At 44.3% G+C, this 65,057-nt stretch overlaps 1 protein-coding gene across 1 annotated transcript; it reads right to left on the bottom strand.

Annotated features, from left to right (window-relative positions):
- Positions 1-10,306: 10,306 nt before the first annotated feature.
- Positions 10,307-48,061, bottom strand: VIT (vitrin; the record flags this gene model as incomplete). Its single annotated transcript, XM_081997961.1, has 18 exons — positions 10,307-11,100; positions 11,720-12,233; positions 14,165-14,391; positions 14,907-15,010; positions 15,203-15,350; positions 18,084-18,146; positions 23,616-23,663; positions 28,235-28,297; positions 28,951-29,007; positions 29,108-29,146; positions 33,142-33,192; positions 33,834-34,040; positions 35,877-35,957; positions 38,778-38,855; positions 43,095-43,228; positions 44,942-45,098; positions 46,097-46,162; positions 48,031-48,061. 18 exons carry the CDS (start codon positions 48,059-48,061, stop codon positions 10,922-10,924), a joined length of 2,247 nt encoding a protein of 748 aa, XP_081854087.1. The 3' UTR covers positions 10,307-10,921.
- Positions 48,062-65,057: the final 16,996 nt, after the last annotated feature.

Here is a 65,057-nt window from a genome sequence, read left to right as displayed (position 1 = left end):
AATGATTTGGAGTAGCCTGGAAGAAGCTTTAGATATAATTATATTGTGGAAGACATTTTCTTCACTTTTACAAAATCCTAATGTCTCATTTATTTGTGTGCCTCAAAGAGAAAACTTTTGACATACCAAATAAAAGATTTTATTAATTGTAAGAAAAACACCTGATAAATATTTTGGGATCTCATTCATCTTTATTTTGATAAAATATGTTCTTTATCAAGAAGCCTGTACAACTATATGCCACGTACTGTAGGTTAGTTTTTAGGCCATATGTTTTCAAATAACGTTATGTTAAAGCAGTCCCATATGTAACGTGTTTGAGTAGGTGCGTGATGTTCACCGTACAGCTTTGTGATTAGGTCATACACCACCATTTTGCAGCTGTGAATTTAAAGTAACCGGAAACTTGTCCTTTTCAATAAACGTGTAAGAGAGAAAAGACTTAGTTACACCACCTTTTTCAGTACACCTGTCTGGTCACAGATGTGTCCCCTTTCCTTACCTCCTTTCTCCCATTTTAACAATGTAATTTTGGGGAGCAGCAATTTCCATAAACTGATGTGTCATTTGAGCAGTGTTTGATTGGCAGAAGTGCTAGTCCATCCCAAAGGAAACAAAAAAATTAAAAAATGGGTATAACCATGAAATAGACAAGTTTTGCGGTTTTTTTTAAATGCCTTCCAAGATATGTATTTGGAAGCGTTTGCAGGCTGTGGTGTGGCGGTGCCTTTGCAGACTGTCCTAGGGAGCCTACTTGACACCTGTGTGAACTATGTAGTAAACCTAGTAACGCAGGTTGAGTTAAGGAAGAAAATGCAGCCATTGCGGTAGTCCCTGTGCCTGTACAACAGAGACTGTAGCAGTGTTCTTCTTGGAGTCCTCTTCGCTGAAGCATCAGGTATGCGATCTAACACAAGTAATTTCTGCAGCATGAGAGTATCTGCAAATGAGATTATTTGTATTTTTACGTTGAAGATCAGTAGGCAGCGGTCATTTGGATTGTGTGCTGAACAGCGAGGGAAGCAGGAGGACCGTTTGCTGAAGTCTGTAGGGGATAGATAGTAGGTTATGTGGCCAGAACCGATGTGCCCTCCATGTCACTGGTGTCATCGCAGGAGAATTCGGCTGAGGAGCAGTGCAGAGTTTAGCACGATGGTATCGCAACGGAAAACATTAAAAGGTTAGAGCAACAAGTTTAGTGAGGTTTTCCCATAACGATTCTTCAGATTTATTAATTCGTCCATTGGTTGCAGGTTGTATGAAGGATAAAATCTAGTATATATCCAGATTCCAAATTATGCACTCTTGTGTCAAAGTAAAAGGTGGAGATTGTTCAGTTTTCAAAACTATGTCGCTTTAGACGAAGAGATGGCAAGAGATTTGTAATAGCTTGTTACTTAAATTCTAAGAACAGAACTTACTCTTCTGCTAACATAGTCTTCATGCTGGGGACCCAGTTATGTGAAGATAAAATTCCTCAGACACTGTAGTGGGACTAGTCTTTTGCTTCCGGATAGACATTTATTTAAAAACAAAATTGCAGAACTAAGATTTTTGTCACATGATGTCTGCTAGTATTGAACACAAGCCACAAAATTTGGGAAGCAGAGTAGAATTTTAGGCTTGTTTCTAATTTTTCTTTTTTTCTTCCCTTCAGTCACAATCTGCATATTTAATATATATTTCATACAGTGTCACCTGTATGACTCACTTCATCTGAAATTGCCCGTTCTGTCAAAAATACTCCTTCAGTACTTTCTCATACGAGATGTGAATGGGACCAGTGGCTACAGGTAATTTGTGACTCACGTAGCATGTATGACTTTCAGTTTTCTAATGGGTGAGCTGATAAGATTCATGGAAATAACTGAAAACATGATGCTGCTTATAATATGGCATTTAAAAACATGCTGAAATTTGTGGCCGTTTAGTGGAAGTTGTTTTGGACTACACTGCTAAGAATGAAGAAATCTGAATATGATAGTAAACCACTTACCTATGGTAAATTGGTTTGTATAAGATGTTGCAGTCTTTGACATGGTGGTTTGAGTTTTCTTGGACATCTGCTCTTGGTGAGCATCAGAGGGATGCTCGGTGTGGCTGTTAGCATTGAGTGACAGAGGGGAAGCAAAGGTTTCCCTGAAAAAACTACTCAAATGTTTCAGGAAGCTGCCTTTTTCCATAAGGATGTGAAGGGGTTGAGGATAATCTAAATCTGATAATGTATTTAGTTGAAGAGGGTTACAATAGGTGAGCGGTCTTGACTCTTTCATCATCAGTGTCTTCAAGCTTAGACACGAAGACCGTTACTGAAACGCGTGGCCTGTAAACTGCAATGACCTCTGCAATGTTTCTACTGAGCAGCAGAGAAACTGGTGAAAACCACAGTGTTAATCCATCCAGTTAGGTAGGGGTGTTTTACAAGAAATAACCCATATTCCAAAAGAGAGCATTCCATACAACAGAGCAAATGAACAAACACCTGGGGAGTGGGGAGGACTAGGATGACCTTTGTGTAAATAGTCCTTGCTCAGGCAAGTGCTCTTGTTCAGCTGGTGGGACTAATCCCAGGAGAGAGGATGGTGGGAAGTTAGACCCTTAAAATGATGTCTCTGCCTGTGCTATTGACCATACCTGTGCGCAGGTATCGATCCTTTTGACATCTGATTTTTATGTTCCCACTCAGGTCCTTCTTAAGGCTATATTTTCTTAGAATCTTAAAATCCCATCTGCAGTGGACTCTGATTGCAGGGTAAATTTCATAGAGGACTGTTGATTTTCTCCTAAAGTGTTTTTTGAAGTGTAGCAGGGTTTCAGCTTCGACCCTGCCTCTCCTGCCACCAAAAGGCTGATTTGTACCTCCTTATTCCCAGTTCATTTAATTCTGCTGAGCTATCTCTTACCCCACCCGCTGACTTAATGTTGCTGCTTTATAGTGTGTTGTGAAAACTTAGGAAGTGCTGTATCATTGAAGATGTTTTTGAGAATCTGAATTCTACTACAGAAGTTGTAAATCCAGTTGAATAGGACAATTTGTGGATCTCAACTGGTTCATTGTCAGGAGAGATTTGTTGCTGGATAACAAAATCCAAACTATGGCTAAACTAAAAAGGCATTTAATAATAATATATGCTTTTTAGCCCAACTTTCTTCCTGGTTGAGTCTGGGTTGTGGTACTGTGTGTTTAAACTAGTTTCGCCCTGCTCGTGCTGCCAAGCTGTGCAGTGATCCTGGAAGATCACACCCACGGTTAAGCCGTGCTTGCACGTGTGTTTTTTAAGCTGCTGAAAGCCTTGTGTTGACACGGTCCCCAAGCCCGGTTTACTTGCATTCCCTCAGTTTGAATTGCAGGCTCCCAAAATTCCTTGCTATTTCAAGAAACCCTTGGTCCTCACACCAGAGTATTAGACTGGGATGTTGAGAAAAGATTTATGTAGCTGTATTTGTACTATTCTGAAAGGGAAGGGATAACTTGTTGCCAAGCCAAATATTTTCCTTATTTTAGGATTACTTACTAAAAGCAGCCAAAAACATTGTATAAGGGATAAATGATGGACTTCAAGCTAATATTTTTCCATTAAGAATTTATTTTTTTATTCTTCCTGTCATCAAGATAGTGCTTTTTGAATGTAGCTTGTTTTCAGATGTATGGCTCCTAGAATTGTTTCCTTGCAGTCAGACATTTACAAACACACGTAGGTTTTGAAAACTGTCTTATACGTGTTAGCACTTTTTCTGGAAATGCAAACTGAGCATGTTAGCTAATAATGTCTTGTACCTTTATAGGCCAAGCAGACTGAAAAGCAGTCTTGTGCTACGTTTTCCGTGAATCATGCATCTGAAAAAACTTGCAGAAAATCCGTGATGAGAAGACAATTGTAAGATTTTCTGTTGACATATGTCAGCGTATCGACTACCTGCATTGTATTTTGTATAAATATCTTCAATTGGTTTCTTTTAAAAGAAACTGTCAGGTTAAAAAAGACAAATTTGTTTGCCTTACGGACCGTAGTTTGGATTTTTTTGTTGTTGTTTATATTAACATACCTTTTTTTTCCCCTCTTGGAAAGAATAACTATTGAACTTAGAGCTACCTGACAGTTCTCTTTAGGAGAAGATACTACAGGTGATAACCACTTAAATGTCAGCAATTAAAGTTGTTCCTCTTCTGTTTTGGGTCGCTTCCATGACAGATAGTTGGTATGAAAAGGCTACTGTGGCTGATATATAAACAGCTAAAGGAAATTAAGACTCCCCTTCAGAATTACACTGAGGTTATGATTTTGCACGCCAATTTTGAATGACTACTTTGGAACAAGGTTGGGCTTCAAGTGTCTTGCAGTGGTGGATCCAAATGAGGAATGCCTACTTGCTGAGGAATAGTCTGCTTGTCACTTTGTGTATGGCTCAGCACAAGGCTGTGTCAGAATTTCGATACCACCAAATTACCTTGTTTAAGTGCTACTGTCGTACAAAAGTGAATGTTAATTTAAGTGAGAAATTCTGTTTTCTGACTTGTGAAGAAAAGAGTTTTCTTGGGAGTAAGGATCCATAAATTTCATGATTTCAGAAAGGCTTCTTGATCATGGGACATGGGAAAAGTGAAAAAGTGATTCATTCTCCAAAAATTTGGTAAGCATTTATTATAAAAAGTATAAATTTCTGCTTTAAATGAAAATTCTTCTTCAAATGCTTAATATTAGACTTCTCACTAAAATTCAGTATTTTAAAATCCTGGAAGAATATCTAAAATGGCAAAGATAGAAAATTCAGAGGGAGATTATTTTGAAATATGCCAGTATATTTTTGAACTTCTCAATTGCAGCCCTGAATTTTCTCTTTTTTGCTGCAACTCGTATTTTGTGAAACTTCTTGGATAGGTTATATTTAAAGCTACGTTCACTTGCCTGAATAAGCCAAGTCAATATTTTTTCATTAAAATGATATAGATCTGCTTATGTTAGTGTGCCGTTTAAAATGAGACCACATTGAGGTAACCATGCAGGTATTTGTATTGGTATGACAGTAGTGAAGTGGGGTAGCTGTATACTGTACCTGTTTTCTGTGCTGAGCAAAATCACATGGACTTCCAGAAATAAGCAATGTTTTTTTAAAAGCAGCTTTATTTAATGTTACAGCAGCAAGTAAGTGTCATTTGTACCATATAATTATGTAAATTGGGTGCTAATAAATACTATTTTTCAACATTTTGTATTGTGTTCATAATTCTGCGTTTTATTACAAGATGTGGGTCTCGGCGTGCATACTAGGAGGGGGAAGTGCACTCAGACTGGGACCAGTAGAGGTGCATTCAGAGGAGCCTGAGGTAACTTCACGTGAACTTCCTTTTCCACTGTGCAACGTGTTCCCATTCACAGTAGCGTCTCAGTTTTCTTTTTCTCTGCATGTCTTGGTTTTGTTCTGCTCTGCCATCTTGGCGCTGCCAGCACCCCGCGTCTTTCCGTGCGCTTGGGCAGACAAGTCCCCAGGGTCTTCGTGGGGTGAGCAGACGCGCAGCACGGGTCCAGCGCTGTTGTGCGGGAGCAGCTCTGTCAGCGGTGCGTGGACTGCAGCGAGACGTGGTGCACTTCCCGAGGAGAACATCCGTTTGACAGAAAAATAAGCGTGTGGTTCTGCCCCTGGGAGAGGAGGAGGGAGAGCGAGCCGCACGTCACAGATGGTAGTTGCGCTGCTGCGGGAAAATGCTCAGAACGGCACTGTTGAGGGGGTGGTATGGGAACCTACACGGCACTGAGCAGAACAACTTGTTAGCGCGTCCATCCTGTTTTTTCTAAGCTTGTAGGTGGGATAAGCGAAGTTCTCATGTCCGCTCCATGGTAGGTAAAATGAGCCTTCTGATTTAGTCCTACTCATCTTCCCTCCTCGTAGGAAAGGAGGGATTGCTTTATGAAATGACAATACAGTTGCGTTCACCCCACTGTTCTGCCTCCAGAGAGGGTCAGTAGAAGACTCCTGAGGTAGAGAGAAAAGACAACTTCACAAACAATGTAGGAGTGACCCTCCCACATGGGAGGCCTTCCTAACATCCTTACGGGTCTGCCTATGAAGACGACACATCCCCATAATGATTTGGGTGTGAGAAAAGTGAACATATTCTCTTTGGCCATTGGGTGAAACTTTTAACTACCATTTCTCTTTGTGCTTAAAAAGAAGTAATTTCTATGAGTGAATGTTGGAGTCTTGAACTGCATTATCAGAGTTTTTATTAGAAATCAGAGAAGGGGTTAAAGTGGTGTTAAGGAAAATAACATTTTCTCTTCTCTTGCCATTCAGTATGACTGACAGCTGATGGTGAGTGATGCAGCTGATGCAGTGCTAAAACCTGTGATATTCCCCCAGTTTAAGTTTTAAACAAGGGAGAAAAGACTGCTTTGAGGAATTTGAGGCACTCGGCTATACAATGTATACTTGCAATGTTTTCAATGTGTAGGTGATTTAGGAAATGTAGCTTGCCTGGTACTATGACTTCTCAAACAGATGTTGGAATGGAAAAGAAAAGGGATCAAGTCATCTCTGCTGATGAGCAGAGAAAAATAACTAGAAGAATGATAGAGAGTGAGTGACTGTTCAACCATGAAGTAATTTAAGGTATGTACACCACAGAAGGCTGACTTAGTGTTTGGTGTCTAAGTAATATTTCTGATACTGCTCGCTTTGACTTGCCAAGCAGATAACGTGGATAATTTTCTGTGGAGTTTGCAGGTAGGGTATTAGATCCACTCAAGACATTTAGATTGGATTGGTCCTGTCTGGATGCCAAACTTCAGAGCTTTTCCCAGTTACTGGAAGGGTTCCCCTTGTGTGCTGAAGAGCTGTGGGGGCAGGAACACAAAGGGGAAGGGGAACCTTGCCTGTCAGAAAAGCAAAATTCAGCAGCTGCCATGAGGAAATCCTCTTGCAGCACCAGCAAAGCGGCAGCAGCGGAGGAGCAAGAGGGTGCGCGCAGCAGGCGATGCCTTCTGTGCAGGGTGGCACAGTGACAGCAGAGCTGCTGAGTGTCCCACCTCTGACCAGCAAGGTGAGATACTGCGGGGAAATGGGGCTTTGAGTTACCCCTCTCTGAAGAGATGGTTGAACTTCGAATTGAACTTTGGTTGTTCACATGGGATGTGAGTAGCTAATGCTGGAGTTAGAGGCAAGAGGTGCGGTCATGGAGCTCCCCCAGGCTTTCAGAGCATGGACGTCGATGTGCATTTCCAGGTGAGTGCTCTGCACGGAGATTGTTGAGCAGTGATAAGCCACCAGCCCAACTCCTAAGTGCAAAGATGCTTATTTCCTAGGGAGAGGGTGATCAGACAACCCCCTTTTGGCTATGTATTCCGTGACTGGTTCAGACAGCTCCCAGCCCTGCCTCAGTCCAACCCTTTGGTGGCCTTCTCTTTTGAATGCCTCAGCCAGATGGCGGGTTCCACCACGCTTATCAGGCATCTGAAACTAAGTGGCCCAGCATTAAGTGTCTGAACATCTAGAGCCCCTTTTTATTCAGGCTTGCATCTAGAAAGCGTGTAGAGACTCTTATTTTTTTCAGCTTCCAAAAGAAGTCTGGTTCCAAATGAGACATGATCTTGCGGACTTGGGAAAGTACATATGATTTTGATGCCTTTCACCTATTAGACTCTGCTTAAATGACTGGTTACTCTGACAGGTAATTTGGTGGTCCTTCTGCTGCTAGCTCACTCTTAAGCTATTTTTTTTCAGCTGAGTATGCAAAAGGACGACATTGAAACACCTGGGGCTTTACCAACCTTGCTGGGTCTTCCATAATCTAGCAAGAACCTCAGTTGTGTTTCAGAAACTGAAATGGCATGGACCATATTTTGTGTTTATTTTTTAACCACATATGAGACAACATGTACTGCATATGCCTTTAGGACAATTTTATTGCAAAAGACAGCAACTTTTATTGATAAGCTCAAAGTAGCTTGTATATGTTACAGAAGGAGTTCTGCTGCTTTCTTCAAACAAATATACCTCCTCCAACATTTATGAAGATTTATATGTAAGGTATCTTGTTTTTTAATAAAACAGTAATTAGGGACTTTAGTAGATGGCAAGTATTTTGATTGCTATGAAAGGTAAAGGTTGAGAGGCATGTGTTCTGCGCTGATCCACTTGCTTTTGTTAATGGAAGGGTGCATATTCTTGCAAGTTGTGAGGCTTACACTTAAGTTTACAGTGTTTATGGATAGGACATCTAAGTTTAGTTGAGAGTTGAATTAAACATTAAACCACTTTCACATTTTGAGATCCAACAATTTCAAGATCGTCCCAAGTTGTTAATAAAAATACACATTGGCAACCGAGCGCCATAGTTGTTCTGTAAACTCAAGTTAAACCATTTAAACACCACCAAACCCTGAAGGGCCCTTTATAAATGCCTGACACAGAAGATAGCTGTGCAATTTCCTTGTAAAAGAGAATCTGAAACCTCATTGTCATTGCTTGAAGTTTAAGCTTTCGAAAGCAATTAAAATGCATATCTTAAAGAACACGTGGCCCTAACTGTTCCTAAGATCTCAACCATCTGTGCTGTGCTTTTGGCAGAGCACCAGCGAAACACTGGGGAGTCTCTGCAGAGTCCCAGCCTTCCGTGCTGCAAGAGTACGGCCCGTATGGAAAACAATACGCAGTGGTAAGCTGTTGCATTAAAAATTAGACCACAGTATTAAGAGTAGCTAAAAGTTAAGACTTAGGCCTTCTTCTCAGCTAGCCCCAAATTAAACCCCAAGCAAACAGGTTTTCAGACAAAAAATCTGGTGTCTGAATCCCCCCAAATGCGTTTGAGTTTTGTCCATCCTGTGTAATGTCCCTTGTTGACAGAGGATGATGCCTTCCGCAGAACGGTAGTGAGGGAGGTGGGTCAGGAGAAGGGGAGCATCAGGGGTTGCTCTGCTTCTACCTAACTCTCCATCCTTAATCTTTACTTTTTTCAAGCCAAGAGGCTATTGCTGTGGAAATGCAGCAGCACAGATTAGTGTTAAAAACTCTGCATACAAATATATTTTAGGTCTTTGTTTTGCTTTTGGGGGAAGCTGGCAGTGCCCTGCATCTTCTGCCTGGGTAGCATTATTGTACTGATGATGTTCAGTTAAAGCCAGAACAGAATGTTTCTTCTAAAACAGGAAAATCTGAACCTTCCATGTGTAAAACTGCTGCTTCATCCAGGATTGTTTTTCCTAACCTGTTGAGAGGACCCCAGCCTGGTTTATGTCACCACACCAGGGAGATTATGCAGAGTCTGCCATTCTGCTTAGTTTGCACTGTGCTTACTTGAGTGGTCGTTTTTGAGCTACTTCAGTCATGTTTCCAAACGTAATGATTTCAAAGATTGCGCTACTTTTGTTGACAGAAGGGAGTCTCCTTTATAGCTATTTACTTCAATTAGTGGTTCTATGTAAATAATAAACATCCTGGGTCATGGTTATTTATTAAAACAATAAAGGCTATTAACAATCTGGTTTGTGAGCAAGATGTGAAATTTGAGTTTCAATTTCTTCCAATTTCCCATCAGTTCCACAAGCCTGGTGCAGTGTGGCTTTGATTGGCATAAGGTGCAGGAACATGCACATTTTTATTTGCTCTGAAACTCCATCCCTGTCCTTCGATAACTTTGCTTAATGAACATGTTTTTGTAAATTATACTGGATGGAAACATAACCAGCAACTGCTGCTTCCTAATTAAAGTGCAATGCTTTTGACCCTCTTAATATGTCAATCCTCCCCTGCTGACCAGAGATACGGCTCGTTCTTCACGTAAGAAACAGTTGTATTTTGAATAATCCTGTGTTGTAGTAGGTTCATTTTGAAATCAATCCATGAAACAGAAGTCAATCCCAGATTTGGGAGAGAGTGTCTGTAAATGCTCAAAATGCTGCTTTTCCCAGTGTATAATACGAAATTAACTTCAGACAATTTCCTCCTAAATCCTGTTAATGGCTCTTGAATAGCCCTCCTCGCACTAGAGAATGCTGTAAGCTGTTCTGAGCTGTGGTTTAACGATAGAGCGGTGGGTCTCAAACGCTTTTCTGATTGTGAGCAACTTAAACCCACAACTTTCTCAGAGAGTCTTCTCTATCCTGGCCACTCTCCTGCGGTCCTGCAGGCCTTGAGCTGCGCAAGAGCAGAGCGAGTGAGCTAAGGGGACAAGACACTTCTCAAAGTCAAATATTAATGCAGTGCTGTGGGGTTCCTGTGTGTTGGCTGCTTTGTGGATTTGGGGCTTTTGGGGGGTTGATCGACGGTTGTAGGGTCCCACAGCTTGACCCATTCCTCTCACTTGCTTTCCAGTCTCTGGGTTTGAATAAATCTCAATGCTTGAGTTTACACTAGCTAAAGCTTAGCTTGCTGGCAAGACAGCTGTATGGAGAAAAGAGTGCCTGCTTTTAAGAAAGTAATCAAATTTGAGTTGTCCCGTCCCCAAATAAGTGTCTGGTTTTTCAGCCCTAACCTGGATGCTGACTGACAGGCAGTGCCACACAGGGGTGCTTCTGGCACAGCAGCTAAGCAGCATGGCTGCTCCCTGAAGGGAGCTGGTCGCTTCAGGAAGCAGGTGGTACGTTTTAAGGAGCTTGTGTGTGCCCAAAGGTGGGAATCAGACAAGCCGGGACTCTATAAGGGAAGCAGCTTTTCAAACAGCTCCAGTTATTTCCCCCGTGTTTACTGCCTCCTTCGCTATCCATCCAAATCAGAGTTTCTGTAAGCCTGCAGGGAAAAAAAAAAATAATCAACAGTCTACACAGAGCGTTATCATGCACAGGGACAGAGCTGCAATCAACCTTGCTGCCTGGAAAGGTGCCAGAGAAAAAACACCTCCAATATTTCTTGAACTGAGGGCTGGCATTACTCCTGTGGCACTTGGTAATGCCCTTGGCGCCTGAGGGTCTCGCCTTGCTCAAGTCCATCAGTTCCGTGGCTGGGAATTAAATTCTGTGCAAATGTTTTGGATGAGCTGATTAACAAAGCGGTAGAGGTTGTCAAATTCATCCACGAAGAAGGAATGATCCTTATCAGGGTCTGTTGCAATGGCTTCCAGTTCATCTTGGGCTGCCCAAGCAACTCCAATGGAGTAAGCTATAACTCCTGGAAAGAAACCCAGAGTTGAGAATGAGCATACAAGCTGTCATTGCGTTAAATTTGATTTAAGAACAATACTGCAAATGTAGGTGCCAGCCCACAAAAATGTGGGCCGTGAGTTGCAGTGCTCACTCTCTGTATAAAAAAGGTATTTTCAAATTGGAGGAAAGGCCTATTTTGTGCTTTGGAGGACCTGTTTCCAACAGCAAAACAGTTTAAACAATAGTAAAGCTTCTGCTCTGGGTGTGAACAACTGGCTCCTGAACAACAGGTTCTTGTTCCAATGCAAATATCTTACAATTGTGCCAGAAGATATATGACTATCCTGACTGGAAAGCCAAAGGAGGCTTCATGTGTTACTAAGACAGTAGAAATCACCTAAGGTCTCCTAGACATAGCTGCATTTTGCTAGATTTATGTGATTTTTTTTTTTTTTTTTAAGTTCCTCATTCAGATATTAAACAGATGCTGGTCTTGTTAGAGCTCAGTGAGACCCCAGGGTGACGTGCTACTCTTCCTTCATCAAGTTTGATCCGATGCCTTCAAATCGTAGCAAACTGCATCTCTCTGACCTGGGTAAATGCTGAAGCATGTAGGGAGAGCAGGTAGCGCTAGAAGAGCTTACCGTTTTGGTGAGCTGCCATGGCCGGCACCCTGACATCGTCATAAGACCTGCCATCTGTAATGAGAATCATGATCTTTCGTTTGTTGGGTTTGGATTTGCTGAACAGCTGCTCTGAGGCGTAGCTGATGGCTGCTCCCGTGCTGGTCCCACCGCTCCAGTAATTGATCCTTTTAATAGCACTCAGCACGTCCTGCTTCGTGCTGTACTTGTCAAAGCTGAACTCGAGCCTTTGCTCATAGGTGTACTGAACGGCTCCGATGCGGGTGTCGGTGTCCGAAATCTCAAACTCCTTGCTGATGTTGGCTACAAACTGGAGGACTGTGCGGAAGTTGCTGGTGCCAACGCTGCTGGAGCCGTCGATTACAAAACCGATGTCAGCTGAATTGAGGCACGTCTTGCTGCAAACCAACCGATCGGTGTCACAGACTCGCTTCACCAAGGGCTGGACCACCTTGTGTAGGCTGAACCAGCTGGGCACGTTGATGGAGTAGAAACCATTTGTCCTGCACACTGCCTGCAAGGCAACACAAGGACAAATGCAATGGGAATTCAGTCCACCTGTTTCAGCGGGGGTATGTAGCTAAATTGTAAATAAAAGCTCCTGGAAAGAGCAATGCTGAAGTCTGAAGTGGCCTCTCCTCCAGTCACCATCTGCTTCCCTGGGAAATGATGTCAATGTAACATCACGGATACTTGTGTAACGAGCCAGTTTTTCCTGACTTTTTTTTTTTCTTTTGTTGTTTTTTTTTAAAGCTGTGGGATGGAGCTGATATTATAGTAGTGAAAGAAATGTAATTTGCCACCTGTTAAGTTTTTTTAGGTAAGTTATGTTTTTTGCAGAGGAAGCATCCAAATCACAGAGCTGCTGTTAGCATGGCTCCAGTGGGCATTACGGGAGCCCGCATGTTTGCCAGGTGGCAACTTCAGCTCCTAACCTTCAGGGCCACAAGGAAAGTTTTGCCTGCTGATAAACCCTATTGTCTTGAACTGAAACCTGGGACTGAAGTTGGGTCATCCTTGGCTCATACCGTTCTAAGCAGAGAAAAAGCCAGGCAATTTTGGTGAAAATGCAAAGAGCCCATAAAGATTCTCTGCTGTGCTGGCTCTGCCAAACAGTAAAAAAACAACATTAATTTTTATAACAATGCTTGTAGGGAGCAGATCTGTGGGAGGCTTCTATAGGGTTGGTGGGAGCCAGGTGCGTGTGGATAGGAAGCAGGGGTGGCACAGAAGAGGGGTTGGGAGAAGTCAAGAGGCAGGCGGAGTGGTGGGGACTGGATCAAATTGTCCTTGGCTTTAGCACCTTTTAAATGCTAATGCCTCAGGTCTCTGGGTGAGAATATTTTGTTAAGCCAGGTTTTCTCTATCAACTTTGTGTGTCTGTGTGTGAGTGTTTTAAAAGACTGAGGCAGTATTTTCTTAGTGCCTAGTCTTGACGTGCATGAAGGCTAACAGCTCCAAGGGAGTTAGTTTCCACTGGTCTGGGCTCCTCACTGTGTCCTGCTCATTTGCTCTTACTGTCTTGCTGCTATTTTAGTGTTACGATGCAGCAGTATCGAGTTACGATCCAATTAAACGCTGACCGGAGACAGCGCAGCGCTCCGGAGCAGCTCCGAAACTCACAGGAGGTTGTTTCACGGCAGAGCGACATGGCTCAGATGGGAATATGTTTTCTGAAAATACCAGATAACTCAACCCTGCTTCCAGAGCCCAGCCTGGTCTGGCACTTGGTAGATACCTCCTGCCGTAACTGGGTGCCAGCTTGCCCTGAAACACTCGAGCGGGCAGCTGCCATTAGTGCCGAATACAAATTGTTCAAAGGCTTGTGTTCTCCTTTTTTTTTTTTGCTGCACATTGCAGGGCTTTACTCTTTTTTCCAAGACCTACCATGAAGTCCATAACAGCAGAAAATAATAATAAAAATAACCTGCATCAGAGCAACAGTGGAAACAGAATGTTTGAGTTACTCAGCATAGTTGAACAACTGGGATATGCCTGTGTTGGGAGTGTCCCAACATTTGCATGTGTGGGACCTGTTGGTAAATGCAACGCTGACATTAGCTTGACAGAGCCCCTCAGCTTTTGCTGGGTGGGAGATGCACAGCAGGAGGCTGGTGGAAAGCTCAGGCTGCAATTGTGCTTTGCCACACTACTGTATATTTGGAACACCTCTCGTCTCAATATGACTGCAGGTTTGTGCCAATGTCTAGTCAGTAAAAAGCCGTTTGCTCCATGATGCACCTCAAACCAGAACTTCACTGACTTCATCCCCTTTCTGACTTCAGCATTGCTACCTGGAACTTTGTACAGGAGACCTCAAGACAGTATAAGCAGGACAAGAAGTAACCATAAGTGGTAAGAAGGAAAGGGCAATGCCTTGAATGAAACAGTTTGGAAAATGTAGTCAGAGCCAAGCTCACGGCCAGAGCCCAGCCCAGTAAGTACCTTGTCCACAAAGTTTGGTTCAATAACATTCTGCTTCTCACTTTCAGCAGCTGCTTCAATAGTGACAAAGAAAATGTTGATTCCTGATTCTCTGGCCAGCCTGGAGGCCTCCTCCACTCGGTCGGTCGGCCACCCATCCACCATCACTACAACCACGTTGGGTGCTCCACCTCGGTTTCCATTAGCATCCGAAAAGAAGTTTTTGTTAACAAATGAAAGTGCCTTCCCTGGAATACAAGAGGAGGTGAGGATGAGTTGCAGGTCTGTAAGTGCTCTGCCTGGTAATATCTCACACAATGGTAGGCAGAGGGCCGATTCAAATGTTGGAGCCCTGCCGAGAGCTGGGGAAAGCAGTTTCTGTGGCCGTGTGAGCAGGAGGGGAGGTTGCTGCTTTCGGTGCCAGTGCCTCCTGAGCCCTCCTGCGCTGAACCCCATCTGCCCCCTCCCTGTGCCCCAGAGGGGCTGGGGGTGACAAGCTGGGTTAGCAAGGGTCCCCGATGCGTTGGTGGGACCTGCCCATGAGGAGAAAGGTAAATCATGTCTACTTGCAATGGACTTGCAGCGCCATGGACCGACACAAGCAGGTCATGGTGGGAGTGGTACCCCCTCACCAGCCCTGCCCCAGCACTGAGCACTGTTCGGTGACAGCCTCCGTACCCGGTTGAGGAAGTGTGGGCTCGCTACAGCCCAGGCTCTGGAGCCCTCCTCAAGCTGAGAACATGCAAGCAGCCTCATCACCTACCAACATTGGAAAGTCCACCTTTCTGCAGGATTTTCTCAATAGCGTTTCTCAGGTCCTTGGAGTTGGCATAAGTTTTCAAGTTAAATTCTGTGGAAGGGTCACTGCTATAAGAAGAAATGAGAGCAACAGTCTTTTTTTTGCTTCACACGCAACAATACAAAAGCTGGAGGACCTGCCTGGGGTACCTGTCTCCTGAGTTGGAGCTGGAGTGAGACCTTTAGCACGCAATCAGCCGCAGAGCTGCCAGGGTATGCAGGCGTGCCCCATGGCCCAGTAGCTGCACGAGAAGCTCTTACCCATACTGAACGATGCCCATCAGAGGACCAGCGCTGCCGATGCCCAGGGCTTGAGCCACGTTACCGAGGAACTGCTTCTGGAGCTGAAAGCGGCGTTTACCAATGCTCCAGCTCCCGTCCATCAAGAAGGATAAATCAACCTTGCAATCTGTGGAGACACAAAGAAACACAGGAAATATTTTTGGTTCTTTCTGGTAGCTGTGCTTCTTTTGAGGAGCAAAGGCCTAATAAGTCTGTATCCAGTGACTTGTTCTGCTGCATAAGCTCTACCAAAAAGCCTTTGACATGGACAAGTCACAGCTGTGGGCTCAAGTCTGTCCTGCTCATTGGTAAACATGGTCCTTTGCGTGATTTTCTCCCATAAAAAATCCAAGCCCGGCTGGGTGACAAAAGGGCAAGAAGGTGTTCCCAGGGATCAGTCTGGGAGCACTGCATTTGGGGGCTAGGGAGGAGAGGTCAGCCACACAGGAGCAAGCTGGCTCATGTCCTGTGCCCTCAGAGCCACGGCTTGGCCTCAGCCTGCTTTATTGACAGCCCAGAGGTGGTGAGAGTTTGTAAAGCCAGATATGACTGCTGGATTTTGTGGTCTGGCCACCTGCAGAGCACGGGCTACAGCGATTTCTTTGATGATGCTTTTATGGGCTTAATTGGTATAATAGATGTAACAGGAATAGTTCTTTGCATACTGTGTTAATGCTGCTCAGAAGAGAGGGAAGATCCACACAGTTCTCTAAATGTGTGATGCCCAGGATAGGCCTCAGGGCAAAGGACATCATGGGGTCTCTTCAAGGAGCTGCTGGCGGCAGTCTTGGCAAGGCAGCACTTCTGAATGAGAATTGTTCAGCACCTTCATTCTGGGCTGGAGCTAACATTGGGGATGATGATTTTGTCTGGTGCCTTCAGAATGTGCGGGGGCTCTTTTCACCGTTAGCTGTAGGCTTGTACCTGTGTGTGCACAGCAGCAGCGCGCTGTTGTGGGTTGCCTCTCTGGGCTGAAAGCAAAATTCCAGAAAAGCTACGCCTGCACCCAAACAAACTCTTCTCTCTAATTACACTGATGAACCTGATCTTTGTGCTGTTGCGAATGCTGTCTTCATCACTGCCAGCCTGTTTTTACGTCTCTGCAAGTTGGTGGTAAAACATTCATCAGTTGGACTGCGACCAGGAGCGGGATCAAAATTTGGCTTAACTAGAGCGCTAATTAACATTTTCCCCCTCTGGCGTCCGGGTCATGCCCATCTCTTGATTTCCCTCCGATGATGCCTCCTACCAATCAGACTGTCCAAAATAGTGTGTTTTAATCATTAGGTAGCCCGAAGGCTACAAAGCACCGATTGTTCTTAGTGGCTTATGCAACTGCCTCCCATCTCATTACCTTCAATTTTTTCTCCCGTAGCTGTCTGTTTTTCTAGTTTTAATAATGCTGAATTATAGAAGCGTGACTGAGAACCATGTTTGTTCACAGCATATCATGAGGCAAGGCCGGGAACCCACAACAAATAATACCTCAATTAATGGCCAAGTTTTCCTGAATTTCCTCTCCTTCAAAGGGAACTACACCATGCAGTCTATATGTGGAAAGTGGGGAGTTTGTTAGCCAGCAGGGTCTGGGCATGCAAAGATTTACATAGACTTACATACAGACTTAATTTCGGGGGAAGATTCAGACAGCAGGAGTATTTCGGTGCTGGGGCGTTAGTGGGATTCTGCAAGAGCACAGGCTAAAGGTGCTCTGGAGGGAGCTGAGTGCTTTCTGATTTGCAGGGAGGCAAGATGTGAATTATAGCTCTTATGGTCCTAGAGGTATCAGAGGGATGAGGGTTTTGATTCTGGCATGCCTTATCTCAGCTCAACTGCTGGCAACAGCTGCACTTGCCTGTGCCTCTGCTACATTGAGCTCTGCTTTCCTGCAGTGAGATGGGGTTTGTAGGGCAGATCCTTCCCCTTTTCATCTTTTTTCCCTTATTTCTGTATCAGTTTTAGGTGTATTGGACGTCTTAGATGATAGGGAAAAAAACCACTTTTAAGTATTAGGAGGAGTGCCTTCGAATATACAGACATTTGGTTCAGTAGTTAATGTGAAATGCCAGTTCTGTGAGAGACAGCGTTCAGCTGCTGGAGGATGGGCAAGAGAGGACCCGGGTGCTGGTGGGAGGGTGAAGCCCCCTCTCCAGTGCGGCTTCCCATGAGGAGGTGGCAGACGACCCCACCTCTCCACTGAGAGCTTGCTTGCTCTTTCTCCTTCTACTCTGGGCCCCATCTAAAGATGAGTTAATGGGCAAATCTGCCTTTGTAATTAAAGGGCTGTAGAAGATTTCCTTTTCAGAGCATCTCCCATACCCAGAGTGAGGGATCCTCGATGCTTCTTCTGCATCACCCCTCTCCTCGCTGCGGCAGGCGCTGGGTCCCTTTCTCAGGTGATTTCCTTCCCTCCCACCCGCTGCTGCGGGAAGGGTGCCTGCGCTCAGCATCACCACGGGAGCCCGCTCCGGTCAGCAGGGCTCGCTCATCTAACCCCGGCCGCAACACATTGGTTTGCTCTCCTCTGCCATCGAAGTCCCCAAGTGAAGCTCTACGCCCCAGGAATGTGGAGCTGATACTGCCTGGGAAGAGGCAGCGGTGAGCAGCCACCACCTCCCTGCCCAGGTAAGCTACATCTTCACTGTTATTTCTTCCCTGTAGAAGCAAAAGCCAATTATGTGTATGAGACGGGGCAGCAAAGTGCGCTTGCTGTTCCTCTGCAAGGGAAAAATGCGTTCCTCAAGTGTCTTAGGCTGTCTTGAAAACTTGCCGTTTGTGATTTAATTTCGAATGCATTCCAGCAATGTGTGATTAATAAAATTGTATCGCTTAATTATAAAATTAATTATGATGTACGTACTTGGGTTCCCCTGGGAGATGGACTCCGGTGGCTTCGGATTCAATTCTTCCTTTGAACTGAAGCCTAGGGAGAGGAAGGAAAGGCTCAGTCGGCGTGTGCTCGGTGGCTGCCCTTGCCCTGGAAGGAAGCAGGCAACGAGGTGGCTGCAGAGTACCCCCTGGCCTGAGGACTGACGTGGGAGGGAAACGAGGATGGGCAGCCCATCCTTGGAGCTTACCTTTTTCCACCTACATCATTTCTAGGATAAAACAAGAGCGGAGGCATTTTTAGAAGTGCCACCAAAATCTCTCCAAGCACTGACTTTGACTCCCCTTTGTGAGTCAGTCCCCTCACCGCAAGGGCTTGAGAACTGCATGCAGAAGGAGAGAGTTCCCCAGGTGCAGAGGCTGGTGGCCATGGTGCAGGGTGGTGACCTCCCAGCACTTTGCCCCTGAGAGAACCGGTGCTGCCACCCTGCTGGCTCGCTGTGCTTCACCCGTGCTTTACAAGCAGCTGCGCGACACCTGAAGCAGAGGAGCGACCATTTTAACAGCTTGCTTTTCGGTCTGGAGAGGAAGGCATGGGCAGCAACTCGCCCCACTGTGTTACAGCTGGGGAAGCAATGACAGCCACAGCTCCTCAGGTGCTCCTGGGGAACTGGGTTATTTTGGAAAGCACAAAAGAAACAGGGTAAATGGTGGCAGAGAGGTACAGTCAAGTCATGGGCAACAGTCTCACAGGTCACTAGTGGATTTTAGCTGAGGCCCCAGGTGAGATATTTGCATGGTAGCAGCCTTGGGAACACATGTTTACATCCTTGTGAGATGCACTGACTCACGGGGCATCATCAGGCTGGTGTCAGAAGGTTTGAAAATCCTGAACTTCACTCACGACTTGAATGCCAGGGGGGAGTTTCCTACAGTACAGCATCTCCCTCCCCGAGCAAGGGCAAAGAGCTGTTTCTTTTCACTACAGCATGACATGATTAAGGGAGTTTAGCTGGGATAATCTTCCAAAGAGACAGCAATGAGCAGACAAGCCCTAAACCAAATGCTTACCAAGGAAGCAGTTGGCGAAAGGAACAGCAGAATGGCTTATTATTTTTGTAAACCGCATATTATTTTTTATAAAATGAGGAGGAGGAAGGCTTCCTTAAATATTTATCAACAAATAAGTTGAGTAAAGAATTCAGACTTCAGAGAAAGACAGTAAAAAGGTAACATTAGAAAGTGTGAGCTTAAAATAGTAAAAAGCTGAGAAATTACGAGGTGCTGCAGTTTGTCTCTCCACAGCAGCCAGCCCCTAGCCAGGTGCGGGACCATCAGTGTACACGTAAAGAGAGCGGGCGGCAAAGAGGCATCGGCGAAGGTCACCACCGAAATATGATGGGTGCTGTAACAGCTTTGAGCATATGCGCTGCCTAAGCTGGTTGCTGAAGATGTTAATGACCAAGCCATAATAATGTAGAAAGCCAAGAAAATGGGGGGAAATACGAGCTCCAGCTCCCTCCATCATCCCTCCTATTTCCATTCCAGTTACATCTTATGATCCACCCCTCAGAAAAGGCAAATACAACTACTTTGAGCCCTTCTACCTGCATGGTGAAAGCTTGCGCATAGTTTTGGGTCAGGGGACGAGTGTGTATTAAGTCTGAGTATGCAATGCCTTAACGTAAAGCCGACCTGATGCCTGATCCCCTGAGGCGAGGCTATAGCACACGGCAGCACCCTTGTGGGACAGAAAGGTTGCTTTGGCTTCTCAATTTTAAATTCAGCTGCCAGTGAAGCAAGTTTCTGCCGCAGGGACTAAACAGATCCGCTAACAGCGGCACTGTTTGCCCTCTGCTCTGCTCAGCCCCAGGCATCTGCTTGTTGCCTGACGCTAGAGACAGGACACTAAGCTACTGGACCACTGGGCTTGGCTGTGTAGAGGAGCCCACGTGGTTGCGCATGAGGTAGGTGAAGGGCACAGAGATTAGCCCTACTTTGTTTATGGCAAGAGCCAGTGATTTCTTTGCGTGTTTTGTTTGAGAATTTCCCTGGCCGTGACCGGCTGGGTCAGGACAGCCCCAGGGCTGCCGTCGCTTTTTGTCTCTGCGCACGCGGTGCCCTGCGGTGCCCGCGGCCCCGCCGCCTCTCTACGCTCCCACCCGAGCTGTGGAGCAGAGGTGTTCCGGCCAGGGCACAGGGGCTCTCCACCCGCCCTGACAGAACCGCCTCGCCCCCAGGGTTAGCGGAGCGGGTCCTCCCCTGCCAGAGCAGGCTGGCCCGCTGGCTTCATCCCTCCCGGCGGGAGCTGTTGTCCAGCTCGCTGCTGGCTCCTGCCTCTTCCCTTTCCCCTCCTCTGCGCAGCTGGGACCAGCTCCCAGGCGAGGAGCAGGGGAGGGGGCTCCTGGCAGCCTGCGCTTGCCCACAGGAGGCCATTTTGGATGCGGGAAGCAGCAGGCGGGGGGGAGGCAGAGGGCTGGTGCTGGAGCAGCACTGCCTGAGGCTGGGCACTGGCTCCTGGCCGAGGAAAAGCAACATTTTTGGAACAGGGCTGACGCGAAACAGCTCTGTCCGGTGACATCTGCTGCAGCAAATGCTTCTGACCCATCTCAGGCCTGAAAGTCGTGCTGCCGGGGACCGAACCTGCTTTTGGCCCGAGGGAGGGCACGAGGCGAATCCTGTACAGGTGCAGCTGCTGCTCCCGAGAGACAAACCCTCTGCCGCGGGGGCACTGCGGGGCCTGGTGCCTGAGGGGTGTTTTAACTGAAAATAGGTGATGGCAGCAAACCTGCCAGCTGCAGGCAGAGAGGGGCACGGAGTGCAACCTGGGGAGGCCCCGGCGGCACGAGGCGCAAGCAGCAGCGGCACAGGGAGGGGGAACAGGACAGGGTTAGAGGAGGAGAGTGGATTTTGGGGTTAGGCTGGTGTGCGTCTGTGGCTGCTGCGCGTCTGTGGCTGCTGCTTGGGTAAACGTGAAGGAGGGCCGTACAGCAGCCGGGCGAAGTAAAGCAAAGCAGCAGGAGCTGCGGGAGAGCACTTTGAAGGAGGAGGCCACGGGGCCCAGTGCTTCTTGCAGGCTGAGGCTGGGCTGCGTGCTCACATCTGGCAGCCCTGCCGCTCCACCAGCAGCCACGGCCTCCCCAGCTGGCAGAGGAAAAGCTCGCCAGTATGATTTGGCAGTGACCCCTCTTTGCCCTTGCTTTGCCTGTGTGTAAATGCCTGCAGGCACAGCCCCACGGGCACTTTCAGGTGGTGCAAACCACCCCCACCGCCCAAAGGCAGAGCCCTCCTCTCGCTTGTTCCTGCCCTGCTACCAGCCCCTGTGCCGGCCCGGTGCTGGTGGAGAAGGGGGAAAGAGCAGAGTTAAACTGGGAAGAAAGGAAAAGGTTAACGACGGGCCGGGCTGGCTCGCAGGTGCCTGGGCAGAGGGTGGCTGGCAGGCAGGACGGCTCTTTCCCTGGCAGCACTGGCCTACGGCGGGTGTGTCTGATGCAGAATTTACGGGTGACACAAGAGAGGGAGGAAAGGAAGCAGTGACTTGGGCCTGTACATAGCCTCTCTTTGTCAACCACATGGATGAGAATGATTGTGGTTTTTCTAATTTAAAACCTGCAGTGGTCGGCAGCTTGCCCTCCTGACTGTGTACGTTCCAGTACAGGCTTGAATTGCATGGGCACACAAGAGTTGCTCAGTAATAGATTAAAGCCACACTTCATCTCGCAGCCTGCACACCGCATACCTCACATGTGCTTCCTTGGTATCCCATGTGTGCAGTTCCCCCTGCTTGCCTTATTTGTGGAACAGAAAGTAGGTGGATATAACATCATAGAGAAATTAGATATTAATCTGGGCCATTCATTTTAGCAATTAAATTGCATAGGGAAGCTAATTCATAGTTACCATCTGCCTCATGCATTTATCTGCATCCAATAAAATCTGTACTCCTTACCCAGGCATACAGCTGACATTAACTTTGTCAGTATAGAAAACCGGTGTAGGCAGTGTAGCACTTTTCATTTTTATTTGCCAGTGCAATTACCAGTTCTTGAAGGTTGTGGGTCAGCTGGCTGATTTGTGCTTAGTGTAACAATAAGGTCACCCACCAAATAATCTTCCCCAACTAATTGGGGAGGTGGTCAGTCTCTATTGGCCTCCCTGTTCTGCCAGTCCAATTTAATGTTGTTATTGCCATGGGAATTTCAACTTGCTGCATGGGCAGTCTACTCCATGCTAATTAAAGTTCCCTTCACTGATTGTCACAGCTGTCCATGCTGATTAAACTTCCCATTCATTTAAGTAAGACAGCAGTGACTACATCCACGCCAGAAACCATTCCTTTGAAGTGACAATCTGAATTCATCAGACTTTATCATATTAGTCTACGCAGGCACTTCAGTTGCTGAGAAATTATTAATACATCCCTGCCCCCATGCCCAACTTCTCCTTGCATTTAATGCAATCTGTCATTTTCTGCCTCAAAATATGTCTCTGCACCCCTGGCCTTAGTCCTGTAGCTTTTTCTAAATAAGCACGCTAAAGGCTTAAGCTACAGCGGATAGAAACACTTCCTCTCTCTGGCTCAGAGTGCTGCTGTTAGAGAAGGGAGATCTATTTATGCTAAGGATGATGCAAATTTTGACTCAACAGCCACTGCTGCTGACACTGGATTTGCAAGCTAATGCATATGGGCTGTGCTGCTCGTTACAGCCAGTGCAAAGATTAGTCATGCCTCAGCTTTAAAGTAAGCAGTGTTCAAGGGAACAGTCTTTACAAGGCCTACCAGCACATCCCTCTCCAGCAACAAAACTGGAGATGGAAAAGACCTTATATTGGATGGTCCAGTGCCTTGTAAGAGAGAGAGCACCCTGTAATGAAGCGGCCTGTAGTTTGTGTAGTCTGCTTTAAATGTTCGCGAGGAAAGGGATCCCTCAAATATTGCACACATAGAATCTGCAATTGGTAACTGCTCCTGATTGAGGGTTGTGCAAGTCTTGGTCTTGTTGCTACTTGAGCCTGCCACAAGTGTAGGGGTTTTTCCCCTCACCCGCCAGTAATTATAAAAATGTTGTCATCTCCATATTGTCAGTTTTTCAAGTTAAAATACCAGAAAATTTCAATGATGCTCATTATTCTTTATGCTCGGCTTAAACCATCCTTTTCTTATCTGAATGTCTTTCCTAAGTACATTGACATCAGAATAATCTGTTGTCACCTTCACTGATTGCAGCTCTAGACTGCAATCCCAACTGTGGCATTCCCAAAATACCTTCTTATTTACAAATGGATTTCAGTAGCTAGCACCCCTTTCCTGCAGTGTAGCTGCCAGCAGCTCATCTGTTCTGCTCCTGCTTTAGGCAGGAACTTGAGACTGATGCAAGCACAGAATAATTTTAACTACTAAGATGTAAATGATGTGCCTCATTTATAATTTTAAATACTGTAATTACTCCTTAAAATGAGATTGTTATCAGCAGTATCATGGGCCTGATGAGTAGTTTTAGCTTTTCCCATGTGTGATGGAAACCAATTATTCCCAGACTAGTTACTGGATGCTTTAAATATTTACCTGTGTCAAAAAGGTTCAATCCAGGTTTCCACAAGTCTGTTTCCATTGCTTTCACACATGAAAGAGAAGAAACATTATTTACAAAGAGATTACAGAGTTCTGGCTCAATTTAGAAAGGTCAATTCATACAGTGAATTATCGTTCACAACTAGGAGCTAAGGAAATCTTGTAAGCCTGTAAACCTGGAAATCTTTGTGCGCACATTTCAAGCCATATTTAGGAGCCTCATATCACTGCCTCCAGAGCACTAATGTTTTTTATAATTTTAAATATGTCTCTTTAGATCTGTTTTGGTCTTGTTCCCCTGAATTGTATTGATACTGAAGCAAGCATACTGACTTCAGTATACTTTTGCTTGGCTTAGATTGTTTTCCATAGAAAATCTGCAAGTACCTTTCATCTACAGATTTCTCTAACCCCTCAGCCCATCCAAACACAAAGAATTTGCCTAAATTTTTCTTTCAGCCTGTCATCAGGCATGGAAAACTTCATCAAAATTGCTGCTTTCATAAATAAAGACGAAGTGTCTTTGTTTTTGGAGCCTGCTGAAGAGCTTTCTCAAAAAGTGATGCTTTGCTCTGGGCTACAGCCAGATGAAAGCCCTTGCAGCTGACTAGGACAAGAACAGTACCTAGGAGCACTAGTAAAATCCTTAACCCCTCACAGTCCATCTCCAGGTTTGTTCAGGGTGGTTTACAAAGACACATATCTCAGAGCCCATTGAGTCCATACTGCCTCCTGTGCCTGAGTTTCCCTGCTCAGACTGGCAGCTGGTGTGCTCTTGACTAGAGCCAGGGGGTGAACCACAATGTAGGTTTGGAAAAAGTCATGAGCTTGCCAGTGTCCTCCAGCCTAGTGAGAGCACTGACTTTGTCCTTCCCAGGGAGGAGCTATCAGCTTCTCTTTGGGAGGGAGACTTGTTGCATGAGACAGATGGATGAATAAGATGTGTGGTCTCGCTTAGTGTAGGAGAAACCCCATCACATTTCATTGCTAAGGTGATTTTTCCAGACCCCATTCCCTCCTTATGCTGAGCACTGCTATGAAGAATCTAAACACTGAGGAAAGTGAAAGGCTGAGAAGTCAGTCATGATACACGCAGAAGTTTTGCTGTGATTTTGCTTAGGAGGAGAAGTAAGGTGAAGGAAGGGCAGACCTGGGTAATGAGGAAACAGGAGGAAAGACAGGAATTTATCATCCACCTGGGCAGAGTTGTTTGCCAGAATTTTGTACATCCCTTAGGAGAGTCATGAGGAAGCAGCAGCAACTGGAGCTAGGGGTGCTGGTTGCAGAGCAGGAGGACCCTATCCAGAGAGAAGAGCTGGTGCTCGTTTGTTATCAGTGGCCAATGTGTCTCCGGAACACTGTCACTTGAGAAGAGCAACAGATTTCAGTGAAATCAGGTTGTGAGTAGATAATCTCAAAAGGTATACTTCACCCTCCTGGGGTAGAGAAGTATCCAGTGACTGCAAAAAGAAAAGATTAATGTGAAGCTACTTTTCAGTCTGACCAGCTGAAAAAAACAACCAAGGAACAAATCATGAAGATGACTCCACACTTGCGAGTCTTCTGTACAACTACACTGCCCTGTGAGTTGCAGGGGGAAAAGGTGCTTAAAGCAGTAGGAACTTCACTGCACATGCAACCAGCCAAGGAGCTGTGCAGAGATCTGCCAAGTCTTTTTTGTAAGCAGGGATGTGAGCTGAAGGGCATGAGCAAGGGACTCTGCCTGTCACACTTACCAAAGGCCTGTGTCTGCTGCCAGCTCATTGCCAGGGACTATCCTCAGTGACTGCAGCACAGGCTCCTCTAACTGTTTAAGCTCAAAAAAGACAGGCAGATGCTTTTTGGTAACTTCAGGAAAAGACTGCTTTTTGTCAGTAGGAACAGTGCTGAAGTTTTCTCGGTTCACTCTTCTCAAGAACTACCTCAACTCAGCTGACCACAGGTGCTCTAGTCTGCCCAAACCCATATGGGTGAGAGCTCCCTATTGCTTCTTCGAGCAGTCTTCTCATGGCTCACACCTTTTAAAACTTTCTGTGGTGAGAAGGCCCCTGTATTTACCTTCTTAATGAAGAAAAGCACTAGATAGTGCCAAGGATTTTGGGTAGCTGGCTGCAAATATGCAGAATATACAGCTTTCTGAATGACCTGTAAATCCAGGCAAAAGCACTCGTTCTTGCATGTAGTCCTAGGCACACAACAAAGCTAGCTCTCAATGAAATGTGTATCTGCAAGGGAAATGATTATTCTTATAAGTAGCTAAGCCTTTTTTTTTTTCACTTGATGATGCGCATAAAAATCAGGTGTTGATTTTTAAAATACTCCAAGACTGGTTTTTTAAAAAAAAAAAAAAAGACACCACCACAACAAGTCTTCAGTATAATTGTCTTGGAAAAAATTCTGGGCTAAATGAGTACGGGATTGCAAGAGAGTTCATGCGCATTGTCAAGAACTTGGAAGAGTTGGGACCTTCTGAAGAACGTGCAGCAAGAAGCTGAGCAAGCAACTGGTGTGTTGGGGAGGGTGTTTTTCCAGCACGCCTTTTTGCTAACCTGAGCTGATGGGAGGAAGTTCCTCGACAGCCCAGCCAAACCCGCAGAACTGATCACTGTTGTTTGCAGAGCAGCATGCACTCACTTGGTAGGATCAAGAAAAACAACTCTCCTTTCCAAGAAAGCAAGGAGTTGTTCAGGAATTTCCCTTTGATTGTTAGAAAAATTGGCTGCTTGGAAGCAGCACATCTGAGCTGCCAAAACCTGGGCTGAAAAAGAGATCAGGACCCATTGGGAATATAGAAAGTATGTGTTTGTGGGTTTTTCCCTTCTTGTTCTGTGATGGAGAAAACAGAATCATTCATGATGGAATATTTGTGCTTTGTAATCACCTTTGAGGGGATCTTAAGCAATTAGGTGGGGTCAAACTCAGACTTTGATTTAAGGAAGACTCAGCACTATGTTCCCTTGTTTCACTGGCAAAGATCTGGTTAGCCTGAGGATTAGCCAGCACATTCTTAGGTCCAGATGTCAGGGCTCTTTCCATTTCAGCCCTGCCAGGAAGGCAGGTCTGTCACCACAGGCTATCCCTGCCCTATATGTGGTGTCACGTAATTAGTACAGTGCCATGACTGGCATGTTTGCAGGCAACATATTTTCTCTGCTGTTCTGCATGGGCAAACGTTGCTCCCCATCTCCCCTTTAAAGGTTGGCACTGGATTTTGACAAGGGCAGAGGGAGTCAAGGGAGCAAGAAACCTGTGAGATTAGAAAAAAAAGAAATGCTGTGACATTGGTATGGCCAAAAGGACAAACACAGATGGAAACCAGGGGGAAGAGAAGAACACAGAAACAGGGAGGAGAAGTATAAAAGTAGGGGAACAGAGTAAATCTTAGGAGGAAAAGGAGTGCAGCCATTTAAAATATGCTGCAAATAGGTCAACCACTAATTGTCATTTTGATGGGGAGATTGCTGGGTAAACTTACTTGGCCTGTATTATCCAGAAAGTCCTACTGCATAATAACATCCTCTAACCTCAACATCAAGGACCATTTTGCTCTCTCCTGTTGCAATACTCCTCCCATGCTTCCCAGCTCTCACCAAAGCCCTCCGGGCCCCAGGGTCACCCTCGCATGCCGCAGCCTTTTCCTCCCCAGGGGTTTGGCTGCCTGTGCTCAAGGTCAGCTCTACCACAGCACAGCCCTGTGGCCCTGGCCCAGGCTTGGGTGTAACGGTGAGCAAGGGCTGTGTGTGAGAAAAGGCGCAGCCTCACCTTTGCTCCTCACACCTGTGCCTAGTCTTGTACCTTGCTATCCTGATCCTGATCTTGCCTTGCTGGTCTGTGTCCCACCTCAGTCCCTCAGACCTGCCTCATCACTGGGGATTTTCCCGGCAGCCTGGGCTGTTGGCTGGCCCTGGGTACCACCGTTGGACCCACTCTGCTCTTCTTGCTGGGGCTCTGTGGGTCTGCGGCCCTCGTTGGTGAGGGGCAGCCCTGCCTGCCTTGCTACGACCCCAGCTCCTGTCCCCTACCCCGCTCTGGCTACTCCTGGGCAAAAATCCATCTCTCAGAATCTTTGCTGTCCTGTCAAGAGAGTTAGTGTTTGTACGTGCCCTGAGCACTCTGGAGCCCTGGGAAGTTGTCAGTGGCCTTGCAGAGTGCCTGCTGACAGTGCTGCTTGCGGGTGAAGGATGATGAGTTGCACAGCCAAGGAGGAAAGAAAGTAAAGGTGTTGTTTCTACACTCAGTATTAAAGGCAACCTCTACGGTTGCAATCAACCTGGAGGCTCCTGGGAACAACAGGAACAGAAGATTTAGCTCTGCAGACCTGATAGCCTGCGCAGAGCTGTTTTTTTGTTCCTCTTTTTGACTAACAAATAAGGAAAATTGCAAACACTGTGGTAGGTGATGATTCCCACAGCCTGAAACAACAGCACACCAGTGGCTGAGCTGTCCTTTGCCTTTTGCATTCAGGAAGCTGCTAGCTGGCATTCAGGGCATCAGGCTCTCCCTGGTCCTCCTCCAGGACATGCGAAAATGATCTGTGGTACTGCTTGAGGGCTAATTTTGGGTTGCTAAAACTGAAAGAGAGCAGAAAATCTGCTGCTAGCAAACTTGCTCACCCAGGTGGGCTGGAGAGCTGGCAGCCCTCCGGAAAGCAGCAACAGGCTCTTGGCGCTGGATACCTGCATGATCCGACAAAGAGGCGAGAGGTTAGATGCTAGCAGGTGAGGAGAGAGAGGCATGATCACAAGGCATGTGGTGGACCCAAATTGTTTTTCTGCAGATGTTTTCAAACCAAATGGAAAAGGAAGATGGAAACTATGGATTAAAAAAAAAGGAATTTAAAAGCTGAAAGAGGTTGGTAGAAGCAGGAAAAAAAAAAAGTTTAAATGTTATTAAATGTTAGTAGGTGCTGCGCAGTGTAGCTCTACACCTGTGCACTGGAACAACAGGTAGTGGGGTCCTGAGATGCTGATTGTGCTCAGTGCCTGGAAACTGAAAGCACACATCTCCCTTCAAGACCTTCATTCTCCAAACTTACACAGACACAAAGTTCCCCTCTCATTTTGCAACAGCAAATGTTGTAAAAGACCTTTATAAATGGTTTTAGATTACTGTTTTGAGAACATTTCTAATTTTAATTATTCCCATTTCTTTCTTTTCCCTAAAAGTTATACTATTGTCATGCAATAACCAGTGTGATACCCACATGCACTGCATCTTGCTACGAACATGGTTAGGAGTGAAAAACAGTGCATCACTGAGTGACTCAGTAGATGTGAGTGGTGGAACTAGCAACAGGGAGGAATTAAAGAAGGGATTGTAATGCCTTTACCTGTACCGGGTCGTAAAATATTCCTGTTATTTGCAGAGGTGGAAGTGCCCCTGAATGCTTTGAAAATATTGTTTTGGTTAGTACATGGAACTTAGACACAAGGTTTTCTAGTATTCTAGCCATACAAATGGCTAGTTATTATTAATTTCAGACATACCTGTATTCTGTCCTCTTCCTTGTGCAGCCTGAATCTGTCCTAAGTAGACATCAAAATGGAAAAGTGTGATTTATACCACATTTGGTTCAGGACTATTGCTACCTGGGCTTTTCACTGAGTCTCATTTTATAGCTGTCAGAGTTAATGGTTCATATATAGAGAGCTTTCATGAATATACTTTCTCAGATGTTAACTCTGTATTTTGAGCCAGCTTAAAAAAAGATTGCCTTGCTCTGTTTGTTATATAGCTTAGCCTAGTTAACATTCCCTTCAGTTATGAGTATTACTTGCACAGAACTCTGGTCTGCATTGAAAAGGTTTGTGGTTACTGCTGTCATTTGTTTTCCCTTATAACTTTCCTTCTTTCACTCACACTGGTTATATATGTTTATTTCTGTTTCAGTACCATCCAGTTGTGCTGGTTGTGTGAGGAAGGTTAAAAAAAGCCCCAAACCCAAAACACCCCCACAGGCAAGATACTACCCTTTCTGCAGAAAGTGACTGGGCACAAGCAAGCAGGCAGACTGTAGATAATGAGACAATAACAAATATAATATGGGAGAATTCATGTGTCTGAAATATCTTCACCACTGCCTACACAAAAAGCTTTTTTTTTAAGGTGATTGGGTTATTAAATGCCCATTGTTGAAAAATACTAAAGGCTTAAAGGATTTGCAGATGAAAACAACATCTTTAATCATGCCTTTCATTTCATTAATTATTCTTAAGAAGCTTGTTAACAAACTTATGCCTTAACAAGCCTTTATTCATTAGTTTTCCCAGAAAGATTAATTCCAAAGCCTGCCGAAATCAGTGGGAATGTTCTAGCTGAATCCTGTGAATGCTGGAGAGGAACTCCAGAGATATTTTCATCAGTAAGATATCATAAATGAGACCATTTTGAATGGTTGTCTCAGAAAACAGGAATTGCTGCTCTTTGGGAACTTGATATTGCAAAATTAGGGGACAGCAACTAGCTTGTGTTTGACCCAAGCTCGAACCTTGTCAGGCCACTGGAAGCCCTTTGATGGGATTTCTAGGAGCTGTCCTGAGAGACCTTGTAAACTTCAGAAGCCAAAGAGATCCTGTTTAAGGAAATAACAGGCTCATCTGCCAAAACTGGCACAGCTTTTAAACTCTGTAACTTGTAGCTCTGGCTCCAGATGGACCACAGCTAGCTCAGGCTGAGTTTTCAGGCTGTGGAGGGAAAGTCTGTCTGCGCAGCAGTGTTGTGTGGGGTTGTGCAGGGCACGCTTTCCACTTGGGAGACTGGTATGTGCCAAAGGGGAAAGAAAATTAACTCTGAGACTGAGAACTTGCCTTGTTTCATGTTTGCCACAACTAAGCCCAAATGTGTATATAACATGGGTTACAAGGTCAGTAGAAACGGAGTACAAGAGGGTAAGAGAGATTAGCTCAGTATCAGAAGTATTTTATGCCACATTTTTAATTCCATGTCTACCCTACCCTCTGCAACTTGGCTTTCTTTCTATGCTCCTTTTGACAGTGCTTGGCCTCAGGACTGTTCGCTCTTTCTGTACCTCACGTGTCAGCTCAGCGTCTCTGCATGGCACTGAGGATCATGGCATGCTTTATGATCACGGTGTTCACAGGAGCACTGGATTTGTTCCCAATCCTCATCTAGGGTCCAAGCAGCTGTACAAGAAAGGATTCCTTGAACAGCTGGGATGGGAGGGGGCAAGCGGGTTCGTGGCGCCTGGGAGCATGCTTGGTTAACTGCTGTTGGAAAGAGGCAGAAGCCATCATCTACTAGAGCGTGGCTGAAGTTAAAGTTGTGCCCAGAGCAGGAAAGCGTTTGCGTGCACTTTCAAAGCCCACTGCCATTGCTGCTTCCCCCTCAGGATCGTCCTTTACTGCATACTGCACTCGCTAGAAGGGCAGATAGGAATAAGCTGTCAAATGTCATGCTAGTCGCATCAGTGGTTTTTCATTTAGCAGTTTTGTCCCATCAGGTCTTTAAAGGAGGGGTCCTGCGATGGAGCAGAGTCTCAGATATTTTTCCTGTTTCCGTATCTTTGAAAAACAGAAGGTAAAGGGGAAAGAACAGCAATAGCTAGGATGGAGGAGTTTTGCCCCTGCTCTAATGCTTTAAGTGGCAAGTCCTGCTTTTCTTTTGCCCCTGTGAACTTTTGCCAGTACCAGTAGCTGGAAATGGAAATGCTGGAGCTAATAGCAGCCACAGCTGTGCTCATTCTGAGCATGCTCTATTTCAAGGCTATTTACTTTTGAGGTGTCTTTTGCAGGCAAACTACCAGTGCCCTGTGACAGGTAGACCTGTGAGCCTCTGTGAGCCAAGACAGACAGGAGAACATTTGATTCTGTCCGGTCAATCCAAACTCTGGTTAAGGCCAACAACACGGTCAGAAACGCTGACCTGAATAATAGGAATGAGTCCTAAAGCCTCCTCAGACAGAGAAAACTGATAAAAGTGCATTGTGTATGGTTGTCGCTGTAAAACTGTGTTTGTACTTTCCATATTTTTTTCAGCCAGTTCTTCTCTTTTAGAATCGAGAAGAGATCAGGAGAATTTGGGAAGTCTGACACCGAGTACAGACATGCTAGGAAATGGTCCTAGAAATGAAGTCTGTGTCATCAGAAGTTGGTGTCCACCGCTCCTCCAGCTCACAATAACCTGTCCCTAAGTCCAGTCACTTTAATCTTTTGGGAGTTATTTATGCTTAGAACTTCAGTAAAGAAAATCATGAAGAAAAATGTATCCAAATTGCAATGAATTGACCATTGAGAGACTTGAAAAAGTGAGTGTTTTTGTTTTGGTTTGTTTTTTCATTTCTTTGACTAAAGGTTTGGTCTTGTTAAAGACAAATACAACCTTCCCACTGATTTCAACGTTGCCAGATCTTTACCCTCAACACACATCTCTCACTGACTGGGGAATCTCAAACAGGGTTTCCTAATTGCTAGTAAAGACAATAATGGCCTCGTCTGTGCTCAACCTGTGGGAATAGGAAATAGAAAAGGGAGCAACAAGCAGGACCAGGTTTACAAGCACAGTAGGTACCAAATGATGCAGGTTCCCACTGAATTTAAACTTCTGTAAATTCTGCCATACACATACCTGCACATTTGACCCTGTAAGATTAACCCCTCTAGCCCCTGCCCTTATTCTGGGCTCACAGCTAAATTTGACTTAACAATGCTTTCCCTCAAGACCTGAATTGCCCAGAAGATACCTGCCCTGCCATGTCCTTGGCCCTGAATGTGTCAGCAGCAGGGACAGCCACAGTAATGTATGTGGGAGCAAAGCCGAGCTCAAGACAATCAGAAATAGCGACAGAGCATAAAACCTAATCATGGCCCAGCTCCTTTTTCACTCAAAAGCAATTATATCCCCATGCTCAGCAACTTGCAAACATTTGAAAATATTCTCCTTTGCTTGACTGCACAGCTGAGCAATTACACGTTGTATGGGAAAACACCTCTAAATACTTTGCAGGCTGTGGGCTGGAATGGGAGCAGGCTTCTGGATCAAGATGCAGAGCTCTGAGCAGCCACCACTCTGCTGTCATTAACACGAGTGGCATGCCAGGAATAACATCACATTTATGCCAGGCTCAGAACGACAGCCTGAGGTTTTCGAAAGAGCATCAGTTTAACGTAAATCAGCATTTCAGAGCTCTCAGCCCTAAGTTTAGATGGCTGTGCAGCCCTCTGCATCATGTATCTTGCAACTAAATCTAGTCTCCCTTTGAGAGAGTAAGACAGAAGGAAGCAACAGGAAAATACAATTCAAACAGTACAAGCTTTGTCTCAAGTTTTGCAAACCCCAGCATTTGTCAAGACTGAAATGTGCAGATATTCACTAGAAAGGCTTCCCCAGAGCTCTGGGTGATCAGCATCTCTGACATTCGGGCCAAATGTCTGTTTTTCAGTTTAAATCCAGACTTGGATTCAGTCATTGAATTTTCTGTGGCTTGAAAGGTTAATGAATCATTACTGTCTTAAAATACACTGTAATGCATGCCTTGTGGCACATATTTCTTCACTATACTTACTTGATGCTGCAGCTACCACAGATGAGTACGCTGGGTGGACACTGCTAGAACCTAAAAATAAGAGATTTTTATTTTCAGCTATTGAATGAAAAAAACCAATGTTAATAAATAAGAATAAATGGAGAAGGAAATATTGAGGAAAACCAGGTGTGCAGAAATTCCTTCACAGCATTTTAAAGTCCAAAAGCTGTTACAAAAAATATATTACAACTTTCATTTCTTGAAACTGATCACAGAATTAATTCTTAAATGAGTCTTGACCTATTTGCTGAACTGTCCGTCCAGACATATAAGTCAAAGAACTATTTGTTGACTCCTATACCTGAAAATCATGACAGCATTTGGGGATGGAGAGCTTACTCCCACATGAATCAGTTTATATGTCAGTATATTATATGTAAAGATAAAGACTAGCCATAAATTTACTGCAGATGAACTCTCATCTCATAGAATCTACACACATTTGTGTTTATCTTAGACACACTAATTTTTCTGTGTATCTCGAAGGCACAACTTTAACTCCATCCCATCTGCTGGAATTAAATTTTTTATCTACTCCTAATATTTCTACACGGAATTACTGAATTAATCATCCATTAAATCATGGTATATTTAGCTGCATGTCTTGTTCCTTAATTTTTAGGAAAGCTGTAGGTCAGGAGGAAAGCAATGCAAACATCCATGCTACTGACCTATATCTCTGACCCTGTGCTGTCCGGGTCGAGTCTTGGCTGCAGCTGCAACTGTTGTGGTTCTGGTTGTTGCAGGTGTTGTGGTTGGCTTTGGCATTGTGGTGGTAGGATCTGTTGTTGTTGTTGTTGGGGTTGGGGTTGTGGTGGCCATTTGTGTAGCTGGTGTGGGCACCGGAGATGTCTGATACTCTTTGCGGACTGTCTCCCCTGTAGGAACATTGACACGATCACTGCAGCTGGATGTGAGACAGGCATGGAAGCATCATTAATAGCACTCATTGGTTAAGGCAACCTAGACACTGGTTTTCTCCTCAGGATGTCTACAAGCATCCTCATCTGTGGGGCCATTACTGCCTTCCTTGCTGTGTGGATGTGTAGCACAGGTGCCTGTGTGACACAGTACTGCACTGCTCTCTGGAGGCTGCTGACGACAGCCTGTAGTAGGCTTAGTGTTTCCCCTACACTTTCTCTGCTTTGGCCAGGAGCACCTATCAACCTGACAGATGTCTCAGATCTACGAAATCATTCAACCAGCCAGTTGCAATTGCAGTTTCCATTTTGTCATCATCTTTTCTCTGTGTAATGAAGCAGTTAGAAAGTCCATATAAGTGGAAATCAACTGACAACTGGTAATAAAAGATGGCCATTCTGAGTCACAGACCAGAATAAAATATGTGTTGCCCACTGCAGCACTGAAATGCTTTTGGCAGAAAGACAATTTAGGTAATGGTGATTTGGGGAGTGGGTCAGAGCTGCAGCAGGGACCGTTAGGGCTTCGGCTGAGGGGAGTGTGGGAGAGCACCACCTGGGAGGTGCTGATTTCATCTAACTTTGACTCATCTCACAGTTGCCATTTCTTTTAAAATGTATCATCTGTTGTGAGAACAGAGACAATTCTAGTTGCAAGATTTGCATCCTGAATATCATTATATGAGATTGTTAACATGCTTACAGTTCCTTCAAGTCATTGTCTCAAAAAAGATCCTTCACTGTTACCTTCTCCATCTATCAACAGAAAAAACTGCACTGAAATATATTCCATGTTCACCTCAGTCTTGCTCCTCTCCTCCCTGCCCATAGTCCTGGGGATGGCCTGACACACTGTGTACACTGAAAGGGAATGGTGTGCAGTCTATTCATTGCTGCACAGCACAAGCTTGTATTTTATTGCTGGATGTTCTCCTTTTGGAAAGCATCGTCATGAAACTGTCTGGTGGATTAATTACCACCTAACTAGCCAGTGAAAAACTCAGATCTCAGACAGTTTTAATGGGATAATGCTGAAAGAGGGCTCAGAAGAAAAACAAAACAACTCAGCTGAAAAAAATCAGTATGAATGACTCTCTTTGGGCTGAACGGTGCCCTGCTCCATGCTGCTGCACTAGAAGAAAGAAGACAGAGGGCACAGTGAGTCTTCCCCTGTGATCTGGTGCTGCTGGAGCGGGGAGCAGGCACAGCGGCCAGCTTTACACCCGAGGCTGCACGGAGCAAGGAAGCTGAGAGCTAACAGTATTAGCAGAAAACCCAAGGAAGAACCATAGTAAGAGCAGAGAAAAGATGTTGCCTTGGTGCATGTTGGCTGGGTTTCTGGTGGAACCTTTAACACAAGAGGAGGGCTCTTGAGGGCTAGCGGTTCCCAGTGCTCCTGCAGGCAGGGTGCCCGTGTCCCTCAGTGGGCAGGGTGCCCATGTCCCTCACAGTGTCTTCAAAGGATTTGCAGCACACAAGCGCTGCATAGGAAATTGCCGAGAGCCGTAATGCAGGCTTTTGAAGTTCAGGACACCTGAACTCACCCAAAGCACAGGCAGAAATTAAACTGAGAGGATGCCCTCTCTTCTCTGAATTGGCACATGTACTTCAAGCACTGTTGCAGGCACTCACATAATGGGGTTGGTTTGCTGAGAAAGAGGTTGTAGAGAGGAGCTGGATGGGAGAGGTAAAGCTATATTTGTTACCAGTGTCAAACTGCTTCCTATAAGCATCTGCAGGCTGTTTAGACTGGAACAGATACTGTAAAAGAGCACCGAGATCCCCAACCCATACCATGTTCCAATGCTTTTTCTGATGTGTTAGCAGTGTCTTCACTCTTCATAGCTTTTAGGTCTTGCTCCGGCTTTTTAGGCTCTGAAGCAAAATTAAGCACATTAGGAAAGGCATCTCTGGAAGAAGATAGTTTTAAATCTCCTATTTAGAGATTATCAGTCCCCAAAGGAAGGCATCCCATCACCTGGCATTAGATAGGTCAGTCAGTCTAACCAGACCTTTCTCACCACAAGAGATAAAGTGATGGCTGGGTACCTCTAGAGGATAGTCACCAATTTTTGGTGACAAATTTAAGCATTTTTACTGCCCAAAAGCTCCTGCCAATCTCAACAGAATTTCTGAAGTGAGCAATAAATATGGGTTTTGACCACTAACAAACCAATACTCATAAGATTAATGCATCATGTTATTAATTTTTCCTCCGACCTGAGAATCAGGGTCGTGGGGTGTAGGTTTTTTGGGGAATACCAGCTAACATAATATTTCAGTCACTATTTCACATTCAGATGTAGTTCTTTCTTGCCTGACATTCTCAGATCATCATGGGGCCAAATCCTGAATGCCATGGACTGGCTTAGAAGGAAAAGGGAGATTTTTTTTGTCCTTTTTTCCTTCTAAGACCCAAAGTCATCAAAGTACTTGGGACATTTATTACTATTCATTTACTGCTACCCTGCAAAAGAATCTGCCTCTGCTTTTATGTCTGACTGAGTACTGGAGGATTTTGATCTTTTTTTTTTTTCTCTAGCTATTTTGGCACCATTGACCTATTTGCGAAATTACTCCAAGGTTAATGGTTTCCTAAAAATTTGTATTATTTTTAAAAACAACATCTTTTGATTGTTTTTACTAGCTGTGGATAGTTACAATTTTGGGAAAGTTTTTCTTGCTGTGCCCAGCATTTGGGAATCACAGAATCACACAGAATCACAGAATCACTAGGTTGGAAAGGACCTTCAAGATCATCAAGTCCAACCATTAATCCAGCGCCACCATGTCCCCTAAAGCATGTCCTGAAGTGCCACATCCACATGTTTTTTGAACACTTCCAGAGATGGCGACTCCACCACCTCCCTGGGCAGCCTGTTCCAATGCCTGACCACTCTCTCAGTGAAGAAATTTTTCCTAATATCCAACCTAAACCTCCCCTGGCGCAACTTGAGGCCATTTCCTCTTGTCCTAGCACTGTAGCCACCAACAGCATTTAAAGAAATGTCAGGCACTATGAATCTCTGGCAATCCTGGGCTGAGGACCAAAATTACATCTCTGACAGCCGATCAGGTGCAAAGCAGCATTTTTCGCTAATCGGGCAGCAAGTGAATGTAATCCTCAAAGGACTGCCTTTACCTCCTACAGATAATGAGTTTAAGTATCCAAGTGAACAATGTGGTCACTGTCATTTAAATCAGAAGAAGGAGGTAGCTTTTTAAAAATTAAAAAGAAATAAGAAATCCTCTATCACAAGATGGCCCCAGCACCATATTACAGAGATTTTTGTCTTAAGAACAAGCTGTTTCTAGCAGAGTACAGCTGAGATGGCTGGGCCAAGGTGACAGGGCTAAGGAGGGCTGACAGGGCCAAGCAGGGCTCGGGGAAGATGGGCTGTGACCATCAGATCTCTTTGCCACCTGTGCGACAGGGCTGGGCAAAGCAAGGCAGCGGCACCCTCAAGCACTGGGTTTGATGTAACAGTTATTTGTCCCTTTGATCATTTTGGGTTTTCTCTGTGTCAGTGCAGTCTTTGTTGCTAGTATCCTAACATTTTCATTCACACTGTTTGATTGAAGGACAAAGTAAAGGAAGCCGCTTGCGTCTTTGGTTTGCTGCAGGAACAGGCTCCTGGTATTTCGCTTGCATGACTGAGATGTGACTTGGAGATGCTCCCCATTTCTACACTGATTCTCACATAAAGCGGGTTTTAGCACTGGTGGAAAAAATCACTGCTTGCAGCCTGCTGAGCTCTACCCTGGCTGCAGTTGTCCCTGGTCTGGTGCGAGACGTTTGGGCTGATACTTCAAGCGTGGCTATATTTGGAAATTATGAGATCTGGTTTTAGTAATATCTTTATCAATGATCTGGATGAGGGGATTGAGTGCCATAAGCTCTGTGTGGCCTTGGATGGATGCACCCCCTGACAGGCATTTGAGTTCATGGAGGAGATACAGCACCTTTTGTTGTACCACAGCTCACAGTGGATAAGCTCAGGAAGGCTCAAGCTCAGCAATCAGCTAAAGAGCCGTGTTAGGGAAGTGTGTAGTAGTATGAGACATTCATTTTGGTTTTGTTCACACCCCCAAGGAAGAATCTGAACGTTACATGGTTGTTACAGGGGGCACAGACAAGTGTCATTTCAGTGGTGGAGGCACTTCACATGCACTTGAATATCGACTACCACCTGGTGTGAGACTTGATCAAAGACCTCCGAAAACAACTAAATTATTTAAACTGAGTTGAGTCTTACAGAGTAGGACTAAAATGATTATACAGAGTAGTTCCTTATCATATCATACTTAGCTAAAGCTGCTGTGCATAGCCATGTGTGTCATTAGTATTATATTATTATTTATTCTTATACTTTCAACACTGAATATCCTAAAAGATAACATGAATAACATTAGGAGAAAGTCAACATGTATTTCATATAATCAGTACAATGTCATACTCACTAACAGATTTAAAGCAAGGAGGAAACTACTTGGAAACAGAAGTCTGTGAGACATGGTATGACCAAAAAATAGAAATTGTTTGGGATAATTTCCATATGCTTAACATAAAAAAATACCATGAGAGATCTGAACGAGATACTAAGGGATGCATGAATTTCTTTGTATTACACAACTGAGAAGCTGCAACAGATAGTTGTGAATGGATATAAAGGAAAATCAGTCACAATTACTTGCCTGATTTAACAGCTGTGCTTTTTGAAGAAGAATATTCAAGAGTTGATGGATATGTCACACCTTTTCTTGGCTTGCCTTCTACAAAAAAAATCATTAGAAAACATCACAAAATATTCTACGTTTTCTTGCAATGAAATTCTCATCTAACATGCATTCAGAATTAGATCCCACTTCTTTACTGTGCATCTCATTGTCTTGAAGATTTCTTTCATCTGATGGCAGAATCTCAAAAACATGCCAGTAAAAATACCAATGCCTAAATGCAGCATCACCAAAAAAAAGACAGAAAGCATGGAAACACAGTCCTGGAAAGGATTTGAAGAGGTGAGTTAGTTCATTCCTTTGCTCTCCAATGGTGTTAAGGATAAGGGGACCACTCCTGAAGGCTATCTGTATAAACTGTACTTAAACCCACAGCTTCCCTAGGCAGCCTTTTCCAGTGCCCGACTATGCAGTTGACTTAGAAAGCATGTTTGATGTGGGATTTATTTCGTCACGCACACAACATTCTTCTCTGACCTCACTTTTGCAATCTACCATTTCTGGCAACAGTCTTTTGCAGTAATAACAGTGAGAGAAGGCTGTGCTTGTGTGTGGGAACATATGGTGCCTATATTTAGATCTAAAATGAGGGTCCTGTCTTAAAACAATGAGGTATGTTTCCTAGCTAAGCTTTAAACCACAAATCTTTTTAGTGCCACAGCAGATGCCGTCTCTATTGGTACGTATAGCCATGCAATTCCATCTCTTGGGGCAGTTTTTGTATTCCCAAACATCACTGCATGAAAAGTGTTGCAGAGAAGTCCAGTGTAGGGAAGACTGCTCTGGCCTCCAGGAGCTGGTGGATATAGGACTTCTGGACCCTGGTGACTGGCTTTACAAGATGCTGTGCTGTGTCATGCAGCTGGACCACCTCAGGTGAGACCTACCTCCACCTCCTGCAAAACCTGAGTCATGATGGTGATCCTAGGTTTGCTTTCCTTTATTCCCTCGGTGAATTCTTTAAGAAGGTGTATATGGCACTGTGAGCATGCCAGTTGTCATCCTGGATGATTACTCCAACAGCACTGAACAGAATCAGCTGCTACAGACTGAGCCACTCCTGGGAACTGGGGGCTGTTTCCCCTGTGATAGCACACAAAGAAGGGTATATGCCAGAGGAACTGGTCCTCTATGTGCAGGGATGGTCATGGAGCTGAAGAGGCACTGTCCTTTGTCCCTTTTCATGTCTCTATCTATCTCCTTTGTTTTACTCCTCTCTGAAATTTCAGATGTCATTAAAAAACCCTAGATCAAGAAGTTATTTTGAGTTACTAACTAGGCAATGATGTAAGGAGCTATTCCATTTCTCATTTACAGTGGTATAAACTGAAAGCAGCTCCACTGAAGTCAACACAGATCTGCCAAAGACCAGAGCTGGCAAGTTAGCATGTAAGGACAAGCTGAAAATAGCTTCCTTCCTGCCCTTGGGTCTCTCACAGAAGCTGACCTAAGTGAAGGGCAGCAGGTCTTCACATCCACTTTCCTCCAAGCTAAAATTGGGATCGGGAGCCAAGCAGGACTAGGGAGCTTTTCTGCCAATTTGATAGAAAAATGGAAAAGTTATAGGATTGCAGATGATTTCTAAATGCATTTCTTTATCCCCAACAGAGGCAGAGTTGTCAGGTCTGAGTGGTTGGTACATGGATGCAGCAATATCATAAAAATCTGATCTTAATTTAGAATATGTCTGTGCTAATCTGATTTCTAATGCAAACCTGAAGCCCACTGCTGTGCAAATAAACTAGCTAGCGAGGGGAGGCTGGCTGCCTCTGGACTCTGGGGTTTTTGATCAACAGCAACTCGCATCCCATCTGTGACCAAGAGGCAGGTCTGAGGCCTGACCTGAATGTGGCCCTGCTCTCTGGAGCAATGGTAGTATGTCCTTTTCACTGTCTGGAAAAAGTTACATCTAGGTTGGAGTTTGCTTAGCATACTTAAAAATGGGCTTACATGTGGGCTGAAAACCTCAACTTCTAGCCACTGAAGTACAAGCTATGGGGTGCTGGCTGCTCACCCTCTCACGCTTATTTGTGACTAGCAAACACAGAGGTTTAGGACTCTTATTTTCTTAACCCATTAGCTGCAAAACTCCCACTAAACTGAATGGAGTCATTCAACTTAGTGCCAAGGCGTTTCAGTGCTTGAAAATGAATACCAGTGCATTTGCATACCTCCTGGTGTGCTGGCTGCTTTAATCCCAGAGGACAGACCTCGTTCCCCACTGCCCTTAAATCATGCCACTTCATCGCCTGGGTCCCCCGAGGATTCCTCTTCTGTGCTCTTTTGTGCGGGTGCTCATTCACAATTTAAACATCACAAACTCTTGGTGACAATATCCTAACTAGGAATAAACTTGGCACATTTCTAGAGTCCAGTATCACATACGGGTCTGGTCGGCTGAAAAGGAATTTGTCTGGAGAATAGATGACTCAGTTCAAGCTCCAAAGCTGTCCTGAAATTAATGCCTTAGGTGACTTTATATTTTTATTGGGGAATGCTTTATGTAGCTCTGTTGTTTTATGACTCATAATTGGGGAAAAAAAACCCCAACTCATCTCTTTTTAAGAGTGAGATCTGTCTGCATTCAGCCTCAGGCTGTTGAGATGAATAGCACAGCTTTCCTGAGGTTTTAGTCTTCTAAATTTCTCTCTAAAATTCAAAAAATTGCCATATTTTCAGTAGGTATAGTGAGTTTTCTTCCTATTTATATATGAAATATGATATGACTTATATTATGTTAGATTTACACTTGAGCTAGTTTATAAACTAAGTAGTTCCACTGACATCAGTGAGAGCACTGAGCATGTGTAAAATTAAGTGCATGAGGGACAAATCTCATCATGTCTACACATACCCAGATTTCTCATCATCTCCTCTTACACATGCTTGTAACTTTCTCTTGTATCTTCTTTTATAGTGTCTCATTAATTATGAATAAAGATTTGTTCCTATAAATCAAAAATTCCTACAGTTTTATGGGATAGCAACTGAGCAGCTGCTAAGGTAAAAACATCTTATTTCCCATTTATGTACCAGAATTACAATGTACTGTTTTTTGGGGAAAAAACAGCAACAAATACAAGTAGCAATTCAGCTATTCCAGGAAATTCCTACTCATCCAAAATAAATCCTTCTCATCATGTGGTGTGCCCATGGCAGAATGCTGTAAAAGGTGCATCTAAATACATAAATACATAAGTGCAAATTCCAGATGACAGTCTGTTTTGGTCAGTTTCTGAGACCTCCTTTGCTGTCCACAAATTTTCACACGAAAAGAACATTTCTTTATTTTTAGTGGCTGTTCAGTTGCTTGAACTGTTGACTTTTCCAGGAATGATGTAGTTAGTTAATATCAACTGGTCATACCTATACTAAACCTCCAAAAGTGCAGGCCAGCAATAACCGACCCACTGTATGGATGCAGCAAGAAGTTAGACTGAGAAATTGTATGTAAAACAATGTAAATTAGACTCTCCTTTCACCCAGGTAGAATGAGTGCAGGTAGGTTTAAGATAATCATCTGAAGCTGGTGTAAAGGGGATCTAATTGACAAAATAAATTCTGAATTTTGTCAATGAATGCAAGTGAGATGCTGTATATACTATGAGGAGAAAAAAGGAATGAGCATTAAATTAAGATGGATTTCCCTGCGATGAATAGATACCAAAACTATTTGTCTAGCAGAGGTGAGGAGGATTCATAACATACTTGTGATGCACCAATAGAATTGCTTAATACAGGGATTGTGTAAATGCAGTATGGCTATATGTGGCTTGAGATGGGTTGACAGAAGTCAGAAGTTGCTTCAGAAGATGCATACTCAGGTGCAGGCTGAGAATGCTTCAAATGGCCAAAAGTCCCTTTAGTTCCCTTAGCAGCGCTACTTACCAGGATGGAGAGCAAGTGCAACAGGAAGACCTACCCACCAATACTGAGGCCTGGATTTTACGCATCAAATAGCAGGAGTCAAGGTACCCTCAGAGAGTCAATTCAGACGGCCTGTCACCTCCCGCAGTGGGCTCAGACCCATGCTGGGCTGAACCCAGCACGCTACTGGTGGGGTGTATGTCTCTTTATGGGCTATATAGGATGCTCAGAATATAAACCGTCTCAAGTGCATTATTCATGCTAAAGCTAGGTGGGGTGGGCCTGTGGTGACTAAAGAGGTCTTTAAAATGAGAACGCTGCTTCCCCTTCCGCCTGTTGCTGCCCAGCTGGTTGGGCAGTGGGGAGCAGACCGGGCAGGCAGGCAGCTCCGGTGCTCCCCCGTAGTACCTGACACGAGGAAGGACTCCCTCCAGCGCGGCAGTGACAGGGACCGGACCCCGTTGGAGAAGCTCCCACGGTAGCCAGAATGGCCAGCGACTTTTTGAACGAGGATCTTCCCACCTGCGTTGTCGATTATACCACTGCAACGGGAAAACATGGTGTCTGAAGGTGGAAATCCCCCCTCAAAACTTAGAAACCGTTCAACCGTGCAAGATGTATGAAGCATTCACTTCTACCTTTAAACCAGAAGCTACAGTGGAGCTGTGACACTACTGCTAAGCCTGCTGCTAAGAAATATTTGTGCTGCTTCTGCATAAAGAAGAGCAGTTTGTTACAAAGTGCTGTTGGGATCTGCTTGCTCTTCCCACTGATCTACTGGTCCTGTGTTCAAGGCTGACCTAGTTGCACACAAGAACAAGCTGCTGCCTTCGTTAAAATTCCTGCAAGCTTGATTGAATGACTGAAGACGTGGGGAGAGGTACTCGGAGGAGTTTTAGGGCCAACCATGTGGCAGAGATACAAATATGAGGCAATGCTCCCACTCGCTTGACCTTTTCCTTTTGTAAAACTAATGTTTTCTTTGAGTTCCAGTATGTGTTATCTGCAAAAACACTAAGCCTGGTTCTGACCTCAGCCTGGAGTAAACTGAACACAGTATTTCTGGAAGCTGTAGAAAACCTGACAAGCTCCATGTGTGGTGCACGTTAAATGATGTTTGACATATGACATAACATGTATCTCAAGACAAACAGAAAACCTTCAGTGTATGCAACCTGCTGTGGCATCATTAGGAAAGTGGACAAAGCACGAAGTGACTGTGACTCTAGAGGGGTGGTGGGACTGGCAGTAATGACACTGCTGGAAAACAAGTAATGGGCAGCAAACAACAGTGAAGAATATGTTAGAGCTGTAGTTTTATCTGGTGACTGCAAGAAGCTGCTGGTAAAATAACTGTAAGGAATGCATTGTCTGAGGAAATGCAACATTATAAGCTGAGCATCCAGAGCTGCAGCCAGGAGGTGGCAGCCCCATGCGCACAGGCAGGTCAGCCTGCGCACTGCACAATGCAGAGCTAAAGTGCCAAGTCCCAAAGCCTTAACTATTCAGTTTGACTCAAGGTCCCAGCTATTTCACAGAACTGGCAGCAATGCAGTAGGCTCAAATAACTCCAAATGGAGTCAAGTTGTCAGTCAGGCTTTGTAAGTTCTTACCGCATTTTCAGCTGAATGCATCTTGCCTTTGCATGCTGCCTACGGTTATAGCATGTTTTGGCTGTGAAGTTATTCTCCATTAAAATTTTATGCACATTTTTGCATGGCTAATAAAACTCGGCAAAATCTGTGCTATAAAATTCATATTATGCATTTCCTTGTCCAGTGTCCTTTTCTGTGGCAGGAAAGCACATTACTCAGGCTTTGATGTCAAGGACAGTTAAATTCAAATCTGGAGAACCAAAACCAATTCCAGAAGTGTTAGAGTTGATTGTATGTAGTCATTACTGGTGAGATGCCTGTTTTTTTCTGAAGCTTTATTAGTGGCAGCAGCTCCATCCCTATCTTCCACTCGAATAATAATAGTACAATACTAATTTGCTATGCATGAATGAGAGATCTGCAAACCTGAAGACACTTTTAAAGTTGAGAAATGTCTTCAAACACGACTGATTTCAATAGTAGAGGATTAACAGCATTTTATAAGACTGGATCCATAGCATCACATATGGTCTTTCTCACAGGTTTCCTACTAGAACAGCAGCCTGCAATCAGGAACTGGAAAGGATCTTAAAAGCCGAGAGCTCCCTACACTAAAATGATGGTTTTGTCTGAGTGTCTTGCTCATTTAAACTCACTCACCTGTGAATTGCAGCATTGCACACACTGGAAAAGGAAGCATAAATGTCTGTGCCATAAACTCGGTATTTTACATCTTGACATCCAGGAGGGCATTTTGCAATGAATTCTGGATTGATTATCTTCCCCGCCTTGACATCGCAATCGATCTGGGGTACATCTGTGAGTGTAAAATCTTGGTAAAGTCAGATTGAATATTTTTATAGCTGAGTGATCTTGTCATGAAACAATGAGTAACTGAGTGAAAGGAATGCCCTCCTCTTATGCCTTCCTGTCAGTGGTTTTGGGATGCAAGATGTCTATGTGCTCTGCATCTACAATATAAGACATAATAACCCCTACACAGAGGGATGCTGTAACTAAGGATGGATTAAAGAAGCCTAAGAATATTTATGACTTTCAGGACTTGCTTCTCTGAAGGAACTATCTGTTACGACACTTCGCTGAAGAAAGAACTGTAGTCACCCAGGCTGTGGTTAACATGTGGGAAGGAGTGGGTAGGGGAAGAGGTGGCTGTGTGTAGGGACCGGGAAGGACTGTGCACATGCAAGGCAGGATGCTTCCCAAGCCTGCCACTCTGTGCTCGTGCAGCTCGGTGCCATTTATAATGCCAGGCTGCAGCCCGTTATCCTGCCCTTAATTTTTAAAACTATTTGCTGGGTAAAATTTACTTTGAACAAAGGGTTTAAGTACAAGTCCGCAATCTCGCAGCAGGCTTGTTTGTCAACTAAATGAGCAAAATAATCTGTGGACAGAATGCTCTTACAGCAGTATAGCTGAAAGTTATACATCCTAGTGCATAGGATGTACACCACTTGTCTCACGATAATCAGCTACATATACTCTGTGTAACAGCAGGTCTGTTTCACATATTTATGTCTCTCTGTGAAAACCTTAGTGCTTGCTTAGATCCTTGCATGGTACCTAATGACCTAGGTAGACACATTTTAGTAGCAAAGTACACAATTTCCCCTTTACACATGCTCTTTAGTTAGTGATTTGATTTCAGTAAAAGAATCTGTTAGTTAACTTATGCTCCCATTGACTCTGCAGACAATTGTGGAGGGTTACCAGAATATAATCTCACTTTGCACTTTTTTTTTGTGCATCAGACATGCCTGCTGTAAAGCAGTCAAGAATACTACTGGGACCACTTACAGAGTTTAGCCTTTTTCGTCTTCTTTGTGGCTTCCTTAGCTGCATATGTACATGTAAGAAACACACCTGAAACAAAGAAAACATAGTATTAGGAAAAAGGGGGACTATCAACATCAGTCACCACAAGCTCCTATGCATGAGTTTTCCCAAATTTGAATCACCAGGTTGAAAAAATGAAATGGGAATATTCTCAGCCACCGCTAGTTTTCTACTTGTTGGTTAACTTCGCGGTCAAGATGGCATCTACTGTGGAACAGTTTTTTGAAGGGGATTAAAGATCAGTTCAGCTCGCACATATATCCGTGGAATTCTCTATCAGAAGATGCCATTGAGTCCACATGTTCCAGAAACCCACAAAAGGCCAGGGTATTTCCACAAGTGGTGGAACCTCTTTGTAATTGGTGTGATAGAGATGTCAGTGAAACAACGTGCTCTGTGCATAAAGCAGCTGGAAAATTGGGGAGAGAAAGATCCTTCTTAATAGCCCCACGGGGATGTTATCCTGTAATCGTGCATTGGGGCATTTCACTCACTGATGGTAGCACATATGGGATACTGGGCAACATTACAGACCGTATGAAGTTCTAGTGTGGCATTTACCAGTTACCCTGTCCCAGCAAGGGCACTGATTTTCTTCAGTAAGTAAAATTATGATTTGAAAGGTGTCATAGTAAGAGAGACATACACTTTTATGTTAAAACATACATCACAATATATGCATGTAGCTTACTGTGTTAAGTTGACTTGCTAAGTGGATGACATACCAAAACTCTTCATTCTCTGTGCTTATTTTAGAAGCGTTGTATTATGGGTAATTAATAACTTCATTACAAATATCTTGACCTTCCTATTCACCTCTCCTTTCTCTGAGCTTTCAGAGGGAATTGAAGCTCTCTATGATGTGTTGGCTGATCCTCTCATCATTTGTTAAGTTAATCTTACTGGAACATGCAACAGCAGTCTTATTTCTTTCTTTTATGCTCTTTTCCTCCTAGACTGGTTGCAGAGAGTTTGCAGACTTAATTACTCCTAGAAATTGCTCAAAAGAAAAATTGGTCTCACAGTGTCTGAAGTGACAGTGTATAGATGCAGTATTGAGGTCTTCTGTCACTGGTGCAGTTGTGTAACCAAGGCAAAACTGTAGTTAGAAAAAAGGAGAGAACCAGTGGAAAATAAAGTGCAAAGTCCTAACTACTTAATGTGGAGAAAGTAATTTAGTCTCTTAGTAAAGACAGAAGAACTACGTAGATAGCTATGAAGTTGCACTAAGAATGGATATCGTGCCAGACCTGATGGTCCCAGCTAGAGGGAAGATTGCCTGGGAATATCACAATTAAAGTCATACAGTACCGTTAGGCTACGTGGTGTCTGGATCTCCATCAAAGGGAAACATCTAAGTAAAGTACACTAAGAAATCATGCTTGATCAACCAGATTGTTCATGTAAGATGAACTGTAAATTCTCGAGTCTCTACGTGTTTCCAAAAAGCAAGGTCCTGTCTGACTGCCGGGGAAAGAAAATAAGACACATTTATAGCTGCCTTCCTTTGTCACTTTATTGTTCATGGAAAGAGCAAGAACACAGAGAAAAAGCGGGAAGGGATGCTCCCACAATAATAAACAGCTGATTTTTCTTTGGAGGGAATCTTTATGTTACAGACCTTTTTCAGGCCCAGTTGTGCCATCTGATACGGACTGCATGCAGCTGGTCATGTACTTAGAGATCTCTGCAAATAATCAATATTGTTTCTATGCCAAAGTCATTTTTGGATAGCCCATTTCTGAAAAACTGTGCCAAGGCTTACTCCACCTGCCACCAAGAGCTTCATCAGCCATGGAGTCCAAATGGAAGAGAAGCCAGCAGGCACTGGTCAGCCAAGGACAGGAGAGTACAAACCCACAAACTACTAACTGCAGCACATCAACTGTACTTACCAAAGAAGGTTGCAATGATTGTGGCCTTCATGGTGAGTAAAGCAAAATCTGGATGTGTCACTAAGGAGTACTGGAAAGAAAAAAAGATAATTTGTCCTGACAGTATTTGGCTCGGTGCTGAAGTATTTTCATCTCCAGATTAATTAGAGTAGAAAAGGTCTGAGATGTAAAGGATCGATGTAAAAGCTAGCTTCATGGGTAGGTTGCTGTGTGCTTTGTGGAGAGAGTTCAATACTACTTAACTTTTCCTGTCTCTCAAAATGTATAACCACCTGTACCACCAGTGCTGCACAAGACTTCTCACTGCTTTCTGAAGGCCCTGCCATCCCCAAGCCCTGCTATCCCCAAGCCAAGGCCAGCCACCCCAGGAGCCATCCCAGTCCTCTTGGGTGGCACTACCCCAGGCTTGGCTGCAATTGCAATTTCTACCTAGCCTGCTGGTGGCATTGCTTTTCAAGGCAACAGAAAGTGGGCTTTTTTTCCTAGAATATTATGAATTTCCTGCAGAAAGAGGCCAAGAAATTTAAAAGGAGTTCATATGTAAAGCCTGTTGGGGGCAAATTAGTTCAGCAGACCCCTTAGCCTGTAATAACAGATATTTTATCAGTAAGAGAGTTAACAGAAGCATTTAGACAAGGCTGTAAGATTTACTTAACAGATTTGCTGTCATAGCTACACACAAAAGCATCCTGTTGTGGACTCTGTACTTTTGCTGGTGCAGTTTATACTAGTATCCCAATGGAAATAAATTATAACAGTAAAGAAACTTATTTTTGTCACTATATTAATTTCTACATTAGGCCCTGGCATGCCAGGAAAAATGCACAGGCATCCTGTGACACAGCTCTGCTGGCAACACTGTCAAGGATGGTCCTGGCCTTCAGACCTTGGGCTGTCACATGGGGAAAAGTGCAGGAGGATTTACATTGCATGGCATCTGCCACTTCATACTGGAAACAGTCTGGAATAAAACAGTGGAGGTTTTTGTTTTTATGAGAAGGAAAGGGAAAGCAGGGCCCCGATCCATGCGTACGACAGGCTATTTAGTCTGCATAGATCCACTGGGAGGTTTGGGGATATTTTATCTGTAGATCAGGAATGATACTTTGCTATTAAACACAAAGCTGTTGTTCCTTTGTTCCTTTACCAAATGAATAGATCCCATTAAAACAAAATCAAAAGTTTCTACTTTGGGTTAGTCTAGACTATGAGTTTTGCTGAGATTTCTCCTTATCAGATTTTCTTTAATGCAGTATTTGCAGTGCCAGCCAGTACTGACAACTAGTGACCATTCAGTATTAAATGTCCTAAATTGTATGCTTTGTTTATCAGAGTACATTTTCCCATCTGTACCCTTCAGACTGCCATAGCATTCTTTATACCAGGAAAGCAGGTAAGTATATGCATTGCATTAACATATGCTTAAATCCCAGCTAAGTCGAGTACAAATGTAGTAAGATGCACCTCCAGTGTTTCCCAGTGCTGATCTTATTTTACTTTTTAAAATCAGATTTCTACTTGAAAGAATGTTGAATACTTTTCCCCTACTACAAATACTTGAAAAAGCTTGAATGTTAGGGAAGAGAGAGAGTTAGCAAACTATTCTTTCTGCATATAAAGTAAGATTTTTATACTGACCTTTTATTAGAAGCTTGACTTTTATAAAGATATGAGAGGGCTGTTATGTGCTACAAACAAACAGATGGTTTAAATCCATATAAATTGTCACTGTATGGCAAAGTATAACATTTTCTGATGGGAGTGTAGGTTTTAAGTCCTTGATTTTTGGTGTCAGGCACTGCCATCCGTTCCACGTGCAAACCTAAATTCTTTGCTGGTGCCACGTGCTTTGTCTCTGCAGGAGTAAGCAGTTTATTTCCTGTAATCTCCTGTGTCAGAGAAATTAATTTGTGTACTCTCTTTGTACCACAATAGTGTGTGTTATTGTTCCCCTTCTCAAGGGGTTGTAGTATCGCAGCAGCACTGGCACCATAAAAAAACAGAAGTGGACTTTGTTTGAAAGCTATCTGAGCAAGTAGCATGGAGTTAACAACATGATCTCTAAGCACTGTGGGTTGAGTTAAATATGTGCCCTTTACGGGAGAATCAAGTGGGCTTGGTGTAGGTGTGAGTAAACTGGTTTGGATAAACAAGAGCTGATCCTCATCTTCTAGAACAAAAGATTTTAGATTTCTTTTTTTTTTCTTTTGTCTCTTTTTTAAAAAATGTTTAACCCTTTCTTTGTTTCATGCTCGTATTCTCTCCCCATGGTATTGTACCTTGCTCAGCAATATAATAGCTGTTCATTTTGGTGCATAGTAGGGCGCATAGCTAACACTTGTCACACGATTTAGTTTCACCCCCTTTCTTGTCAGAAGGAAGGAATGCTGTACACTCAGTGCACTGTGTTGCCCTGAAAGTCTGTACTTAAAAAAAACAAAATCCAAGTGGTTGTTTATTTTAAAAAGGCAAATAATGAGTTCTGCTGAGCCAGAAAAGCTGAGCTGATAATTATATTTCATTGCAAAGGCTTAGATTGCCCTGCAGGTATACCTGGCCAGGTCACTGTGTACCAAAAAGTTAAGATCTGGGGTGCTGTTTTGCAAGGGTGAGCTTGTTGGCATGGGATGCTCAATTTTACTCTTTGAGTGGTCTGAAATAGAATATATTCATCCAGGAATCAAAAACATCACAGACCTCATCACCTTTTCTATAAGAAAGGTGACAGAACGCTCACTTTTTTTATTTCATATATGAAGGGAATTGCAAGGGGCTTGCTATAATTGAAGCAAGAGAAAGCTAATATCTGTACCAGCATCATCTGCAAAGATAGGACATGATATGCTTTATCATATCAAAGAGGAGACAAAAAATTAGTTGCCCACAACTGTTTGTGGGAAGCGTCAAGAAGAAACTCAAGGTTTCCTGTACCATGTGCATTCTTCAACTTTCTTCAGTTTCCAGAAAAGCCTCTGCTCCCACATCTTGGCCAGTCAGCTGAAAAAGCCAAAAGGAAGAGCTCCATCTCAAAGACTGTTGCCTGTTTTGAGGCAAGTGGAACTAGGACTGAGAACCCAAAAATGCTTCCTGGAGGAGGTGCTGAGCTTCAAAGCACCATGGTGCACTCTGCTTCATTATGCAGTGCCTCAGAAAGAGCCGACACGGAAACACAGGCCTTTATGGCTGCAGGTCTTTCACTTGTGGTGGAGGAGTTGCGAGAATTATCAGACATTGCACATTAGGCAATCGTGTGCTTAATAAAATGAACAACCAAACCACTTCCAAACAAGTTTCTGAGCCTGGGGAGAGCTTGTGCTTTTGCCTTGAAGAGCCTTTGCGTTAACATACACGGCTAGCATTAGGATTACAGGCAGGGCTATTCATTTTGAATAGTTTCCACCAAAGCAGTAGCTATGGACTGTTTGGCAGCCGCTTTCTGTGGCCAGACGTATCCCACACGCTGCCAGCGGTGGTCCTCCGCCCGCATGGCAGTGACCCTTTCGACAGCAGGGCAATGGCTGCTATGGTTTTTCCTTGCCTGTTAGGCCTTTTGCTTCAGAGATGGGCGCCGAGGGTTTGGACACAGCTCTGTTTCTTGATCACCTGCTGGTTTGCGCCGTACTGCTGTGCAGAGGCAGCTGTGGGCCCTGTTTCTCAACACAGTTCAGCTGTCTGGCTTGGCCTACTGCCGCCAGCGTGCAGTAACTACAGGCAGGTTGGGCTGTTCAGCCGACTGGGTGGTCTGTGAGCTGCCAAAAATGGGTGTAGGCCTATGGCCCCTGCCAAACAAAAGACGAAAAGTTTCCCCGTGTGGCCTGAAAGACCCTGGCTACCCACGCACAGTAGCGTTGGCTGAGAGGTGATCAGAGGTTATAGCCGCTGCTAAGGAAAGCCCCAAGGGTTCAAAACGACCCTGGAGGGGGCAGAGGCCTCACCTCTTCCAGGCCCTCTACAAAGTGATTGAAAAGATTGTTTTGAGAGTGAGTTTGCCACCCCCAAGCGTATGGAGGGTGCTGGGCACGGTCTCCCCTCTCTGCTGGAACTAGGCTGCTGTGCATCTGGGATGCTAAGAGCGGTGAAGGTGCCCGAGGAGCATTTCTGCAGCCCTGCGGCTTGGACATTCAGATGGAGAAGAGGACGTCGGGCCCTAGGACCTTCCTTCTCCCTGGACTTACTCTATTTTTTATGCTACAGTGAGCTGCTGTGAAATACAAGCTCCTTCCAGGACAAAGCCAGAGACTTTGGCCCTGCTCTGCTCCCAGGCAAGCAAGCAAGGAAGCAAGCAGCAAGTCAGGCCCTTTCCTGCTTGCTTTCTTTCTGACTCCATGCTTGGCATTCCTGGTTGCACAGGGGTCCTGATTCATCACAGAGAATGGAGGGGTATCCCAATCTTTTGTGCCCTGGAGCCTGATGATGGGGGACATCCTTGGTGATGAAGGAAACATGGGTTCAAACTCTCTGAGGCCACAGACAGCCCTGGTACATTTATCCCTGGTTAAGGGTTCTCACCACTTGGTCCTTATTACAAAAGCTTTGAATGTTGCGGCTGCCACATCGTGTTTTGAATGGTGCCTGCTCTGCTCCATGAGGGCCCCGACTGAGAAGAGGGCTGGGGGGACTGCTGGTAGTCAGTACACCTCACAGGGTACTTCTTAAGTCATCGTCAAGTCGTTGAAGTGAGGCATGGGTGGATTCAGAGGTCTAAATTCTAAGTTGCACTTTGGGCACAGGAGTCCCTTCAGAGCTGCTTTAAGAAATGTTTATATAAAGATTTGCAAGAAGAATTTAGTCCAAAATAGCTTCATTCAGGTAGGTATAATGAAGAGATGCTATACCCAGCAATTTAGAGCCAAATAAAAACACCGGGCAGCCCTGTGCTACTCATTTTGTGTTCATGCAATGCCTTGAAATTAAACCAATGTAAGGTTGAAGTGATGAATGATTTCTCTACTTTCCACAGAGCTCTTTCAGAAGAAGGTAATTTATTTAAAACTGCAGTGTTATTTAGCTTGCCAGAACTTTCTCGGAGCCTAAATAAAACTGCAATGACTATACTTTTTCATCTGTCTCACAGAGATAACCATCAATTATGCTGGTCTGGCCAGCCCCTTCCAGCAAAGGAAGAGGTACATTTAGAATATATCACCCACTCACGGAGAAAATATAATTTGGACTGTCCAGATGGCCATCTCTATGAGGGTCATTACAGTGTAGTTTCCTGGTTTCTGCTAATGTATTATGCATTTTTTTTTCATTTTGATGTGCAGCTTGTATGTCTCATTGGGAATCGCTGTTAGCTCAAACCTGTGAATCCCTGTCCAGACAGCTCCCTCCCTCCGTCCTCCTCCCCACCACAGCTCTTGTCTGCTCATCTATCTGCCCGCCTTGCTCCCAGGCTCAAACCCATGCTCCCTCTGCACGCTACGCTGTGCTCATGGTTGCAGAGAACTTCTTTCCCTGTTCTAATTCAACTACTTCTGCTTAACCTCAGACAGACCCCAGCCAGGTACCATCAATCCCTGGCACTGCCATTTCCCCAAGAAACTGAGAGCAAAGGGAAATTCCTGCAATTCAGCAGTGCCCGAGGGCTGTGCTAGCTTTGTGGCATGGGACTCCTGGCCATGTTGCTTTCACTTTTTAGAAAATGCACCATTTTCTATTTCCAACAAACGATTTCAATAAGTCAAAGTAACTTTTTCAAGTGCAGTATGTGGTTTCTCTGGTTGGATGCACAATGAAAAGAGCGCTGACTAACCAAGCTATTGTGCTGCCTGCAAACTAAGAATTATTGTAGTGTGTCAGAATGCCCCTGAAGGTACATATTTGGTCTAAAAGTGAAGAATTTGTGTTAAAGGCAATGAAGAAATTGTACATCACCCTGGGGATGGTTTTTGGAATTTCCGTAGCATGTTCAAACAAAACTTGACACCTTTCTTTTTGATAGAAACTTAGAAGCAGATACTAAGAGAAACTTTAGGATGTTTACACTATGCTTATTAAAGCTACATGTCCCTCTTCACTACAAAAGTGAGCTATATGTCTAGGTCAAAAGCAAAACTGAACCTTAAGCATACTAGTAAATCTATACAATGTCTCACAGAAAACCTTTATCAATTCAGGATCTCCTGTAGTCAGTATGACTACTGATGCCTCATGCCAAAGCCATGGCCTGGTTGGATAAGGATTCAGAAAAGATATGTAATTTAAAAAAATAAATAAACATCTGGAACCACCCTGGCATGTGACACTGGTTTGAAATAAGGCAGTAAGTAAGTGGTGAAATTCATCGATGTCTAGTAATGACAACTTGATCAAGGAAGCACCTTACACAAAATATCTTCAGCAAATCAGGAAGCACTGGGGAAGCTGTGGAGAACATTTTTAAAAGCTAAGCTGAAATCTGCTTCTGTTATGGAAACCAGTGGAACAAAGTTGAGAAAGTAGTTTCAATTTTGTGTTATAGTTCTCTGTAAAAATGATAGTTTCATGCTTCTTGCACTGTTTAACATTTCCCCCTTACATATTTTGTACTTTTCAAAAAATATTATTTCTTCCTGACTAACTGCATTATTCCTGCTTGGGAACCTTTCTCTCCAACTCTCTCGGATATCTCTCTGATACCTTTAGTTTAGAAAAGACCAACCCCTGCTACAAAGGAGGTTGCTACAAAAGGCAAATCAGAAAACAACCCCTAGTCTTCTTCTAGTGCTGCTTTGCTGGGACCTCCAAATCCTTTGCCTCCTTGCAGAGTCAGCTGCCGAGAGCCAGGATGCCCGACCCCCCATCCCAGGACATTGTGCATGGCCACCCTACCCCATGCTCTGCAGGTGGAGCCCAGGCTCCCCCCCTTCCTTAGGCATGGGATAGAGAGGTGCCACTTGGGTGCTCAGAAGAGATGCATGGGCTGTTGTGGTAGCCAGGTGCAAAAGGCACGTCTGGATCTTCTGCTGAAGAATGAATGCTACCTCGCATTCATGTCCTGCTCGTCTGAGCCATGAGGGGCTCCGAAGGCCACTCACTAGATCTGTGCTTTCTCATACTCCTCACAGAGAACATCAAAGGCTAGTCTTTAGGCAGAGTCTACCAATACTTCTGTGGATAAGCTGGATGCTTCTCTGCTGTCTTCTCCAGAGACATCTTTGGGTTTGGAGGTCTGTCCTGTCTACTCCTCCTCAGTTGGAGGTGGGTCCTACTCCTCAATGTCTCATGGTGGAAGGCTGCAGTGAGGATGGAGCCTTACACCTTGTTACACCAGCAGGCTGACCTCCCCAGCTGGTGGTCATTGCTGCTTTGGCTTTGCTACAGGCTGTTTCAGTTGTATCCCTCCCGCCTGGTGCTGGTCTGCAGCCCACAGGCACATTCAAGCTCAGGTCTCTCACCAGACGTGCTTGTTGTGGGGAGCCATTTGAAAGCTGTGGACCTGTAAATACTGCTTCTATTTTTTAATGACTACAGAAGACACCTCGGGACTCCATGCTGCTTTTGGGATGAAAGTGAGCTGTGGGTTTGCATGGGTGCCAGCATTATAAATGAGGCCATTATGGGTAGTGCGGGGTTTCTGAAGACATGCTGTTGATGGAGATGCAGGTGAGAGACCTGACATAGTGTGGGCCAAGCTGTGCAGCCTTATGGCATGTGTGTTAGCAGCCCTTGGCAACTGGCAGGAGTGGGCTCTCTAGCATATGGGTCCTGCAGACAATGAGGGATGGTTATGCTTCCAAAACTTCATCCCTCAATCTCCGAGTGCCCTGGAGGGGACTGGAAGAGCTAGAAAATATGGTGGCAGAGAAAGTGGCCTCCAGGGCCAGGTCTTGGATACTGTGACAGTATAGGTGCAGCCAGAAATTGTTGCGAAGTGTGTCTCAGGACCAGGCTGACAGTGATTTACTAATTTTGCATATTAGAAGCTTTTAAAACCGGCTGTTTTGGCATAGAGATGAACCACAGGATTCTGTTTCTGAGCGCCCAAGATCAAAAAGGAAAACTGTGCTTATCACAGGGACTGGATACAGGAACTTGTAATTTATGGTCTTTTGTTTTTAAAACAAAGCTAAGCCTCCACACCTCAATATTGCATAATCCACTTCCATGCTCAGGAAGTTTGTTCAGAACTTTGGCTTTAGGAGATTACCATATGAGCTTCTACTTCAAATCTAATCATTGCCTAACTTACATATTTCTTTCTACGCACAGATTTCACCATTGAGAATAGAAGATGTAGACCATGGAATCCTGAGACTATATTTCCTGAATTATTCCTCACATATTTTGAGATGCACTTCGGTAGAAAGGCTGTCCCCAAAACGGGGTGAAAGAAGACTTGTCTGACTTGTGTGATGCCTGTATTTGACCTTGCAAGCAATCCCATTTGTACCAAGTTGTTCCATTGCAACTGTTCTAAACTTCTCTAATCTTTCCCCTCCCTCATCTGGACATCCCTCTCCTTCCCATTTATCCTCATTTCCAAACAGCCTTTTTCTTCATATGCTTCATGTCCAAAAACTTCTTCCACCAAGCCCAGAAGAACAAAATGCTGGAGTGCTGCAGATGCATTGCAAGAGGTGAGAAAGATGGGCTCCCACCAAGGTGAGCAGGATGGGCTCCCACTGTCCTCAGCTGGCTGGAAGCTGTGAAAATAGCCCCTGGAGTCATGGAGCCGTTACCCTTTCGTAACTCTGACTCACTGAAGGTGACCAGCCAGGATACACAGCACTACTGCCAGCTTTCCTCTATGTCTCATCCTTGTTCTACAGACTCAAGAAAAATTGGGGAAAATAAAAAGAACGGAACCTTCTGAATACCTAAAGGAATGTGGCAGGGAGATCAAGAGGCACAGAGGTGGCTGTGTCCAAACTTCCCTGTAAACAAGTGATTTTGGAGAGGTAAAAATTTCCACAGTTTTATGTACAAGCCTGGAGGTGCTGGAAATCCCCAAGTCATCCTGGTGGGGACATTAAAGGACTGCATGAAGCTACACAAAATAATTCAGAATTTTTCCAGAAATTTTGGTGCACGTAAAACTGTCACTTGACAGTTACGCACCTTTTTCATAGGAAACCAGTTACCAGCTGAGAGACTGTTACATTTACAAAGCTATTTTATAAGGTGACAGGCTGAAAAACAGTTTGTAAATGCAAGTTGATCTTGAAAGTATTTTTTAATGTGGCTGTCCTGGAGAATGAGACAGATTAAGGATAACTGATACAGATCATGTTCTTAATGTGCCACTGACCTCTTAATGCACTCTTGAAGCTCTGGAGGTAAAGCAAAGGCAGGATGGACTTAATGGGTGCCAGAAAGCCAGTTCAGTCATGACAGTAAGACTTGTCAGGTTAAGAACTGCTTAAATCTAGATGATGTGAATGAAGCAGAGGTGGTTATAAATACTCTTCTGAATGCAAATGTGTTTTCAGTTTGGGATATGAGCTATAGATTTTGGTGCTCTGCTTCAAAAGGGAAAGCAAAAGCTGCAGATGGTGTTATTTTTTTAAATTAAAATACATTTTCATGAGAAATATTGTTGGTTCCAAGTCATTGGGAAATTTTCTTGCTAATCCACAAATGTTTTTTATATTTTTTTTTCCCCCCAGAGCTCATTTGCTGAAAAATGAGCCTGAATAGCAAAGGCAGCCCAAGGCGACCAAGCCACGTCCTGCTGCAGACGAGAGCAGAGATGCCAGCTCAGAGAAGGTGGCAAGAGAGGTAAGAGCAAGCTGTCTTCAGAAAGAGGGAGCAGGCTCTGCTCCTCTGCTGGCACGGCACCAGCAGGGGATGTGGGAGCAGCCCTCAGACGCCACTAAATGTACAGCTGCCCCAGCACAGAGTTTGGTGCAAAATGTTTGCAGAGCCCAGAGCAAATACTCGGGTAGCTAACCCATGAGTGCCATGCGGTCAGGACTGCCCACTTCTGATACCTCTCATTGTTTGCAATGGTCAGATATATCCGCACAGGCTGCAATCTCAGCTGGCTACTATAGCTACCCCATAGATGCCTTAGGAGCCTACATCGTTTCAGTTGATCCCCGAGTTGTCTGTGCGCCACAGCACTGGGAAGAAAAGCTCACCAGTAATAGAAGCTCCTGTTTTGTCTGCAGCAAGTCCCTTCACATCCCACTTTTTGCCTCAGCTTGCTTTCTGCAGGGCATTATTGGGAGCCAGTGAAAGGCTGTCTTACCGCTCCCCTCCCTCGGGCTCCCGGCAGTCCCCACACCCGCTTTGGGTCGGGGGCTGAAAGAGTTCACAAGGGCAATGCAGGCTGTTGTCAGCCAGACAGTCAGAGTTTAATTTACTAATAGAGATACAATTTAAATGGTTGCATGTTTTCTGGTCACTTCTGTGCCTCTCCGAGCCTCTTCTGTGGCCGGGGGAGGCTGCGCTGCTGGTGCAGCATTCACCCAAGCTTTCCAAGTGTGAAATGTGCAGCAAATGAAGGGACTGGGATGCAAAAGAATGGCAGCTGCTCCAGGGCTGTTAGAGAGGCTCTTTTACAGGCGAATGAACCGTCAATTTGTAGTAAGACATTGTTTTCTAAACATAGCATAAAAACTGTTATCTTGCCTGGCTGGTCATTAGAAGCGAGATAATTATAGTCTCTGTGCGACAGCCGGGCCCAGAACAGGGGCCGCATTGTCCCAGGTCCCAGCTGAGCTCCAGCACAGGCACCCCAGGCCAGCGCTGGGACAAGGGGGCTCCTTGTGCCCCGGCAAGTTCAAAAGAGGAATTGAAGTGCTCTAAGTAGGTGTTAAGCACCTATCTCTGACTCTAGCCTTAAAAACTACTCCACAGGAGAAAGGTGACTGCTGTAGCTGCATCCTCCCTGGCTTTATGTACAGCGCATACTATGACTATTATCTTTATCCCCTAAAAAAACCACTGGAGGTTGTGTACCAAGCCAAAATTTAGTTTTGCCTCTATTTCTGTTTTGTTCTGTGTGAAAACACAGACCAATGAGACCTGTATGACGGATTGGCTTTCAGAAGGAAGGACATATTATCTGTTCAGTGTTCAGTTTTTGAGCCCTGAATGTGAGGTCTAAAACCTCAGCTGTTGCTACAGCACACTGGAGGAGTCCTGGTGGACTCAGAGCTTCAGAGGGCCAGAACATCCCACAGGGCTCTCAGGAAATCCTGGACTATTGCTTTTCACCACCCATCCAGAAAAGACAGTGTCTTCCCACCCCATTGCAACGGGCCAACAGGCACCTCACTGGTCTGGTACTGCCCATTCCTGTCCCTCTGTACAGGGAGTTCATATCCACAGCGCTCTTTTTCTGTGTGGTTAGCCTTGGGACAGTGGAGGAGGAATAGAGCCACAGTTGCAGGTAGTAAACTGAGTTATCACTTTTATTGCCCATTTCAACCAGGTGCCCTAAATGACTTACCTGTCATCATTTAGGAGACTTCTGGTAAAAGGGAAACTTGAACATGCGTATCCTGAGCCTTGGGTTAGCATGTTAAGCTGCTGGGCAGCATTTCTTTCTAGAGCTTTATTTGTGGCTCAGAGATGAAAAAGAAAAAGCTAAAAATTCTCCAAGCAGACCAGGTACAATCAAGTCTTTGATGCCACTGTTACATAAACTTCAGGTTTATTTTTAGCAATGTTTTCTAAAAAAGCAATGGCCAGAAATAATAAATAAATCAGTTGTTTCACATGAAGTAATTAGCTTGTTTTCCCAACTTCTGTGTTCACACTGTCTCTCAGACAGTCCCCTTTTAGAAATATTCCAATTAATGAAGTTTGACGAAAGGGAGTGTAAAAATTAATTTCCTACTACTTCTGTGAAAGTAAGTAGCTGGGTGAAGGACAGAGCACCTTGTTAATGTCTCCACTAAAGGAAAGACTTTGTTGGGATCTTATTCTTATCAGATACAAAAGAATCCACATGGGGTACCTTTCTTGCATCCCAAGTGTGAGGAAACCTAATTTAGCTAATAAAACTACTTGGTTCAACCAGTGGTAAGTCATGTGTAAGAATACTACCAGGGAAGGAAGTGTCTTACATAGAGTAGTAAGCAACTTAAGAACGCAGCATTCCTACTGCAGGTGGAAACACAAAGCAATATTAAATTATAAATGCAGGACAATCAAGGTTTCTTTTTAAGAAAAAAAGTTTCTTATGTCTTGAATAACAGAAAGACAGGAAGTCTTTTCTGTCGTCCCAGTGAGAACCACCCCAGCAACTCAAAAGATTAGATAAAATATGCAAGCAAAATAAGTCTGTTTATAAGAAGATACTAATTTAATATTCTAAAAGTAATGTGCATGTGTAATGCAGTTATTTTTGCTTGAGCTGTCTTTGCAGCTCCAAAACAGACCAGTCTTACAGCCATGACTGTCATTCAAGTGATGAACTGAATAAAGTCTGAAGAACATGGTACTACAGATAAAGAAAAACATAGAGATAGATATTCTTTGAGCACACTCAAATTAAGGTGTTTTTAACTTTAGGATGTATATGGTAAAATACAAGCTATAAATATATATAACTCCATTGCTGTTCTTAGTCAAATGTAGTTTAAAAGCCCTCTAAACTACTTTTTCTCTGTATATGCTTGCTTGTTTTTGGTGTTTTATTTAAATTTTTGAGAGGTTAGAGGACAAGGCGTGAGCTCCAAGGAGGATCTGCCTCCGTAATCTGTAATTCCTTTTTTGCTCTGGATGTGGCGTAGTTCCCATAAACTCTAGGAACAAAATATGAACTAGGGTTGAAAGTTTGCTTGGGGCGTTTTGTTCATGTTTGTACTAGTCTGAGAGAAATCGCATTTTGAAGAGACTTATTGAGACTCTAATCTCTCTGCAGAGAGCTGAACTGCTGTGGCAGGCTTGACAACGCTATTCATTTTGGAGCCTCACCAGCAAAACAAGCACTCAGCACAAAAGGATATAGAGCGTCTAGGCTACTGTACTGTTCATACATCTGTATCTATCCGTCTAGCAAGGGAGTTCACACCATATAAATACTTATCACTGGCATAATACCATTTTCCATTCTGTATCTTGGAGATTAGTATTCCCCAGCATCAGGTAGTGCTAATTAATGATATAACACACACCTTCCTATTGATCAAAGAGACAATGAAAAAATCTTGAAAGCAAAACCTTTTTAAACTTAGGGAGCAAGTTGCGTTATCTATTACATACTATTTGACCAGTAGGCATATATATATATATATATGTTTATTGGTGTGTAACTAATATACACCATTCTTTATCAAATAGTTAAGCTCTTGCTGTTCAGGCAGTGAGTATATGTGTCCACTTTAACAGTAGGGATTTAGTGATTTTATAAATACTTAAAGAAGTATATATAATTTAAAGTACAGATTCATTCTACCTCTATGTCTTCATCTTCTTAGGTCTTTGATCTTATGCACACAGCTGGAATGCTAAACAAAAAACTACGTCCCTACAGTTTCTTAGCAGTGAAAATATTTAGCTATTATCAACAGGCAAAAAAGCAACTCTCCCCTCTCCCCCATAGAATAAATATAGCAGAGAAATGACATCAGAATTACCTTGCTTGAGGTGTGCAACTTTTTATTCCTTTTCTCCACACAGTATGAAAGTGTTATTTTTTCCAAGCTTTTCTGTACCCCAAACTCCAGCCAACATTATTCTACAGAAGGAGAGGCAGGCAGCAGAGGGAGGCCTGGACACCTTTTCTCTTTCAGACAGGAGCTAATCAAACATTCCCATCAAGCTCCCAGCTCTGTGAAAGGCACATTGCTCTCCCTCCCTCCCTCCCTCCCTCCCTCTGCTCCTCTCTCCCTCTCTGTCTCTCCCTCCCTCTGTCTCTCCCTCTCCCTCCCGCACACTGAGTACAGAGCTCCTTGCACTGATTTAGCAGCTGAATTAGGCGGTCCTATTTTAAATATATGTTCCCTCCCACTTAGTTTTAGTAGGGATTTCTGTGCTCCTTTTGCACTAGCCTGTCAGATTTGTCAAGTTTTTCTCTTTTGGGAAGCGAAGCTTTACTCAACTGATGCTTTGGTTGAATTTTTTTCAGCCTCCCTGTGCAGTTCAGCACTGTAGTAAAAGGACTACCGCTAGCAGCCAGGAGTAAACTACACAGCTCTAAAGATTATAAATACCAGATTAGTTAGGTGCAAGTCAGATTTAAAGAGGAAAAACAGCTTTTGAAGAGACAGACTGTGACGCCTTTACTGATGTGAATAGCATCATATACCCTCAACAGTTTCCCTGAAGTCGGAGGATTAGTGACAGAGCAAGTCTCTGAGTCTAGGCACGGAGAGGCAGAAGTATGACATGAGGGTTAGCAGGGACTTCTTTCTGATGAGGTTGGCTGCAGAAATTTAATGAAATGCTCTAAAAGACTTCTGAACCATCACTCATTTAGCATGACCTCGCTAAATGAGATGATACACAAAATGATTAAATTGCTTAAGTATCTGTATATGGATCGCCTAAATGAAAATTTTATTGAGACAGTCAAGATCACAGCATTTACAAGATTATCACAGAAAGGGCTAGAATGCCAGGATGCTGGAATGCAAGCTATAATCTGCAATTCCACCTAGATAGTCAGAAGTGTATAGATAACGTATATGAGTGAACATACACTGTTTTATCTAAGATCATTACTGGTGAAAAAAAAAACTAGAAAAAATGCAGGAGACAGAGTTCAAAAGACACATTGGAAAGACATATAGTTCCTGGCTACTTCTGAGCTAACAATCCCTTAAATGTGCTTGGTTTAAGGGAAAGTGATTACCTGTTATTTGTGAATCTTTATTCCAGTACTTACGGAAACTGGATAATAGCTCAGCATTTCAATAAACAGTACAACAACAAAGGTTTATCAAGAAGACCCGACTGTATTACTAAGGTATAATGATCCATAATTGATTTGATTCTCTTAATATAGAAGTTCAGGCTTGCCATGGTAATCCCTTGTGAGGCAGAATGAAGTGGACTGACAGAAAGCCTCTCCAGGCAGCAAATTCGCTAGCAGATCGACTAACTGCCCCCCGCCCCCCCCCCCCCCCCCCCCGCAAAGTCTTATCAATACAAGTTAACACTTACAGAGTATCATCACCCTTTTCACAAGGCTTTCTGAGGTTTATTTATTCAGATAATCATGGGCAAAAGGACCGAGACCTGAGGTACACAGATGACAGGGACCAGACATCTAAATATTGGGGTTTTGAAGCTAAGTGGCTATGTGCCATTTCACAGTGCTAGTGGAAGGCTGAAGTCCCCACAATAATGCCTTACCTGCAGATGCTGATTGATAGAAATACTCTAAAATTTTTGAGCACAGACCTTCACTGGTAGTCAGCCACTTGTTTTTGACTCAAGCAGATTATTTTCAGAAATCCATGGGCATCTGCGTACATACTGAGTTGCTTGTACGGCTTTAAAGTCTCAGGTCAGTGGGTTATCAAAGAAGCCTCTTGATCTCAAACCGGTACAAGTGAGAGTACTGAAGAGCAAGCTCCCGGCAAACCAAGACATGGTCAGATGGCAAAGGCTCAGGCTGTGCCCACAGAGGACATGACAGGACTGCACAGAAGTAGCTGGACTAGTGCTGAGTGATGGAGCAGAGATGTCAGAAGCAGTGGATGATCAGGATAACCAGTACAGGCAAACAGTCCTCCTAAGGTTCAGCTTCTGCTGCCCGTGCTAGCTCATTGAGGGCTGTAACCATAGACATGCTGAACATGGTCAGCAAGGCGTCAAAGCAACAGTGACAGCGCCGACACCGAGGTCATGCTTCGTTGTTGCTGCTGCAGGGTGGTAGCTTTACACGAGGAACAGTTGATAGAGTAGTTTCTCATTTTCCATGGATAGATTATCTAATTTGTGGGTAAATTGTATCAAGGGCAAAGCGCCAGCGTGGACCTGGCAGGACTCAGCTCAAATGCAGTGATGTGTGAACACAGCTCTCTTGCTTCCAGAACCTCAGCAGTGGTGCAGCTCTGTCCACGCTGCACCCACCTGAGCTATTCCAGCCTGGCTGGCTCTGCTCGGGGCTCGGGGTCAAGGATGCTGCCAGTGGGATGGCACATTTCTGCATCGCTGCCTATGAGCTAACCTGGCATCCTGGAATGAGCATCCCGGGAACGGCAGAGCAGAAACACTGAGTGGGCAGAAAAAGAAAAACTGTCTAAGTTTGTCATTATCCAGGGTATTCAGCCTCTCATTATCGTGTGTAATGGAGAGCTGAAGAGTATCAAACAAAACACTGAGGAGGGCACTGGCTGTCTCTTTTTATCACAACATTTCCAAGTGCTGCTGCCTGTGCTCTTTCCTGACAGAAGCAATTTCCAGCCACCCAAAAGCTGGCAACACAAAGTGTGGGAGCAAGAGGTGAGCCACGCTGTACGGCTCCGCTTTGGTGGTGGGATTTGCCACAGGGAAAGATCTGGTCGCAAGAGAGCTGACTGTGCAGTCAGGAAGCCGCTAGTTTGAAGACAATAGGTATTGAACATGGTTTTCTAGGGGATGGACAAATGCTTCGTATCTGTATGTGTTCATGTCTCTCACTGTTGCTTCTAGTCAGAGCCCTCCACTCAGGTTTTCTGTCAGCTAGTAGTACTGTTTGTAGTGGTAGTTTAAAAGTTCTACTATATCGTGTTTTCATTTGCTTGTTAGTTAAAGCAGGATTTAGCAGGATCCATTGCAAATATTATTAAATATATGAATGCACACTTAGAGTAGGTGACAAATTTCAAGGGGCAGAGTCTTTACTACTGCATGACGTAGATATGCACATATACATATATACACATACACACCTGGTAAGTAAGGCTAATGTATATTGCAGCCTCACTCCACCACAGAAGCAGCAGCTTTTTTACCAAAATCGCTGCTCTATTCATTTCCAAGTGGGTAGCACTGACATGCGGAGTAACGTTGTTTCCACTGTAGTATGAAGCCTGAAAGCAAAGGAACGTGGACCTCTAACCTGTCGCCTGAAAGTCTTAGTGAAGCAGCTAACCAACACCAGCAGTGAGTCGAAATACTTTGGTTTCAAAGAGAGTTTGAGAAGGTTCTTAATTTGGGTG

Source organism: Phaethon aethereus, assembly GCF_964289735.1.
Source record: "Phaethon aethereus genome assembly, chromosome: 3".
NCBI classification, from domain to species: domain Eukaryota; kingdom Metazoa; phylum Chordata; class Aves; order Phaethontiformes; family Phaethontidae; genus Phaethon; species Phaethon aethereus.
The sequence above is the reverse complement of the archived record's forward strand: the minus strand, read 5'-3'. Positions and strand labels throughout refer to the sequence as shown.